This window comes from Capra hircus, chromosome 19 (assembly GCF_001704415.2).
Source record: "Capra hircus breed San Clemente chromosome 19, ASM170441v1, whole genome shotgun sequence".
NCBI classification, from domain to species: Eukaryota; Metazoa; Chordata; class Mammalia; order Artiodactyla; family Bovidae; genus Capra; species Capra hircus.
In genome coordinates, this window is record NC_030826.1 from 6,092,003 (window position 1) to 6,164,091 (window position 72,089).

The 72,089-nt window shown below is 41.0% G+C and overlaps 1 pseudogene; it reads left to right on the top strand.

The window, feature by feature from the left end:
- LOC102183099 lies at window positions 14,102-51,516 on the top strand (annotated as a pseudogene).

Consider the following 72,089-nt stretch of genomic DNA (forward strand, 5'->3'; position numbering starts at 1 on the left):
AGAGGCTCAAGTCTGCTGTTTCCCAGGACATCCTTGCCATCTCACTGTGGGTTTCCTTTCTAGACAGTTGTTAGAAGCTCTCCTCCTGCTCCTGGAAGTCCCTCTCTCCCACCCTCCCAGGCCTACACCTGTGCCAGGAGAGAGGGTGCAGCCTCCAGAGGCAAGGAAAGCCCAAAGCCAGAGGAGAGCTGTGCTGTGTGGGTCTCCCTCAGCCCCTGTGATACCTGACTTTAGTTCCTTGTGTTTCCACATGAAATTGATAATGCATCCTCTCTTTCTGAGGACAAGGTTTTATGTTTTCTTTAACAGCTTTATTGAGGTATTAATAAAACTCACATGCAGTACAATTTGTTTATTTAATGTGTACAGTTCAAGGGCTTTCATTATACACAGGGCTATGCAATCCTCACCGCAATCAATTTTTTCATTTTTATTACCCTTCAGAGAACCCCACATCCTTTAAGCTGACACTCTCTAGTTCTCCCATACTCCCAGCTCCAGGAAACCACTAATCTAACTTTGTCTTGATGTATTTGCCTGTTCTGAACATGTGATAGAAATGGAGTCAATGATCATGTAATGCTCTCACTTTTCTCCAGCAAAAGACCCTGAACCTAGCAGTGTTTGAGTAAGGTTAAAATAGTAACTTGTATTAGATAGATTAACTGGTTTTAGTATTAACAGAACCCATAGTATGGGCAACTAGTCTTAGTTAAAGTGAAAGTGAAGTCACTCAGTAGTGTCTGACTCTTTGCGACCCCATAGGCTGTAGCCTACCAGGCTCCTCTGTCCATGGGATTTTCCAGGCAATAGTACTGGAGTGGATTGCCATTTCCTTCTCCAGGGGATCTTCCCAACCCAGGGCTTGAACCCAGGTCTCCCACATTGTAGACAGACGCTTTACCATCTAAGCCACCAGAGTCTTAGTTAAGAAGACCTTAAATGGTATACTGAGTGGACTGATGGTCTGTACATCATCACAACTGGTGGAAACCTATGGTTCATAGCTCCCCTCAGGCAGCTCCCACAGACACGGCTGCCTGTGTGCCTAGCCTAGTCAACTTTCCAACAAGGGTGTCATATGCTCACCAATTTAGAAACTTATCCTTTGGAAGACTGGCATTCACCCATCAGCTGGCACACTCTCCGCATGTTAATAGTGAATAATACAAAAATACACTAAATACCATGCATTTATTCCCAACAAGTAGTTTTTCTTTCCAAACCATTAGGTTTGGAGGAGAATGTTTGCTAAATGTTGTCTTTGTTCCCAAAGCTTGGGGGTAAAGGTCATATGCAACCAACGGCTGAGAGATAATTAGCCACTTTACAGTTTCAACCCCCAGATGAACTCTCCCCCACCATCTGTGATAAATCCCCCAGTTTATAGAATGTGAAAGCTTCAAGAAAGATGGAGCTTACAGACTACAATATGATCTGTTAGATAAATAACCAGAAGTACTATTTCTTAAAACCACATCTTTCAAACAAAGTTATCAGAAAGTAACCCCCTCCAAATACCTAAAGTTTCAGCATTCATGAAGATAACACGTGTGCCTTCAGCCCAAGATGTGCCAGGGCTTGGAGGGAAATTGGGGAGGACTAATACCAAGGGCCCTTCAGGGGCTGTTAGGCATTGTTATCCTGGGTCTGACCTCAAATTCTTCTCTTGGAGGAGAAAGCAAAATGTGACTGACTACATTAATGCTTAGCTCTCAGAGTTGTCACAAATGCTCCAGAAATACCCTGTCTTGCAGCTAGCTTCTTTTCACTGAGTTGACACTCAGTCAGAAGAGAAATGATCATTTTGTTCAATAGCTGAAGAGATGAATGGCTTCTGCTTTTTAACCTAAAGGTTGTCTTTGGCACTGATTCTGGACCCCTGGATGTTGAGACATACCTAAGAAGGCTAGGGGGATCTTAGCCTATGATTTAAATGAAGCCCACATTTTCTTCCTTTGTATCATTATCTTTTTGAAGATCTGCCCCATGGTGACCTGGTGAGCATGAGTGGAATTTTGCAGAGTGAGAAGGTGGATTTACTGTGCTAAGTTCAAATTTCACAGGCTTGAGCCTGGTGATTTATGATTCAGATTCTGCATAAGGGAAGGAAACAGGAAATTGTCCCAGCATGTTATTTACTTAAATAGAGAGGGGGTTGAAATCACTTTCCAGAGAGAGTATCTGTCAATACGAGCTCATTTAATATTAAATTAGTAACTTGAGAAGTATTGGGCCTGGAATTATCATGAGTCCTGCAGAACTAACCATGGCTACTGGCTTCAAGGTGCTTATGTTTTACCGATGATAAGTTGTGGGGGAGGAGGAGAACTTGAATGTGGTAAGCATTAGGACATAAGGGATATGGAATATGATGGAGCACAGCTTAGGAAGAGTCAGAAAGACTCCCCAGGGTAAGTGATTCCTCACTGGGTCTTGAAGTAGTAGTAGGATTTGGCCAGTCATGTGTAGAAGAGACAGGCAGATATATGAGCTTATGGGCGGGGGGGGGGGGGGGGGGGGGGAATAGCAATAGAGATAACCTGACATAATTTACCGTGTCTTGCATGGATAGGTGTGTGATTTTTGGAAGATGGGCTGGACAAGCTGTCAAGGGCCAGAAAATAGAAGCCTTATATTTGAAATGATACGTGGCATGTTCCTAACTCATCCTGGATCTTCCAACATGACAACTGACATTCTGAGTTTCATATTAGCAGTTTCAACTCTCTGCATGTCCTCTCTTTCCCTCTAAACAGACAGGTCTATAAGTAATGTGTGGTTTTGCCAATTACTATGTATGTAACCTCAGACAAATTAGCCACCCGAAGCCTCTGTTTTCTCTTCTGGAACACGAGACCAAACTAGGAGCAGTATAGTTGGGCTATTGTGAGTATTATCAGTATCAAAAGCCACAATGCCTGATATTAAAAAGTCTTCATGAAATATCTGTAGACTCAAACTAGGCATATGTGTAAAAAGGAAACTCTACAGCCTGGAAAACAGCCTTTGACTTTCCAAACACCAGTAGTTGCCAAAGCAGTCTAGGACACCTGGGAAGAGGTAGCAAATTAATCTGAACACTGAGAAGAGTGGCAGGAAGATAATGACCCAGGACCAGGAGACAGTGGGTCAGAAAGCAGGTCAAAGTGGAGGCATGCAGCTTGTGCCAGAACAACAATCACTAGGTCTGGAGTGCAGACAGGAGGGACGGGTGGCGGATACCGCTCACAGGGCACTTCAGGGAGTGGATGCACAGCAGCCCATGGTTTCTTCTTTCTTGATGTCATCCTGATGTCCTACTAGGCTCTGGAAAGAAATCAAAAAAGGGGGAACAAACAAGAGAGAAGAAAGGGAAAAGAGAAAATAAGGGCAAGATAGAACACCTGCATTTTTGTATATAACAAAAATAAAATTCTTTCATGATAAATACACTCAACAAACTAGAAATGGAAGGGAACTTCAACATTATGAAGACCACCCACAGACAACAGCTAATCTCATTCTTAAAGATGAAACAAGCTTTCCCCCTAAGATTAAGAGGTAGACAAGCTTGTCTGCTCTTTTCATTCAACATTTGCCTTGGAGATTCTGATCAATTAAGCAAGAAAAAGAAATAAAAGGCATCCAGATTGGAAAGGAAGAAGTAAAAGTATCTCTTTTTACAAATAACATAACTTTGTATCCAAAAATCTTGCAATTTTGAAAAAGAAAAATTTTGGAAGAGTCACAATTTCTCATTTCAAAACTTGCTACATATCAACATTAATCAGTACAGTGAGATATTGGCATGAGGTTATTCATATATCAGTCGATCAGAACTGAGGGTAAGAAATAAACCTTCTCAGTTAAAATCAATTGATTTTCCAAATGTCCATAGCGACAAATCCACAGAGAGTAGGAGTACACTAGTGGTCACCTAGGATTGAGAGATAATTGTGAATGACTGATAATGGGTATGTAGTTTCTTTTTGGAGTGATAAAAGGCCCTAAAATGACTGTGGTGATGATTACAGAGATTTTCCTGGTGGCTCAGATGGTAAGGAATCTGCTTTCAATACAGCAGATCCAGGTTCAATCCCTGGGTCAGGAAGAACTCTGAGTATATAAAAAATAAACTTGAGGTGTATAAATTGCATGGGATGTATATTATATCTCAATAAAGTTGTCATAAAAATAATAGTAGCAGTCACATAACCATCACTGAGTACTTTCCTAATGCCAGGCACTATAATTAAGCTATGTAAAAGCTATAATTAATGCCAGGCACAGTGTTAAGCTCTATAATCTTATCTTTAAGTGAAAGTGTTAGTCACTCAGTTGTGTCCAGTTCTTTACAACTCTGGTGGCCTGTAGCCACCAGGCTCCTCTGTCCATGGATTTCTCCAGGCAAGAATACTGGAGTGGGTTGCCATTCCCTTCTCCAGGGATCAAACATGTATCTCCTGCGTTGCAGGCATATTCTTTACTGTCTGAGCCTCCAGGGAAGCATTAATCTCACAATAAATATGCCAGGAAGTTTTTTTTTTTAATCATATTTATTTACAATGAAAATCCTAAGTTCAGAGATATTAAGGAACTTTCCCATGGTCACAAAGTCAGTATGTACCATAATAGGAAGTAGGTCTTTGACACATTTTTTGTCTCATCTTGAGGATCAGGGTCTTATTAAGAGGTCTTAGATGGATCTTGTGAGCCTTCTTGTGCTCCAAGTTCAGTGTTTGCAACATGACCAAGAACAAAACAGCAAGATTTAGTGAAACCTCTGCTTTCAACTTTCTCACCAGGGAACTGTGGCAAGGTGTTGTGTTCCAGTTGCTGCTGGAAATAGGGTGGAGAGCACTCTGTCCTCAGCTAGCTGTTGTCTCTGGCCTTCTAAGGATATTTTTTCTATAGATGCCGTCAGCTTCTTCCTCAGAGGTGTCACAGCTGTAATTCTAGAAGTGAGACTCTTGACCCTCCATTCTTGCAGATTATGTCTTGTGTTTATAACTGATTCTTGTTGCTTTTGGCTTTTTCTGCTTCTCAGTTCTGAGAAATAAAATGTGAGCAGGACGGTGTTAAGTCCACTAAGACAAAGGCATCAGGTAGCTCTCACCAAGGAAAATTTGGATGAGTTGTGAGAAAATGATTCTGAAGCAGTTGGATTACATGTTCTGTTTGGGCCCAGCAGTCAAAGGGAAAAGAGAGACCCAAGCCAAATATACTTGGGATGTTGTCATATTCCCAATATTGGAAAACCATTAGGATGTTTGACTGAGTTTGGCAAAATGAATACCTGGAGCTTGCCCCTTCCTTCTTAGACAAAGGTGACCAAACATCTTACCATGATTCAGATCTAAAAGAAGCCACAGGTATGACCACCCTTTTGTGGGAGATGGCACAATGGCACCCTCTTTCAGTGGAGATTTTGTTGGGGTATTAACTAAGAATGCAATTATAATAACTGGGTTTTTGAGAAAGAGTTAAAATCAACTGAAGGATCAGAATTTATGTCCTAAAGGAAAGCAAGGTATCCTTCCATTCCACTCTTCGTGATCAAGAGCAGAGGCTGAAAAGGAAATTGTCTTACAGTGACTCTTCCCAACCCCTTATTCCGTGGATGCTAAAGTATTCCTAGGAATTCTTTTGTGGTCCCATCTCATCCTTTGATTTTTCCATTAGATTCTTTAGAATCAGAGCAGGACTAAATGAGATTCTAGGGATCAGAGAGCCATCATCTAGATGTCAGTAAACCCAAACCCTCCCTGACAGATTGAGTAGAAGTAAGGGAAGTGCAAAGATGGTGCCATTGGAAGGAGCTAAGCCCTCCTTGAAACTCTGTAATAGATATGAGACTGTTCATAGGCAGATACAATGCTTTCAAAATGGTTTGTCCCATTCGTTCACAGTATTTACTGAATGATAGTCAAGTGGGCCTTAGAAAGCATCACTATGAACAAAGCTAGTGGAGGTGATGGAATTCCAGTTGAGCTGTTTCAAATCCTGAAAGATGAAGCTGAGAAAGTGCTGCACTCAATATGCCAGCAAATTTGGAAAACTCAGCAGTAGCCACAGAACTGGAAAAGGTCAGTTTTCATTCCAATCCCAAAGAAAGGCAATTCTAAAGAATGCTCAAACTATTGCACAATTGCACTCATCTTACATGCTAGTAAAGTAATGCTCAAAATTCTCCAAGCCAGGCTTGAGTAATAAGTGAACTGTGAACTTCCAGATGTTCAAGCTGGTTTTAGAAAAGGCAGAAGAACCAGAGATCAAACTGCCAACATCCGCTGGATCAAGGAAAAAGCAAGAAAGTTCCAGAAAAACATCTATTTCTTGTTTGTTGACTATGCCAAAGCCTTTGACTGTGTGGATGACAATAAACTGTGGAAAATTCTGAAAGAGATGGGAAAACCAGGCTACCTGACTTGCCTCTTGAGAAACCTATATGCAGGTCAGGAAGCAATAGTTAGAAATGGACATGAAACAACAGACTGCTTCCAAATAGGAAAAGGAGTACGTCAAGGCTATATATTGTCACCCTGCTTATTTAATTTATATGCAGAGTACATCATGAGAAATGCTGGGGTGGAAGAAGCACAATCTGGAATCAAGATTGCCAGGAGAAATATCAATAACCTCACATATGCAGATGACACCACCCTCATGGCAGAAAGTGAAGAGGAACTAAAAAGCCTCTTGTTGAAAGTGAAAGAGGAGAATGAAAAAGTTGGCTTAAAGCTCAACATTCAGAAAACTAATATCTTAGCACTTGGTCCCATCACTTCATGGCAAATAGATGGGGAAAGAGTGGAAACAGTGTCAGACTTCATTTTTCTGGGCTCCAAAATCACTGCAGATGGTGATTGCAGCCATGAAATTAAAAGATGCTTACTCCTTGGAAGGAAAGTTATGACAAACCTAGATAGCATATTGAAAAGCAGAGACATTACTTTGCCAACAAAGGTCCGTCTAGTCAAGGCTATGGTTTTTCTTGTGGTCATGTATGGATGTGAGAGTTGGACAGTAAAGAAAGCTGAGCGCTGAAGAATTGATGCTTTTGAACGGTGGTTGGAGAAGACTCTTGAGAGTCCTTTGGACTGCAAGGAGATCCAACCAGTCCATTCTGAAGGAGATCAGCCCTGGGTGTTCTTTGGAAGGAATGATGCTAAAGCTGAAACTCCAGTACTTTGGCCACCTCATGCAGAGAGTTGACTCATTGGAAAAGTCTCTGATGCTGGGAGGTATTGGGGGCAGGAAGAAAAGGGGATGACAGAGGATGAGATGGCTGGATGGCATCACCGACTCTATGAACATGAGTCTGAGTGAACTCTGGGAGTTGGTGATGGACAGGGAGGCCTGGCGTGCTGCAATTCATGGGGTCGCAAAGAGTCGGACAAGACTGAATGGCTGAACTGACTGACTGATGCCTTAGAAAGACACAGTAAGTGAAACCAATACAATATTGTAAAGTAATTAACCTCCAATTAAAATAAATAAATTAAAAAATTATTATGCCTGAAAAAATAAATAAATTAATTAATTAAATAAAGAGAAAAAAAGACACAATAAGTGAAACAAACAAAATTCTTTGCCTTCCTGGAGTCCACATTTCAATGGATAAAAAACATTGTCGTTTGGGAGATATAATATCAAACTATAAATTTAAAAAATTGTTTCATTTTTGGCTGCACTGGTCCTCACTGCCACACGCGGGCTTTCTCTAGTCGTGGCAAGCAGGGGCTGCCCTTCGTTGCGGTGCATGGGCTCCTCATTGCAGTGACTTTTCCTATTGTAATGCACAGGCTCCGGGAATGTGGGCTTCAGTGTTGCAGCATATGGGCTCACTAGTTGCAGCTCCTGGGCTCTAGAGAGCAGGCTCTAGAGAGCAGGCTCAGTAGCTGTGGTTCATGGGCCTGGTTTCTCTGCAACATGTGGAATCTTTCTGGATCTAGGATCAAACCCGTGTCCCATGCATTGACAGGCAGATCCTTATCCACTGTACAACCATAGAAATATAAAAGTTTTTAAAAGTAAGTTGCTGAATTTGTCAAAGATGGGTAGAATTTATTTCCTTACTCCTATAAGCAGTTCTAATCCCCTGTTTGACTTTTTACTTTAGTGCTACAAATATTAGTATTTATTCTTTTACTGAAATATCTTAACATTGACCTCCACTGTTACCTCAGACAGAATATATTGTCCTTACCATTAACATAACATCCTATGCCCAAAGTTAAATTTTATGAGGAGAAGCAACTAGATGCATTGCTTAGTTTTCTTTTTTCCCAAATGACTAAAAAATGGAGATTGGGAAGTGCTAAATCTTGGAGCTAAAGCTTCCTCCATGGTTGTGTCTTTCCTTCTCCTTGTCTTCTCATCAGCAGGCATTTTTTATTCACTAAGAAAGCCACATTTGAAAGTAAAAATGTAAAATAGAATCTGATAAAAGCAGTAACCAACAGCTTGTATTTTTGCTTCAAAGCAAAAATATGGCACCCGGGCTCTGCTTCTTCCCATTTCTGCATGTCAGTGTCATAAATGAATTTTTTGTATAGACAATGTCATGTTTAGTGGGTTCCAGTCCAGATAGTTATCCACAGAGCTCCTGTAAGATACCCTCTGTGGACTTTTCACAGGTACAGCCTTTCCAGAGCTGCATTAGCCCCAGCCTTGCTTTACTGCTTCTGAGTCCCCAGCTGGTCACAGCTGCTTGTGCTGATACTCCCATCTAGAGGCTCAGCTCTCTCACCTGCTGTAGATAGAGATGAACAATGCAGCGTGACTGCTACTTCAGGTTGGTATTTTATATTATCCTAGACGTGAGACTCTGAGCCCAGGTGACTGAGGGACTCTACACTACTTGCCACTAACTAGATCTGAGACCTTCTAGTTGGATCGGTTACTAGGAGGGATGGGTAAGACTTGGCTGCAGATCACTTCGTCTGCTTTCTTCCCCTACATTCACCCAGTCCAGGCTAGAGCTGCAGCCCTGATGCCCTGTCCTCTGTAAAATCAGTTTACAGCCCTAGTTCACTAGTCCAGGTTCTGGCTGTAGTGACCCAGTTACTGACATTGACATTTTTGTTTTGAACAACACCTTGGAGAGTCTGTCCACCCAGCCTTCCAGTTTCTCAGTGTCTACCAGTCTAAATCTAGCTCCACTGACTGGAGGCAAGTTGTTGGTACAGCCTTTTCCAAAATGAAGATGAAGACAGGTACAGCACAGGAACACTGGGCATGACCTGATAACTAGCACCTCTGGAGCTATCCCTTGTTTCCCACCTTGATGCATATGTTTCAAGCTAACTCCTTCTCCATCCCCAGCTCACCTAACAATACTGTAGGAAGCTGGTGCTAAGTCACTTCAGTCGTGTCCAACTCTGTGTGACCCTATGGACTGCAGCCTGGCAGGCTCTCTGTCCAGGGGATTCTCCAGGCAAGAATACTGGAGTGGGTTGCTGTGACCTCCTCCAGGGGATCTTTTGAACCAAGGATTACACACTCAACTCTTACACCTACCTGCATTGGTAGGTGGATTCTTTACCACTAGCATCACCTGGAAAGCCCACGTAGGAAGCAGGGGTATCCTAGAATTTCTTCGGAACTAGTTTGAGGCCCCATTAAACACCCTCTTGTAACATCTTGAAATTCACATTTCCAGATTCCTTGGTGTTCCCAAAGCATGGCATGGATTTCAATTGTCACCAGCTCCTTTCAATGTTTCCATATTTTTCTTTCATCTCTTCTCTAGTGATTCCTTGAAAAAATCTGACTTTGGTTATACAAATGAATTGGGAGGGGAAGAAGGAATCTGGAGCAGAAAGGGAAAGTGCAGTTCAGAATAGGCTTGTTTAGATAACTAGATGACTCTTACCTTGGGAAAGTTGCCTACATTCCCATCGACTTCATAGGTATTTTAAAGTGTCCTTTTTTCTTGCTTAATAAAAAGAGCAATGTGGCCCAAGTGTATAACTCATTGTCACATACAGGTGGTACTAGATATTTATCTTTTCATCCATGTCCAAACAGGGTATATGTCTTCTAATATAATTTAAAGCACAGTGAGACAACTATTCTTTTTGTTTGTTTGTTTTTATTTTTTTAAATATAAATTTACTTATTTCAATTGGTTAATTACTTTACAATATTGTATTGGTTTTGCCATACATCAACATGAATCCACCACAGGTATACACGTGTTCTCCATCCTGAACCCCCTCCTTCCTCCCTCCCCATACCATCCTTCTGGGTCGTCCCAGTGCACCAGCCCCCAAATTTCCTTCTTTTAATATATCCATGATTCTCCAAGTCAGACTGTATTTCAGTTAAGTTACTCAGTCATCTCTGACTCTTTGCGAACCTATAAACTGCAACATGCCAGGCATCAGAACTTGCTGAGACTCTTGTCCATCGAGTTGGTGATGTAATCCAACTATCTCATCCTCTGTCATTTCCTTCTTCTCCTGCCCTCAATCTTTCCCAGCATCAGTGTCTTTTCAAATGAGTCAGTTCTTCACATCAGGTGGCCAAAATATTAGAGCTTCACCTTCAGCATCAGTCCTTCCAATCAGTTCTTCAGGACTGATTTCCTTTAGGATGGACTGGTTGGAGCTCCTGGCAGTCCAAGGGACTCTCAAGAGTCTTCTCCAACACCACAGTTCAAAAGCATCAATTCTTCAGTGCTCAGCTTTCTTCACAGTCCAACTCTCATATCCATACACAACTACTGGAAAAACCATTGCTTTGTATATATGGATCTTTGTTGGCAAAGTAATGTCTCACTTTTTAATATGCTGTCTATGTTTGTCACAGCTTTTCTTCCCAGAAGTAAGAATCTTTTAATTTCATGGCTACAGTCACTGTATGCAATGATTTTGGGAACCAAGAAAATAAAGTCTCTCACTGTTTCCATTGTTTCCCCATCTGTTTGCCATGAAGTGATAGAACCAGATGCCATGATCTTGGTTTTTGAATGTTGAGTTTTATGCCAGCTTTTTAAATCTCTTTCACTTTCATCAAGAGGCTCTTTAATTTCTCTTCACTTTCAGCCATAAGGGTGGTGTCACTGTATATCTGAGGTTATTGCTGCTTCTTCCAGCAGTCTTGATTCCAGTTTGTGCTTTACCCAGCATGGCATTTCACTTTTCGTATAAGTTAAATAAGCAGGGTGGCAATATACAGCCTTGACATACTCCTTTCTCAATTTGGAGACAGTCCATTGTTCCATGTCTAATTCTAGCTATTGCTTCTTGACCTGCATACAGATTTCTCATGAGGCAGGTAAGGTGATCTAATATTCCCATCTCTTTAAGAATTTTCCACAATTTTGTGATCCACACAGTCAAAGGCTTTAGCCTAGTCAGTGACACAGAAGTAGATATTTTCTGGAACTCTTACTTTTTCTATGATCCAACAAATGTTGGCAATTTGATCTCTGATTCCTCTGCTATTTCTAAATCCATCTTGAACATCTGGAGGTTCTTGGTTCACATACTGTCGAAGCATGGCTTGGAGAATTTTGAGCATTACTTTGCTAGTATGTGAGATGAGAGCAATTATGTCCTAGTTTGACTATTCTTTGGCATTGCCTTTCTTCAGGGTTGGAGGAAAACTGACATTTTCCACTCGTGAGGACACTGCAGTGTTTTCCAAATTTGCTGGCTTATTGAGTGCAGCACTTCCACAGCATCATCTTTTAGGATTTGAAATAGCTCAACTGGAATTACATCACCTCCACTAGCTTTGTTGGTAATGATGCTTCCTAAGGCTCACGTGACTTTGCACTCCAGGATGTCTGGCTCTAGGTGAATGATCACACCATCGTGGTTATCTGGGTCATTAAGATCTTTTTTGTATAGTTTTTCTGTATATTCTTGCCACCTCTTCTTAGTGTCTTCTCCTGTCAGGTTCATACCATCTCTGTCCTTTATTATGTCCATCTTTGCATGAAATGTTCCCTTGGTATCTCTAATTTTCTGGGAGAGATCTTGATCTTTCCCATTCTATTGTTTTCCTCTATTTCTTTACATTGATCACTGAGGAAAGCTTTCTTATCTCTTCTTGCTATTCTTTGAAACTCTACATTCAAATGGGTATATCTTTCCTTTTCTCCTTTGCCTTTCACTTCTCTTCTTTTCTCAGCTATTTGTAAGGCCTCGTCAGACAACCATTTTGCCTTTTTGCATTTCTTTTTCTTGGGGATAGTTATTTATTTATTTATTTATTTTAATTGGAGGCTAATTACCACCATCTTCTGTATATAACATTTTATGAACCTCTGTCCATAGTCCTTCATGCACTCTGTCTATCAGATCTAATTCTTTAATCTATTTGTCACTTCCATGTAAGGGATTCGATTTAGGTCATACCTGAATGGTCCAGTGGTTTTCCCTACTTTCTTCAATTTAAGTCTGAATTTGACAATAAGAAGTTCATGATTTGAGCCATGGTCAGGTCCCAGTCTTGTTTTTGCTGACTCTATAGGGCGTCTTCATCTTTGGCTGCAAAGAATATAATCAATCTGATTTCAGTATTGACGATCTGGTGATGTGTAGAGTCTTCTCTTGCATTGTTGGAAGTGGGTGTTTGCTATGACCTTCTTGGTAAAACTTTGTTATCCTTTGTCTTCCTTCATTTTGTACTCCAACACCAAACTTGCCTGTTACTCCAGATGCCTCCTGACTTCTTACTTTTTCATTCCAGTCCTCTATGATGAAAAGGACATCCTTTTCTGGTATTAGTTCTAGAAGGTCTTGTAGGTCTTCATAGAACCACTCAACTTCAGTTTCTTCAGCATTACTGGTTGGGGCATAGACTTGGATTACTGTGACATTGAATGGTTTTCCTTGGAAATGAACGATCATTCTGTCATTTTTGAAACTGCATCCAAGTATTGCATTTCAGACTCTTATTGACTATGAGGGTTACTCCATTTCTTCTAAGGGACTTTGGCCCACAGTCGTAGATGTAATGGTCATCTGAATTAAATGGTCATCTAAATTTAATTTGCCCATTTCAGTCCATTTTAGTTCACTGATTCCTAAAATGTCAATGCTCACTCTTTCCATTTATTGTTTGACCACTTTCAATTTACCTTGAGTCGTGGACCTAACATCCCCAGTTCCTATGAAATATTGTTCTTTACAGCATTGGACTTTACTTCCATCAGCAGTCACATCCTCAACTGGGCATTGTTTTGCTTTGGTTCAGCCTCTTCATTCTTTGTGGAGCTATTTCTCTACTCTTCTCCAGTAGCATATTGGATATCTGCTGATCTGGGGAGTGCATCTTTCAGCGTCATATTTTTGTGCCTTTTCGTACTGCTCACAGGGTTCTCAAGGCAAGAATATTGAAGTGGTTTGCCATTCCCTTCTCCAGTGGACCACATTTTGTCAGAACGCTTGGCCATAACCCATCTGTCTTGGGTGGACCTACACAGCATGGCTCATACTTTCATTGAGTTAGACAAGGCTGTGGTCCATGTGATCAGTTTGGTTAGTTTTCTGTGATTGTGATTTTCATTCTGTCTGCCCTCTGAAGGAGAGGAATAAAAGGCTTGTGGGAGCTTCCTGATGGGAGGAACTGGCTGTGAGGGCATCAGTGTCTTGCTCTGATGGGTGGATAATTCTTTAATCCAATTTTCTGTTGGTTGGAGGGGCTGTGTTCCCTCCCTATAGTTAAGACTGAGATGAACCCCTTCAAAAGGACTTATGCCAGCCCTCCCCGAGGCTCCCTGAATACTGTGGTATTCAGTGCCCCTGACCCCAAGGAAAGCCACGTTGACTCAGTAGTATCTTCCATTTCCTTCACATCTAGAAGCCTTCCCATTTTCTCACCCCTCTGTCTTTCCCCAGATCAAGACCTTTGCCTGTCTAGTTTTGCTTCTTTTCCTGGATTCCTCCCTATTCTTTGGCTCAGCCAGGTCCACTTCTCCAGACCCACTCACCACTGTCTCTGCTCCACATTAACTCCATCTCCCCTAAGTCACACCTTCTATCCAGCTCTTTTTGGGTCCCTGCCAATCACACAGGACCACCCTCTTGCTCCCACCTGCACCACACATACCAAGCCTTTCCTGGGCCTCCCATGCAGGGAGAATTGCTGTATCAATGGAACAATGGCCTATGCTGCTTGCTGCTTCTCTGAGGTGCAGCTTAGGAATGTCTGCGTGGAGCTCCAGCAGTCCAGGGTAGGTGGGGATGTCTGGGAGCTCTTGGTGAAGAGCATGGGCTGCAGCTAAACCAGCTTTTAGCTTTTGGTGGGCTAAAGTCACATGGAGCAGCAGCGGGAGGAGTGGGGTGGTGGGGTGAGAGGGTTAGGGCTCTGGGTATGGAGATTATCGGACTGTAGCCAGAAGTCCAAACCCCGCGGGTCTTCTGGAGCCCAGAGGAGCAGGACTGAGGTGCCTCCAGCTGACCTTGCATCCTACAGGTCTCAGGGAGTGCAGAGGTCATCAGAATTTAGTTTCAGATCTGAGGCCTGGGAAAGTAGTTTGTTTGAGAAGGTTCAGTTCAGTTCAGTTCAGTTCAGTTCAGTCGCTCAGTCGTGTCTGACTCTTTGCGACCCCATGAATCGCAGCGTGCCAGGCCTCCCTGTCCATCACCAACTCCCGGAGTTCACTCAGAGTTGCGTCCATCAAGTCAGCGATGCCATCCAGCCATCTCATCCTCAGTCGTCCCCTTCTCCTCTGAGAAGGTTAATAATAGAGTTAAAACCTGGATGGGCTGATTCTTAGCCCTATGCACTTGCCTGCAAAGAACGTGAAACTGCACTCCTGGTGGACAGCAGTGCTGTTTGTGTTGCAAGGAGTATTTTAGGATTAAATTTAGGTAAAAAAGAGACTGGATTATTCAGACAGAGAGTTGATGTGCAGGGTGACTTGTGGGGTGAGGAGGGTTGCTGAGAGGAAACCTACTGTCATCTCTAGTCATTTTACTGACTTGCCACATTTGGCAGCTGCCCTCTTCCTTATAAATTAATTACACTTAAGGTAACCGGCCAGGTGGAATGATGACCTGTCATCAGTTGCTTTGTGTGTTAGCTACTGCATGATAAGTAGGTAAAAAGTCACCTTTAGGCAAGGTAAATGCAGGTTTCCTGGCAGAGATCAGAGTATTAAACTGTTAGAGTAGGGAGAAGCTCTGAATGTTTGTGTCCCAGGGTCACTGGGTACAACAGGATGAGCAGGAAGCTCAGATTAGAATTAATTTCTGAGTCATTTCAGCAGTTGCCTTGCTGCAAAAATGAACATGTTTTCAGACAACTTCCTTTTATCTTCCCTCCACTCATTTTCCATACCAGCCACACCCAGGCATTTATCAAGTGTCATTTCACTGCTCAGATATGTCTGATGTCTGGTCTATCTTTCTTTTTTTTTCCTTTTCCACTTTGGTTGACACCTCTCACCTAGAATTGCTGTGGCCTCTTAACTAGCTTCTCGTTCTTCCATCTTTCTGATCCCTTCCATCCTATGCATTTACAGCCCAGTCAAGCACCCGAAAGGAAGATTGCAATCTTATCAAGCCCCTTTCAGTGTCCCTGTTGAGTGCAGAGTTAATAATAATAATACCTACAGTGAAAACTAATACATTTTATGCTTTCTTAAGCTTTGGGCACTAAATGCTTTGCAGATGTTGACTTACTCAATCTTCATGTCAACCCTATATCGTAAGGTTCTATGCACCATGTTGTAAGGTCCTAAGTATTGTATGTAAGGTACTGTGCTTGGGTATGTATAAAGATTATGTTGATTGCTAAAGACTCAAACAGGGACTGGAACTCATCTGTCTAGGTCCAGACATGTGCCAAAAATACACTCTTGTGTTGACTCTTTTAAAGAGGGCAAGTGCTGGTAAGTGGGCTATGCCCACTAACCTGTTGTCCTGTTTTACTGTCTATGACTCATCCACATCCCTCCTCTCCTCCAGTCAACACGAGTTATATCAATTACACAATGCATGCCCCCCTACAGGTTTGCATTCATTTGCTTTTGTGCCTTTCATCCCATAGCATCCATTGCCTGAGCTGAGAAAGAGTGATTGGCTTTTTTTTGTGTATTTTTTCCATTGTGTATTGTTATGTAACAGGGTCCTCCTCCCCCCTGTAGGGAGGATATGAGTGTATTTAGAATAGTTTCTGTTCCTTCCAACCATAATATAAAATACATCTTATTTCTGCCTGTTCTGGGCATGACGGCAGTCATGAAACTTTGATGTAAGCCACAAGTCCTTGCAAGGAATTTCATAATGTGGAGGTCATATGATTCCCATAGGTGTGCCCTTGAGCCTTCACAGCTAGATGGAGGGTCATGGCTCCATGGCCACAGTGATCTTCATCTGTATTAAATGTCAAGAGGCCCTGTTGTCTTGATTACAAGCTCTTTTCTAGAATCCCTGTTGGATTCTAGCATACTGAGTATTATATTTTGCTGCCTGACCCATTTTGCTAGAGCATCACTTTCTGTCCAGGTTCACTCCCATCCTTTACTTTCCTCCTGGAAGAGAATTCCCTCGAAGAGCCATTTAATAAATCTTGTCTTCAGAATACCACTTCACATCAAAGGTGCATTCACTTGTCCCACACTCTGCCTAGACTTGCACTTGCCTCCTTTATAGCCCTTTGACCTCCTCTTTGTCTTATGAGCCCATATGGTTTCATCCACCATGAATGTTTTTGCATTGTACACCCCTTCTTCCTCCTCCACCCACTTCCCTGCCTGGAGTCTTTTTACCATTTTACATATATGCATAAAGTTTTGGGTCCCCAGGTGCTTGACTGGAGGTCAGATCAGACCAGAACAATCTGGCCCCTCTGTCAATCTTCACCTTGGCTAACATACTTGATTTAGTGATTCTAGGCCAGGTTTCTCATTGCAATCTTTTCCTTCTAGCATTTTAAATTCCTCCAACTGGAGTACATAGAGTGGATCTGTTTGGGACTCTTCAATACTGAGTGACCAGTGTGTGTGTGTGGGGGTCTTATTGATCCACCCAACTTTTGATAGTGCTTCATTAAGACCTTTAATTAAATCCCATCCATAGGCACTTCATTAATCTTGTTTCTTAATAACAATCTAAGATTTCCACTCTGCTAGAATGAGCCCCTTGATTCTCCCTGTCTCTCCTGATTTCTTGTTAATGTAAGATCCATAGGAGAATCTAAGACAAGTAACCTGATAAGTCTTCTTGAATTGCTCAATTTCACATCAGTGAGGTTTCATGTGATGCCCATGCAAAAGGAATCCTCTTCAACATTTTTTGCCAAATTTTTGCTGTGTCAGGAGCATATTTGATGGATGAATATCCCGACCACAATAATGGCAGTCCATCACAGTTTGGTACAATCATATTAGTTGCTTAATCAAGGGTGTCCCATCTGGAATTTATAGAATAGGAAGAATCACACAGTTCCCCTTCTCAGACTTTCTAGTGACTTTATCCAGCTGAAACAGGCTGGCTGTTCCTTAGAGGATGATCTGCTGTGAGTCTGGATCATATACAGCTGTCTATGACTGGCTTAGGAGCCATAGTGAGGTGTGATCATGATTTAAATGATGCTATAACGAAGTTGTTATCCCAAGATGTGAAAAGACTGTAAGACATGTAGAGGCATTTGAAAGAGTTTGCAATGTAACAAATTACATTATATTTTATTTTTTAATAAATTTATTCATTTTATTTTTAAAATATAAATTTATTTATTTTAACTGGAGGTTAATTACTTTACAATATTGTAGTGGTTTCACCATACACTGATATGAATCAGCCATGAGTGTACATGTGTTCCCCATCCTGAATACCCCTCCCACCTCCCTCCCCATCCCATCCTTCTGGGTCATCCCAGTGCACCAGCCCCAAGCACCCTGTCCCATGCATTGAACCTGGATTGGTGATATATTTCACATATGATAATATACATGTTTCAATGTCATTTTCCCAAATCATCCCACCCTCTCTCTCTCCTACAGAGTCCAAAAGACTGTTCTATACATCTATGTCTCTTTTGCTGTCTTGCATATAGGGTTCTCATTACTATCTTTATAAATTCCATATATATGCATTAATATACTGTATTGATGTTTTTCTTTCTGGTTTACTTCACTCTGTATAATAGGTTCCAGTTTCATCCACCTCATTAGAACTGATTCAAATGTATTATTTTTAATGTGTGACTAATACTCCATTGTGTATATGTACCACAGCTTTCTTATCCATTCATCTGCTGATGGACATCTAGGTTGTTTCCATGCCCTGGCTATTATAAACAGTGCTGTGATGAATATTGTGGTACACGTGTCTCTTTCAATTTTGGTTTCCTCAGTGTGTATACCCATCAGTGGAATTGCTGGGTCATATGGCAGTTCTATTTCCAGTTTTTTAAGGAATCTCCATACTGTTCTTCATAGTGGCTGTACTAGTTTGCATTCCCACCAGCAGTGTAAGAGGGTTTCCTTTTCCCCAGCATGTATTGCTTGTACACTTTTGGATCGCAGCCATTCTGACTGGCGTGAAATGGTCCCTCATTGTGGTTTTGATTTGCCTTTCTCTGATAATGAGTGATGTTGAGCATCTTTCATGTGTTTGTTAGCCATCTGTATGTCTTCTTTGGAGAAATGTTTGTTTAGTTCTTTGGCCCATTTTTTGATTGGGTCATTTATTTTTCTGAAATTGAACTGCAGGAGTTGCTTATATATCTTTGAGATTAGTTGTTTGTCAGTTGCTTCATTTGCTATTATTTTCTCCCATTCTGAAGGCTGTTTTTTCACCTTGCAAATAGTTTCCTTTGTTGTGCAGAAGCTTTTAAGTTTAATTAGGTCCCATTTGTTTATTTTTGCTTTTATTTCCAGTATTCTGGGAGGTGGGTCATAGAGGATCCTGCTGTGGTTTATGTTGGAGAGTGTTTTGCCTATGTTCTTCTCTAGGAAGTTTTTAGTTTCTGATCTTACGCTTAGATCTTTAATCCATTTTTAGTTTATTTCTGTGTATGGTGTTAGAAAGTGTTCTGGTTTCATTCTTTTCCAACCGGTTGACCAGTTTTCCCAGCACCACTTGTTAAAGAGATTGTCTTCTCTCCATTGTATATTCTTGCCTCCTTTGTTAAAGATAAGGTGTGCATAGGTGCATAGATTTATCTCTGGGCTTTCTATTTTGTTCCATTGATCTATATTTCTGTCTTTGTGCCAGTACCACACTGTCTTGATGACTGTTGCTTTGTAGTAAAGCCTGAAGTCAGGCAGGTTGATTCCTCCAGGTCCATTCTTCTTTCTCAAGATTGCTTTGGCTATTTGAGGTTTTTTGTATTTCCATACAAATTGTGAAATTATTTGTTCTAGTCTGTGAAAAATACCGTTGGTAGCTTGATTGCAGTGAACCTACAGATTGCTTTGTGTAGTATACTTATTTTCACTATATTGATTCTTCCAATCCATGAACATGGTATATTTCTCTATCTATTTGTGTCCTCTTTGATTTCTTTCATCAGTGTTTTATGGTTTTCTATAGATAGGTTTTTTTGATTCTTTAGGTAGATATATTTCTAAGTATTTTATTCTTTTCATTGCAATGGTGAATGGAATTGTTTCCTTAATTTCTCTTTCTATTTTCTCATTGTTAGTGTATAGGAATGCAAGGGATTTCTGTGTGTTAATTTTATATCCTGCAACTTTACTATGTTGAATAGTAGTGATGAGAGTGGGCACCCTTGTCTTGTTCCTGACTTTAGGGGAAATGTTTTCAATTTTTTCACCATTGAGGATAATGTTTGCTGTGAGTTTGTCTTATATAGCTTTTATTATGTTGAGGTATGTTCCTTCTATTCCTGCTTTCTGGAGGGATTTTATCATAAATGGATGTTGAATTTTTTCCAAGGCTTTCTCTGCATCTATTGAGAGAATCATATAGTTTAAGAAATGAAGAACCCCAGGGTTAGTAGAAAGAAAGAAATCTTAAAAATTAGAGCAGAAATAAATGCAAAAGAAATGAAAGAGACCGTAGCAGAAATCATCAAAGCAAAAGCTGGTTCTTTGAGAAGATAAATAAAATTGACAAACCATTAGCCAGATTCATTAAGAAACAGAGGGAGAAAAATCAAATCAATAAAATTAGAAATGATAACAGACAACACAGAAACACAAAGGATCATAAGAGACTACTATCAGCAACTATATGCCAATAAAATGGGCAACTTGGAAGAAATGGACAAATTCTTAGAAAAGTACAACTTTCCAAAACTGAACCAGGAAGAAATAGAAAATCTTAGCAGACCCATCACAAGCACGGAGATTGAAACTGTAATTAGGGATCTTCCAGCACACAAAATCCCAGGACCAGACAGCTTCACAGCTGAATTCTACAAAAATTTCGTGAAGAGCTAACACCTATCCTACTCAAACTCTTTCAGAAAACTGCAGAGGAAGGTAAACTTCCAAACTCATTCTATGAGGCCATCATCACCCTAATACCAAAACCTGACAAAGATGCCACAAAAAAAGAAAACTACAGGCCAATATCACTGATGAACATAGATGCAAAAATCCTTAATAAAACTTTAGCAAACAGAATCCAATAATACATTAAAAAGATCATACATCGTGACCAAGTGGGCTGTATCCCAAGGATGCAAGGATTCTTCAATAGCCGCAAATCAATGAATGTAATACACCACATTAACAAATTGAAAAATAAAAACCATGTGATTTCTCCTTCCTATTTGAATGAGATCCTTGCTGGGTATAGTAATCTGTGTTATAGGTTTTTCTCTTTCATCACCTTAAGTATGTCCTGCAATTCCCTTCTGGCCTGAAAAGTTTCTATTGAAAGATCAGCTGTTCCCCTTGTGTGTTATTTGTTGTTTTTCCATTGCTGCTTTTAATATTTGTTCTTTGTGTTTGGTCTTTGGTAATGTGATTAATATGTGTCTTGGGGTGTTTTGCCTTGGTTTTATCCTGTCTGGGACTCTCTGGGTTTCTTGGACTTGGGTGATTATTTCCTTCCCCATTTTAGGGAAGTTTTCAACTATTATCTCCTCAAATATTTTATCATGGTCTTTCTTTTTGTCTTCTTCTTCTGGGACTCCTATGATTCGAATATTGGGGCATTTCACATTGTCCCAGAGGTCTCTGAGGTTGTCCTCATTTCTCTTAATTCTTTTTTCCTCTCTGCTTCATTTATTTCTACCATTCTATCTTCTCTCTCACTTACCTATCTTCTGCCTCCATTATTCTATTGTTGGTCCCCTCCAGAGTGTTTTGATCTCATTTATTGCATCATTCATTATATAGTGACTCTTTTTTATTTTTCCAGGTCCTTGTTAAACATTTATTGCATCTTCTCAGTCCTTGTCTCTGGGTTATTTATCTGTAACTTCATTTTGTTTTCAAGATTTTGGATCATTTTCACTATCATTATTCTGAATTCGTTTTCAGGTAGATTCCCTATCTCTTCCTCTTTTGTTTGGTTTGGTGGGCATTTATCCTGTTCCTTTACCTGCTGAGTATTTCTCTGCTTTTTCTTCTTGTTTATATTGCTGTGTTTGGGGTGGCCTTTCTGTATGCTGGCAGTTTGTGGTTCCTCTTTATTGTGGAGTTTCCTTGCTGTGGATGGGGTTGTACAGGTGGCTTGCCAAGGTTTCCTGGTTAGGGAGGCTTGTGTCAGTGTTCTGGTGGGTAGAGCTGGATTTCTTCTCTCTGGAGTGCAATGAAGTGTCCAGTAGTGAGTTTTGAGGTGTCAATGGGTTTGGTGTGACTTTGAGCAACCTGTATATTGAACCTCAGGGCTATGTTCCTGTGTTGCTGGAGAATTTGTGTGGTATGTCTTGCTCTGGAACTTGTTGGCTCTTGGGTGGTGCTTGGTTTCAGTGTAGTTATGGAGACTTTTGGATGAGCTCTTATCGATTAATGTTCCCTGGAGTCAGGAGTTCTCTGGTGTTCTCAGGTTTTGAACTTAAGCCTCCTGCCTCTGGATTCAGTCTTATTCTTACAGTAGCCTCAAGACTTCTCCATCTATACAGCACTGATGATAAAACATCTAGGTTAATGATGAAAAGTTTCTCCACAGTGAGAGACACCTGGAGAGGTTCACAGAGTTACTTGGAGAAGAGAAGAGGGAGGAGGGAGTTAGAGGTGACCAGGAGGAGAAGAGGGGGAATCAAAAGGGAAGAGAGAAAGCTAGCCAGTAATCACTTCCTTATGTGCTCTCCACAGTCTGGACCCCTCAGAGATGTTAACGGAGTTACACAGAGAAGATAAGAGGGAGGAAGGGGACAGAAGTTACCAGGAGGAAAAGGGTGAGGCGATCAAAAGGAGAGAGGCAGATCCAGCCAGTAATCAGTTCCCTAAGTGTTCTCCACAGCCTGGAACACACAAAGAGACTCACAGAGTTGGGTAGAGAAGAGAAGGGGGAGGGAGGAGATAGAAGCGACCTGGCAGAGAAAAAGGAGAGTCAAAAGGGGGAGAGAGCAATCAAGCCAGTAATCTCACTCCCAAGTAAAAATGGGTACTGAAGATTGGGTTCTTAAATGTACAGAATTAATAACAAATACCAAAAAGCAAAGATTAAAAATGTAGAGTAGAGGTTAGACTCTCAAAAATACAACATTAAAAAAAACAAAACAAAGTCACCAAAATTATAAAATATATATATGAAGTTTGCTTTAAAAATAGGGTCTTTTTTTTTTGCAAGGTAATAGTAGATTATAAAAATGAAAATTAAAGGAGTAATAGAGGACTTAAAATTCAAAAAATTAATTAAACAAATGATAATAGTAAAAATGTATCTAGGAATTTCTCTGGAGCTGTTGCAGACAGTGTGGGGTCAGTTCAGTTTCAGATAGTTCCTTGATCTGGCTTATACTTCTCAAGATTAATAGGCCCCTTCCAATGTAGTCGGTGCTAACTACAGAGTTTTAATCTGTGGCACTTGTCACTTCCAAAGCAGTTCCCTCTGTTTATTTTAGCTTCTTCTGTTTGCTGGTCTCTTCAGTGTTTAATTTCTATCTTGAAACAAGGGGGTGAAGGTGGTCACTTATTTAGGCTCACTTGTTCAGTCATGCTGTGGGGAGGGAGGAACACTGCAAACAAATATCACTGGTATGTGTGGGGAGTGCTCGCAGTGTTTCAGCTGCACTGGGTTTGCCTCTGCTCATGGCATGTGTGCTTTCCCAGTCTACACTTCTCATGCTCTAGGTTGCTCTGCCGGAAACTGTCTGATGTGGGCCCTGCGTTGCGTGCACTTTCCAGGCTAAGCCGCTCAGGTTCAGGTTCTTGAGTACTCCCCAAAGGCGTAGACTCGGTTGGGCCTGTGTTTTGTGCCCTTTCCAGGTCCGGGCAGCTCAGGTGACCAGGTGCTTGGCGAGTGCAGTCACCCCCAGGTGGGTGGTGCATCTTATTGCCTCCCCCATCCCAGCCACTCGGTTTTCTGGGTGTACAACAGGCACATCTTCTCAGGTGTGCCATGTGTCTCTTCTGGGGAGCTGATGTCTGGCTGTGACCCTCCCAGTGGATGTCAACCATCCAGAATTCCAAGAACTCTTGGTTAGCAATGGAGCCTGTTTGCAGTTTGGTAGAGGATGCCTCTCTGGGGCTGCGATTGCCCCTTTCTGGCTCTGGTTGCCCTCGCACGCCTGTCTCCGGCAGGGGATGGGCCAGTCCACAGCTAGTACTCAGTCCTTTGTTCTGTGAGCAGGCCTGGTAATGCCTCGGGTTAAGGCTTTTCACAGGATAGTACTCTTTCTCTTTTTTTCCTCTCTCTCTCTGGCTATACCTCAGTTTGGGTTGCTATCTCACATTAGTTCAGTGAGAACTTGGGCCCAGTCCTTACCCTAAGCAATGCAGACCATGCCTCCCTGTTCAGCCCCCACTTGCTGGTGGCAGCTGTGAGCCCTGGGAGTTGTCACTAGGCACATAATCTGTGGGGTTTAATTATTTATTTATTTATTTTTCCTCCCGGTTATGTTGCCCTCTGAGATTCCAAGATTCCCCACAGACCAGCCAGTGAGAGTGTTTCCTGGTGTTTGGAAACTTCTCTTTTAAGACTCCCTTCCTAGGGCAGATCTCCATCCCTACCTCTTTTGTCTCTCTTTTTAACCTTTATATTCTGTCCTAATTCCTTTCAAAGACAGCGGGCTGACTTTCTGGGTGCCTGATGTCCTCTGCCAGCATTCAGAAGTTGTTTTATGGAATTTGCTCAGCGTTCAAATATTCTTTAGATGAATTTGTGGCGGAGAAAGTGGTCTCCCCATCCTATTCCTCTGCCATCTTAGGACCGCCCCAACAAATTATATTTTAAAATAAAGAAGATCATAGCTTCTTTTTAGTAGACACAAATAATTCTGAATCTTGTTTTCGGACAATGACTATGTTTTACATACAACATTTTTATATCATTTCATTTTCTATTTTCCTGTTAAACCATATAATTTTAGATTTAGAAAGTCTCTTCCATACCCTCTGCCCTATACTATCACCTTGTCATTTTTCTAGGTTTTTTTTTTACTTTTTCTCTCTTTCTCTTTCTTTCTCCCTATATTGTTATGGTAATAACTTATCTTTAGATGGTGTTTTAATATACAAAATGCTATTACATAGAAGTTTTCATTTATCCCTCTCAACAAATCAATATGATAGGCAGAGATGCATTTATTTTCCTATTTTATAGATGGCAATAAGACCCAGAGTTATTAAATGAGCCACACAATACCTCATAATTAGTAACTAGACATGAATCAGTTTACTTTGATAAACTCAATACCAAATATACAGCTTGCTTCAATTCAGAAGTACATTCTCTTTCCAGAAGCTAAGCAAAGCTAGAGCAAAGCTGTTATGTGCTATCCAACATGATATGCCAGGAAGAGCATTTTTTTAGAGGCAGATATTCTTGGATAAAATCTCTGTCCCATTCCATATTATTCATTTATTTGGGAGATATTCACTGAATGCCTCCCATGTAGTAGTGTCTTGACAGGCACTGGGCATAAGGAGGGAGCAGGAAGTTGAAGCTGCTGATTCAGTGAATGAGCTTCTCGAACAACGAACCACATTCATTGATGAGAATAAACTCATAGACTATAATGAAATGACAGCTGAAAAATACTACAAAGAAAGTGAAAGTGTTAGTCACTCAGTCATGTCCAACTCTGTGACTCCATGGACTGCAGCCCGCCAGGCTTCTCTGTCCATGGAATTCTCCAGGCAAGAATACTAACGTGGGTTGCCATTCCCTTCTCCAGGAGAGCTTCCTGACCTAGGGATGGAACCCAGGTCTCCAACACTGCAGGCAGATTCTTTACAATCAGAGCCCCCAGGGAAGCTCACAAAAAAAGTATAGTGGGATAAAAGAGGGGCTATGGCAGAGGGGATATCCAGGGATGATGTGACGTACTTCAGACAAAGTGTATATGGAAAGCTCTTTTTCCAGAGATAACACTGGAGTGGAGATAGACGTGATGAGAGATTGCATCCCACAAATATCTGGAAGAGAAATGGACTAGAGAGTGTTCCTCAAAGCTCAATCACATTAGAATTGCCTGGAGGTCTCTAAGGACATCACCAAGACCTACCCTAGAGCTACAAATTGAATTGAACTGGCATAGAGTTTGGAAGATCCTTTGGAATAACTCTTCTTTCAAATAGATATGTATTATTCCATCCTTCCTCCTTCTGTGTGTGCCTGAGATGCTGGTGCACAAGAATCACCTGCAGGGCCTGTTAAAATTCACAGTGAGACCCCACTCCCAGTTTCTGATTTTGTGGGTCTAGCTTGAGAGTTGGTATTTTACTTCTTTTCCCATCCTTCTCCTCCTCCTCCTCCTTTTTTTTTTTCCCCCCCAGATAAGGAAGCTGAGGTTAAAATAATTCTGAGAAATATCTGGAGAAGGTAAATCTGTAGAGACAGGAAGTGACTTGGTGTTTGTGACTGGGAATGGAAATAGGGAGGCGACTGCAAATGAACAAGAGGTTTCTTTGGCGATATCACAAATGTTCTAAAATTAGACTTGGGGAAGAATTCTCAGTCAGTCAGTCATGTCTGACTCTTTGTGATCCCATGGGCTGTAACCCCTAAGCTCCTCTCTCCATGGAATTTTTAAGGCAAGAATAATGGAGTGGGTTGCCATTTCCTAATCCAGGGGACATTCCTGACCCAGAGATCGAATCCCATCTCCTGTGTCTCCTGTATTGGCAGGCAGATTCTTTACCACTGAGTCACCTAGGAAGCCTGTGGAAGGATGCGTGACTCCATAAATTTACTAAAAATCATTGACTTGTACACTTAAAATGAATAAATTTTATGGTATTTAAATGATACTTCTCCCCTTCTCTTTGCCATGAAGTGATGGGGCCAGATGCCATGATCTGAGTTCATTTAATATTTAGTTTTAAGCTGGTTTTTTCACACTCCCCTTCACCCTCATCAAGAGGTACTTTAGTCCCTCTTCTCTTTCTCAGAGTGGTATCATCTGCATTTCTGAGGTTGTTGATCTTTCTCCTGGTAATCTTGATTCTAGCTTGTGACTCACCCAGCTTGGCATTTCTCATGATGTGCTCTGTTTATAAGTTAAATAAACAGGGTGACAATAAACAGCCTTGAAGTACTCCTTTCTCAATCCTGAACTAGTCAGTTGTTCCATATAGAGTTCTAACTGTTGCTTCTTGACGGGTGTACAGGTTTCTCAGGAGACAGGTAAGATGGTCTGGTATTCCCCTCTCTTTAAGAATTTTCCTCATTTTGCTATGATCCACACAGTCCAAGGCTTTAGTATAGTCAATGAAACAGAGGTAAATGTTCTTTCGGAATTCCCTTGCTTTCTCTGTGATCCAGAGAATGTTGGCAATTTGATCTCTGGTTCCTATGCCTTTTCTAAACCCAACTTGGACATCTGGAAGTTCACGGTTCGCAGAATGCTTAAGCCTTGTGTGTAGGATTTTGAGCATAACCTTACTAGTATGTGAGATTAGTGCAGTTTTCTGGTGGTGTGAACATTCTTTAGTACTGCCCTTCTTGGGAATTGGGATGAGGATTGACCTTTTCCAGTCCTGTGGTCACTGGTGGGTTTTCCAAATATGCTGAAATATTGAGTGCAGCACTTTGATAGCATCAACTTTTGAGGACTGTAAATAGCTCTACTGGAATTCCATTGCCACCATTAGCTTTATTGACAGCAGTGCTTCCTAAGGCCCAGTTGACTCTGCACTCCAGAGTGTCTTTCTCTGGGTGAGTGACAACACCCATGATCATGATCATCCAGTTCATTAAGATCTTTTTTGTACAGTTCTTCTGTGTATTCATTTATTATCAGTAGTCATATGTGCCTGTGAGAGGTGGACTGTAAAGAAGGCAGAGTGCTGAAGAGTTGATGCTTTTGAGCTGTGTGGCTGGAGAAAACACTTGAGAGTCTCCCTGAACAAGGAGATTAAACTAGTCTATCTCAAAGGAAGTCAACCTTTGTAAGTACTGGTGCTAAAACTGAAGTTCCAATACTTTGGCTACCTGATGCAAAGAGCTGACTCATTGGAAAAGACCCTGATGCTGGGAAATATTGAAGGCAGGAGGAGAAGGAGAGGACAGAGTATAAGATGGTTGGATGGCATCACTGACTCAATGGACATGGTTTGAGCAAGCTCCAGGAGTTGGTGATGAACAGGGAAGCCTGGCGTGCTGCAGTCCATGGGGTCTCAAAGAGTTGGAAACAACTAAGCAACTGAACTGAGACATCTCATCAGAAGCCACCCTGCAAGAAACAGGGTGGAATGAAATATATAATGTTTTGAAAGAACAAACCACTGACCTAAAACTCTATATCCAGTGAAACAGTCCTGCAAAATTGAAAAAGAAATAAAAACTTTTTCAGACAAATAAAAACTGAAGGCATTCATCAGCAGCAGACCTGTTCCAGAAAAAAAATGCTTAAAGAAGCTTTTAAGGTGGAAAAAAGTGGTATAGGTCAAGAAGTCAGAGCATCTACATAGAATATAAAAAGTGCCTATTATGTTGTCTTAAAGCTTATGTTGATGCTTTTGAAGTGTGGTGTTGGAGAAGACTCTTGAGAGTCCCTTGGACTGCAAGGAGATCCAACCAGTCCATTCTAAAGGAGATCAGCCCTGGGTGTTCTTTGGAAGGACTGATGCTAAAGCTGAAACTCCAGTACTTTGGGCACCTCATGCAAAGAGTTGACTCATTGGAAAAGACTCTGATGCTTAGAGAGATTGGGGGCAGGAGGAAAAGGGGACAACAGAGGATGAGATGGCTGGATGGCATCACTGACTCGATGGACATGAGTCTGAGTGAACTCCAGGAGTTGGTGATGGACAGGGAGGCTTGGTGTGCTGTGATTCATGGGGTCACAAAGAGTCGGACACGACTGAGCAACTGAACTGAACTGAACTGAATTTCCCCAAAGTGCATTTATTGATGACCATATGTCATATTAGCTCATTGTGTAGGTTAAGTGGGATGACCCCTGTGAAGCACTCAGCCCAGTGCCTGGTATTCAGTAGGCACTCAATGAACATTAGCTATCACTGTTAGCTTACTAGTTCTCTGTAGTCCTTCAGGATAAACCTGTCATGTGTTTTTGGAAAGACCTTAAATATTGAATCAGATTTAGTCAACTTTCTGCATACAGTCATGGTACACACTTCCCAATGGCAGCTGCAGCTTTGACACCTGCTATTGGGTGTGACTCTTGTTGGTGAAAAATGCTTACTTTTCATACCATCTGAGTCTGTAACTTGTCACAGAGGGCTGACAGTGGACAGCTCCCACAATGGTAGATTGGAGAGGCTTCCTGGCCTCTGCAGAATGGAAATGAAATCTTCTATGAGAGGCAAATAGAATTCAGCACACACTTGAGTTGCATTACAGGATTAGAGAGATGTGAGTCATCAAGTGCCTTGATGAATCACAAGTAGTAAGTGATGTAAATGCAGATAAACACGATAATTGAAAAGAATGAATGGTGCCTTTCTCCAGGTCAGGCTGTGGGCTGGGGGTGGGAGAGTTGGGATTACTCCATTGTAGGAATTTATCCTGTGGAGTAATTGCAAATACTAAATGCCAACATTGTGGGATTTTAATGTTTCTCATAAATAAATGCATTAGCTTTTACATAATTTATTCTGCTTAGGACAAATAAGGGTGTTAGAGGCAACTTTGTTTCTCTAAATATATGTTAACCCTATGAATGCAGTTGAAAAAATGCAGTTTTTTAATGCACTTGAACCACTACTAGTTATAAATATTCAGACTGATTTTTAGACAAATTAGATAAAACAGCAGAGCATATCAAAAATAATGATGACAATAGCAAATTGCTTAAACATGCCTTCATATCACCTCTGTTTCTACCCTGAAACAGTGGAGGTAATGAGATGCTTATTTCATCATTGTGAGTATTTACCTCCCAGCACCGTTATGAGCTTAGAACAGGTGCTCCAAAGATGCTAGTTCTTCCCATATGTGCATTATGTTACAGTTCTGAACCCCCAGTTCCTTAATCTGACAAAAGAAGATCATTTTTATACCTACATTGTTAGTGAAAATGATATATAATACATACTAGTTACTTGTAATGTACTAGGCACCAAAGTAAGAGCTTTAGATGGACTACCTAACTTAGCCTTCACAATCATTCCTCTACATAGAGACTCTTTCCAGACCCACTTTGAAGCTGAGGAAAGCAAGGCAAGCAGGTGGAAGAGTTTAGAACACATCTGGGGTGTGACTCTAAGCTCCTGCTATAATTACCATGCTGTATTCTTGGCTATGGGAGTTTTGAAATGACTCTGGCATAATATGAGAAAAGAAAACACAGCCTAATTCACCTTACTCCATTCCTGGCTTTTCTTTAGTCCTTGTCTCAAGACCCCAGAAGCAGCACCTAAAAAATACCTCTTCTAGCGGTTGGAAGCCTATTGCAGAAGCACACTAGGCTGGAGGACTCAGGGGATCATCTCAGTGGAAGGGCCATCCTGGGTGGTTAAAGGCAGGAACCCTGGCTTGGAAACTGGAAGGAACAGTTTCCCATCAGGCTTTGCCAGCAAGAGTGTCATTGCCTTACTCTTGGCTAGGAAATGACATATTTTACATAAGCATCTAAGATCCCTTACAACTCTAATATTCTGTGCTGTCTTTATTGGAATCATTAATTTATGATTTGGAACAATGGCTTGGAGTAAATGTGTGAAGAGACTAGAGCTAGATTAAGACACATTTGGGAAGAAGGGGCTGATGTCACCCTCTTTCTGGCTATCTCAAGCCCTGGTCAATATCACAGATCTTTGTTGAGATTACAGGAGATAATGAACCTAAAACTGGAAACTACACTGTGTTTAGAGAAATAAATGTTAGTATTATTGAAAGAATTTATAGCAGGTCAAATTAAAAGACATTTGCTCCTTGGAAGAAAAGCTATGACCAACCTAGACAGCATGTTAAAAAGCAAAGACATTACTTTGCCAATAAAGGTCTGCATAGTCAAAGCTATGGTTTTTCCAGTGGTCATGTATGGATGTGAGAGTTAGACTGTGAAGAAAGCTGAGGGCCGAAGAATTGATGCTTTTGAACTGTGGTGTTGGAGAAGACTCTTGAGAATCCCTTAGACTGCAAGGAGATCCAACCAGTCCATCCTAAAGGAAATCAGTCCTGACTATTGGAAGGACTGATGCTGAAGCTGAAACTCTAATACTTTGGCCACCTGATATGAAGAACTGACTCGTTTGAAAAGACATGATGCTAGGAAAGATTGAAGGTGGGAGAAGAAGAGGATGACAGAGGATGAGATGGTTGGATGGCATCACCGACTCAATGGACATGAATTTGAGTAAACTCTGGGAGTCGGTGATGGAGAGGGAGGCCTGGTGTGTTGTGATCCATGGGGTTGCAAAAAGTCGGAAACAACTGAACGACTGACTGAACTGAATTGAAAGTGATTGGAAAATTTAAAATGCAGAATATATGGCTATCACAGTGACACTGACAGACCACCAAGAGAAATATATTCCAAACTGAAAAGCCAAGTATTGTTTGGCGAAAGAGTTTGTTTGAATTTTTCCTTAACATCCCATAGGAAAACTCGAACAAAATTTTTGGCCAACACATTATAAGCCTATTCCTAATTGTTTGATCATGGCCAAGAATGTAGAGGGTCCCAGAAAGTTTATACATTTTTTCTAAATTTCTTAGTGGAAAGAAGGAGGTGGAACTTTCTGTAACAGAGGGTGTGGAGTTTCAGATGTGCTGTGCTGTGCTTAGTTGCTCCATCATGTCTGACTCCTTGCAACCCTGTGGACTATAGCCCGCCAGGCTCCTCTGTCCAGGGGATTGATTCTCGAGGCAAGAATGCTGGAGTGGGTTGCCATTTCCTTTTCCAGGGGATTTTCCTGACCCAGGGACTGAACTCGTGTCTCCTGCATTGTCAGGTGGATTCTTTACCATTGAGCCACCTGGGAAACTTCTTTTGTCCTACTTAAGTTACCTGGATGGTGATTATAGCTCTCACCACCATCAATGCCCAAAGCCAAACATAAGACCTATGAAAGCAGGATTCTCATCTGTCTTTTTCACCATTGTGTCATCAAAGCCATAGGGGAGGTGTGCCGTAGTGGTGCTGCATGACCAGCTGTTTTTCGTACGCTGTGTAATCTCAGCTTGGAAATAAATAGTCTGCATCTGCCTGTTCTATTTTTATAGCCAACTAGACATTATGAGTATAAGGCCTTTGGTGAGGATTTGCCACCAGACCTACCTGCAGATGTACATACGAACTGGGACTATAGGCGAATGGGTTGGATCTGTTAAAGGTGAGTAACACTTGCAACTTTTAAAAATCAGTTATTGAGTAGACTCTATTGTCATTTACTTTAGCCAGTAGACAACAACAGGTTTGATTTCTACAGTGTTGTATTTCATTTTAAATTTTGGCTTAAATGTCTGGAGTTCTGGGCTGAATTATGCCTTCACAACTTCTAGGGCTTGCTCTTTGTATACTCATATTTACTCTCTAATTTGCTCTGAAGGCTACTTTGCCCTTACCATAAGTTCATTCTTATCCCATGTACCTGGGTGGGCATGGAAGTCTTCTTGGAGGAGATAGTCCCCAAGCTTTGTTTTCGAAATTGAATACAAGTTTTAGAGACAACAATGATACATATATGTGGGGAGGTAAGAGGGTGAGGGGCTAGTGGTATAAGAACATTCTAGACCCAGGGAACAGATGAATAAAGTGAGGAAGGCATTAAACAACATGAAATATTTTTTTAAAAAATGGTGAGTAGTTGAATGCTGTTAGGTTGTTGGGTACCAGAATCTGGAACTAGGCTGGGAGGAGCATCCAGAGCTTCTAGAAAATCTAGAGTTATTAGAAAATCTAGAAAAATGACCCTAGAAAATCTAGAGTTCTAAGATTTCCCCTAGAAATTATGGAGAGGTATGCCACTGCTGCTGCTAAGTCACTTCAGTTGTGTTCGACTCTGTGAGACCCCATAGATGGCAGCCCACCAGGCTCCCCCGTCCCTGGGATTCTCCAGGCATGAACACTGGAGTGGGTTGCCATTTCCTTCTCCAATGCATGAAAGTGAAAAGTGAAAGTGAAGTCACTCAGTCGTGTCTGACTCTTAGCTACCCCATGGACTGCAGCCTGCCAGGCTCCTCCATCCATGGGGTTTTCCAGGCAAGAGTACTGGAGTGGGGTGCCATTGCCTTCTCCGATGGAGAGTTATAAGAGGCATTAAATAAGGGATCTTCCTGCTACTTATAGCAGGGAGTGGTCTCTGCCATCCCAGTCGCAGTGGAATAGATACACAGCTAGCCCAGAGGCACAGAAATTCTGACAGACCCTTGCTGTGGTCAGGAATCTTGGTTGCAAGAAATAAAAGCTTGCAAATGTCAAAAAAGGAGTTTATTGGCTCATGGCATTGAAAATCCATGGGTGTTTGGCTTCCAGGTCAGCTACAATCCAATACTTCATTTCTCCAACTCAACTCTGTTTTCTTCTGTGTTAACCAGATTTTCAGGCAGAGTCTTGTGCCATTGCAGAGAAGCCACCAGAAGATGCAGGCTTACATTCTACCAATGTATGTTACCCCAGAGGAATAGAACAATTCTGTTGATGGCAGCCAGAGTCCCAGGATTGGCTCTCAAAACTTCAGCATGGATTATGTACTTACTTACTGGGGACGTTTGTCATAGTTTTGGGTTTCTTAGTATTTTTAGAAAGTCTTACTAGTTAGGGTTAATTGTGATGCTCACTTATTGAAGGGAAAAGCCAGAAATTCCCTGTCCATCTCCCTACCGGCTGTGGTTCAGTCATGTGCTGTAGCCATTTGCAGAGCCTCTCACGTGTGATACCTGACACCAGAAGTCCACAATACAGAGTATGGTCCAAGGCAGCAGCAGGTTGGCTTCTCTGGAATAATCCTGAAGTTCTGAACCTAACTTTGGTCCTCCTAGATCTTCTGTGAGCTACCTGAAAGCCTTTGCTGCTAAGTCACTTCAGTCATGTCTGACTCTGTGCGACCCCATAGACGGCAGCCCACCAGGCTCCGCCGTCCCTGGGATTCTCCAGGCAAGAACCCTGGAGTGGGTTGCCATTTCCTTCTCCAATGCATGAAAGTGAAAAGTGAAAGTGAAGTCGCTCAGTGGTGTCTGACTCTTCGCAACCCCATGGACTGCAGCCTACCAGGCTCCTCTGTCCATGGGATTTTCCAGGCAAGAGTACTGGAGTGGGGTGCCATTGCCTTCTCCGTGAAAGCCTTTAATAAGCCATTTTTTCTGCTAAACTTGCTAGAGTGGTGGTAAGCCAAGCCTCTTTTCACAGGTGCCTTCCCTGAACTGATCACTGTGACCGTGTCTGGCTCATTTTCCCAGTCCTGAGATTAATGCCAAGTCAGTCCTGCTTAAACCCACATAGTGGAGAAGGAGGAGAAGGGTGACACCCTGAAGGAGAATGAGATGCTAGTCTAAGAAGGGGAGAGTCATAGCAGAGCAGGCGAAAGCAACCAATGTCGACAGCTACCCTTCCTTTCAAGGGCATCTTCAGCCTCTTATACCAATGGGCTGGCAATCTTCACCCCATGATCTGCTTCTAATAGCTTTCTTTTTTCAAAAGCTAAATTAACACATTTCCACAGTCAGTATCTCCTCAAGGGTCTCTCTTGGTTCCTATGGCAGCCTTGGCTTGGATCCTTCTCTAAATGGTTAGCTAGAAGCTTCCTTGGAGAAGGCAATGGCACCCCACTCCAGTACTCTTGCCTGGAAAATCCCATGGATGGAGGAGCCTAATAGGCTACAGTCCATGGCGTCGCGAAGAGTCAGACACGACTGAGCTACTTCACTTTCACTTTTCACTTTCTTGCACTGGAGAAGGAAATGACAACCCACTCCAGTGTTCTTGCCTGGAGACTCCCAGGGACGGGGGAGCCTGGTGGGCTGCCATCTCTGGGGTCGCACAGAGTCAGACATGACTGAAGTGATTTAGCAGAAGGTTCCTACACAGCTTGAAGGCAGAGGTTGTGCAGTCCGTAGCATTTCTTTGCTATCTCCCTCCGAAAACTGATGCTATTTGCATGCAATAGCACAGTAGATATTAAAGAGATTTGGCCCCTATAGCTGTGACAGAAAGTAACATGGGAAAGAGGCAAGAAATTTAGGGTTAGCATAGCGAAATTCCTAGCTGTTCAGGAAGGACACTAACCTCTATGGAAATTTTATTTCCCTACTAAACACACCAGACTGGGTGGCTTAGCCCCAGGATGCCTGTAATATGTCAAGTCTTAAGAGAGGAGTAAGGGCACAACAGAGCCACTGTTGGTACTCTACTGACATCTGGTGGTTACCCTGATTTTTAAACCAAAAAAATCATTTTTGGATGCCTAATTTTGCTTTACTCATCATAAGAAAATTGTTTTGGTATATAATGCAAGTTTTGTTAGACTGTTTTTTTAAGTCTTGATTGAATGTGTTATAATATTATTTCTGTTTTATGTTTTGGTTTTTTGGCCACGAGGCATGTGGGATTCTAGCTCCTTGACCAGGGATCAAACCTACACTCCCGGCATTGGAAGGTGTTGTCTAAATCACTGGCCAACCAGAGAGGTCCCTGGATTGTTTTACTTTTAATGTGTTTTTATATCTATTAGACATTGTCCCTGGGCCACAAGCCTTCAGTGATAATAAATGTCTGACTTTTTCTAGTATTTTGTGCCTAAGTTAGTGGTTTATCGTTCCCTACAAACTCATCATATCAAAGCTTCTTGTGTAATTGAAATCACAGAAGCTTTCAGATGCAGTGACTTCTTTTTTTCTCCTTAGAACTTTATGAAAGAGAGTGCAACAGAGAGGTAGTGGTCTACTGGGAAGTGGAGAGCCCTTCTCACAAGTTCATCAGAGATACATCCTTTCCAAAGGTTCATCTTTACTCATCCTTCTAAGTGTTTCTGTGCCCCGTGGCTGTCACCCAATGGTGGTGTGTCCGGCAGGGTGGACAACATTGTCTGATTCTTTCAGAAGCATCTGCTAAAGCTGTTGCTTCTTGTGTGACTTTCAGAAAGCTCAGAGTGTGATTTCTGGGCCTGACCATGTGCAGTATCTGTAATTGTGGGAAGGCAGCTCATATTTTTTGAGAACTATTCTAGGAAATCTTTGTGCCACAGTACTGGGGGCTTGGAAACAACTTTTCATAAAAAGTATTCAATACATTCCCTCCATGTATAGAAGACAAAGCCGGAATCCAGAGAGGTGACAGGTACACAGACAGGTGGTAAGCAACTAGCTGGGGGCTGGAACTCATGCCCACATTCCCAGCTCTCTCCTCCTACCCTACCCCACAGATACTGGCTCTGGACATTGTGTGCGTGTTTTTCCGCTCACTTTCATTGATTATGATATGAAGCAGTTGAATGGATGAGGGAAGTTTTAGCTGATACTCCAGGGTTCTGTGAAGCTTCCTTAGGGTCAGGCTAGGAAGGTGTGATGGACATTTACTGGGTGGGCAGATGGGATGGAATATAGGCAGGGACAGGGGAGATTTCAACTCCACTGTCCTCTTCAATCACACCAGCTGAGTGTTTTACACACCGAATTTCCGTAAAAGTTCCTTTAAACAGAGTCTCTGTGATTTAAACAAAACTTTGGAACCACTGTACTGGATTATTGTTAGACTATTTTCTAACTCAACCATTCTGTAAATCTGTGTGTATTGTCCATTAAATATTGTCCATTAAAAAGAGATGGCGTGTGGGGGTGTGTTTGTGGGAATTGTTTGCATGTATTTTGTGTGTATACCCATCTGAATGCAGAGTTCCAAAGAACAGAAAGGAGAGATAAGAAAGCCTTGCTCAGTAATCAATGCAAAGAAACAGAGGAAAACAATAGAAAGGGAAGGACTGCAGATCTCTTCAAGAAAATTAGAGCTAGGAGGGAACATTTCATGCAAATGTGGGCACAATAAAGGACAGAAATGGTCTGGACCTAACAGAAGCAGAAGATACTAGGAAGAGGTGCCAGGAATACACAGAAGAACTATACAAAAAGATCTTAATGACCCAGATAACCACGATGGTGTGATCACTCATCTAGACCCAGACATCCTGGAATGTGAAGTCAAGTGGGCCTTAAGAAGCATCACTATGAACAAAGCTAGTGGAGGTGATGGAATCCCCATAGAGAGATTTCAAATCCTAAAAGATGATGCTGTGAAAGTGCTACACTCAATATGCCAGTTCAGTTCAGTTCAGTCCAACTCTTTGCGACCCCATGAATCGCAGCACGCCAGGCCTCCCTGTCCATCACCATCTCCCGGAGTTCACTCAGACTCACATCCATCGAGTCCGTGATGCCATCCAGCCATCTCATCCTCGGTCGTCCCCTTCTCCTCCTGCCCCCAATCTCTCCCAGCATCAGAGTCTTTTCCAATGAGTCAACTCTTCACATGAGGTGTCCAGAGTACTGGAGCTTCAGCTTTAGCATCATTCCTTCCAAAGAAAGCCCAGGGTTGATCTCCTTCAGAATGGACTGGTTGGATCTCCTTGCAGTCCAAGTGACCCTCAAGAGTCACAGTTCAAACGCATCAATTCTTCGGCGCTCAGCCTTCTTCACAGTCCAACTCTCACATCCATACATGACCACAGGAAAAACCATAGCCTTGACTTTCAACTCAACAGTGGGCACAGGACTAGAAAATTTCAGTTTTCATTCCAATCCCAAAGAAAGGCAATGCCAAAGAACGATTAAACTACCACACAATTGCACTCATGTCACACACTAGCAAAGTAATGCTCAAAATTCTACAAGCTAGGCTTCAACTGTACATGAACAAAGAACATACAGATGTTCAAGCAAAATTTAGAAAAGGTAGAGGAATCTGAGATCAGATAGGCAACATCCATTGGATAAATGAAAAAACTGAATGAAGCACAAGCTGGAATTGAGATTGCTGGAGAAATATCAATAAACTCAGATAGGCAGATGACGCCACTCTTATAGCCGAGAGTGAAGAGGAACTAAACAGCCTCTTGATGAAAGTGAAAGAGAAGAGCGAAAAAGCTAGCCTAAAAGTCAACATTCAAAAAGCTAACATCATGGCACCTGGGCCCATCTCTTCATGACAAATAGGTGGGGAAACAGTGGAAACAGTGACAGACTTTATTTTCTTAGCCTCCAAAATCCCTGCAGATGGTGACTGCAGCCATGAAATTAAAAGATGCTTGCTCCTTGGAAAAGCAAGCTATGACCAACCAGCATATTAGAAAGCAGAGACATTACTTTGCCAACAAAGTTATGTATAGACAAAGCTATGGTTTTTCCAGTAGTCATGTATGGATGTGAGAGTTGAACCATAAAGAAAGCTGAGCACTGAAGAATTGATGCTTTTGAACTGTGGTGTTGGAGAAGACACTAGCAAGTCCCTGGGACTACAAGGAGATCAAACCAGTCAATCCTAAAGGAAATCAGTCCTGAATATTCATTGGAAGGATGATGCTGAAGCTGAAATTCCAATACTTTGGCCGCCTGATGCAAAGAACTGACTCATTTGAAAAGACCCTGATGCTTGGAAAGGTTGAAGATGGGAGGAGAAGGGGACGGTGGAGGATGAGATGGTTGGATGGCATCACTGACTCAATGGACACGGGTTTGAGCAGGCCCCACTAGTTGGTGATGGACAGGGAAGCCTGGCTTGCTGCAGTCCATGGAGTCACAAAGAGTCAGACATGACTGAGCGACTGAACTGATTTTGTGTATATGTATCAATCCTAGTCCAGCTAGATTAAAGACCCCACAAGGGACTATTTCTGGCACAATTTGCAAAGACTGATAATGAGTTTGTATATAGGTGGTTGGTAATTCAAGAAATCATCATTACTTAATCTCTTCGATTTTATGTGGTTTTCTGTCATCTTGCCAACACCTGTGCAGTATAGGAGCCATCATCCCCATCAGAGAGGGAAGGAATCTGAGGCAGAGGGATGTTCACAGCTCTGCTCAGGTTCTCGTCAGGGTCTCACTGCTAGTTGTGGCAGAGGCAGTTGTGGATCCAGGTACACCTGTGTCCAGAGAAGGTGATCTGGACCAGAGCAAACCCACCTCTCTGACCTCACAGGAACACTGCAGGGAGGTGTTCTCAGGAGTGGACACTTGGCACTCCTTGAAGGTTTGTTCCATTGGCTTCCCAGTGCCACACAATCCCATGAGTTTCTCAGTCTTTGTATATACGTATAGGTTACATACATATACACAATGGACTATCTGCAGAGAGTCTAGGGGAGGAGAAGATCGGTGTGGGTGCTGCAGGGATTTCGAGCTGGCCCTGGCTGTGGTTTTGGCTATTGTTATGTAATTGTGTTACACTTGAAGTGAAGTTTTTGGATTGTTTTAGGCATTGATTCTTTCCCCTATGAAACCTAAAATTCTGCGGTGGGACAGTCTAATGAACACATTAAAGAGCTGAGCCCTCTGCAGCTATGAAAGGAAGTCTCACCAGATTGTGGAGCCTCATTTGGTTCAGACTCAGGTTCTGTCACTTCAGCTGGGCAGTGGGATCTTCTGCAACTTTCTTTACTTTTCTCAGCCTCAGTTTTGTCATCCATAAAATGAGAATACTTATGGCAAATTCACAGGGAAAGTTTCAGCATCAAATTTGATGCTGTGTGATATGTGTACATAGTAAGGGCCCAGTAAGATGTGATTCCTGCTCTTTCTTAAAGTCAAATTGTCTTCTCAGTATTAGTACCATAGACACAGTTGTTGTTCTGTGAGTGTTTATGGAGATGAACATGAAAGTGTTAGTTACTCACTCATGTCCAACTCTTTGCAACCCCATGGACTGTAGCCTGCCAGGCTCCTTTGTCCAGGAAATTCTCCAGGCAAGCATACTGGAGTGGGTGGCCATTTCCTTCTCCAGGGATCTTCCTGGCCAGGGATTGAACGTGGGTCTTCTGCATTGGATGCAGATTCTGTACCCTCGGAACCACCAGTGAAGACCTTATGAGATGAGATGACTTTATTATCCTTGGTGAATCAGAACCAGTGAGGTATCAGTCCACTAAATATTTGGGTATTCATGTGTCTTCCTATGACCACCAGGTGCAAGCAACTGTGTCTGACCATCCTCTGTGCATAGATGTCAGTGATATGGGGGAGAACAGAGAGTAATGGCCTCATTTTTATTGAGTGTAATTCTGCTCCAGTCTCTCTCCAGAGCCTCCACCAAGTTGAGTAACTTACCTAGGATCACACAGCTTATAAGTGAACAATCCTCTGAGACCTCATTGCCTTCTTGGAGAAAGGAGTAGTTTTCCTACATAATTAAGTCAACAAGGAACCATTCACAAGTGGGTAATGCATGTTCTCAAATGAGAACACCAGGTGGGAGGAGCCATGGTTTTGCAGGGCAGGTAGGTAGACAGGGTACGAAGTGAAGTAACAATTGAAGGGAGCAAATACCAAGTGGAGGAACAGAATCATGTCCCTTTGCTTCTGGCTTGTGGGCTTTCCTTCTGCCCATCTGACATGCTGGCCTTGATATTATGCTTTGACTGGTGGTGTAGTGTGTCTATGTGTAGCAGCGGCAATAGCGGAACATTGATGAGCAGAAAATCCATGTGTTCCTGGCCCAGAGTACCTCTGAGCCACAGTTTCCAGAGAAGTCAGGTGTGATCAGGTGAGGCAGTTCTAGCAGAGGCTGGAGATCCAGAGCAATGGCAAGAGGGGGAGCAAAGGTAAAAAGAGGGCACATGTTGGGGTACCTGCCAAGGCCACCCATGTGAAGGCCACATTGACTGCCGGCATGTAGAGTGCAAGATGCTTATTCCCTGAGGTTAGAGACTGGACATGGTGTAAAGAAACAAGGGAGACTCAATTTATCTCCAGATGCTTGGGTAAAATGTATGTGGATGTTTAAATCTGATCAGTTCACTCTTTACCCTTGCATTGTCCAGGTGAAATCAGAACATCCAAGTGAATCAGAAGGCTTAGAAACTCACTTTAGGCTCATCTTATATTGCACACACCAGCCTCCTGCACGTGGGCAGGAGAGCTAGTAGGACCATCTCTGAGGAGACACCTCTTCTCAGCAAAAACTCAGGGACTGAGGACCTGCTTTCCTTGAGTTCCAGCCTCAGGAGAGAGTCTGAGAGGGCCACTTGTGGCCACTTACTGGACTGAATGGATGTGGCTATGGGGCTACAGCAAAATCTGAACAATAGTTCTGACATGTAAATCTGCCACCTTGGACATGTCACCTCACTCTTCTGAGTCTCCAACTTATCGTATATCAACTGGGGTCTATTTTATCAACTTCTTAGAACTGAGATAATTAATGAGCTGCCGCTGTGGCTGCTAAGTCACTTTAGTCATGTCTGACTCTGTGAGACCCCATAGACGGCAGCCCACCAGGCTCCCCCATCCCTGGGATTCTCCAGGCAAGAACCCTAGAGTGGGTTGCCATTTCCTTCTCCAGTGCATGAAAGTGAAAAGTAAAAGTGAAGTTGCTCAGTCATGTCCGACTCTTCATGACCCTATGGACTGCAGTCCACTAGGCTCCTCCGTCCATGGGATTTTCCAGGCAAGAATACTGGATTGGGGTGCCATTGCCGTCTCCATAATTAATGAGAGAAATAATTAAATGAGTGATATATCGAAGTGTCAAGTACTTGCCAGTCAGTCAGTTCAGTCACTCAGTCGTGTCTGACTCTTTGAGACCCCATGGACTGAAGAATGCCAGGCCTCCCTGTCCATCACCAACTCCCAGAGTTTACTCATGTCCATTAAGTCAGTGATGGCATCCAACCATCTCATCCTCTGTCATCCCCTTCTCCCCCTGACTTCAATCTTTCCCATCATCAGGGTCTTTACAAATAAGTCAGCTCTTCGCATCAGGTGGCTAAAGTACTGGAGTTTCAGCTTCAACATCAGTACTTCCAATTTCTTATAGGATGGACTGGTTGGATCTCCTTGCAGTCCAAGGGACTCTCAAGAGTCTTCTCCAACACCACAGTTCAAAAGCATCAATTCTTCGGTGCTCAGGTTTCTTCACAGTCCACATCTCGCATCCATACATGACCACAGGAAAAACCATAGCCTAGACTAGACAGACCTTTGTTGGCAAAGTAATGTCTCTGCTTTTTAATATGCTATCTAGGTTGGTCATAATTTTTCTTCCAAGGAGTAAGTGTCTTTTAATTTCATGGCTGCAGTCATCATCTGCAGGGATTTTAGAGCCCCCTAAAATAAAGTCAGCCACTGTTTCACTGTTTCCCCACCTATTTGCCATGAACTGATAGGACTTGATGCCATGATCTTGGTTTTCTGAATGTTGAGCTTTAAGCCAACTTTTTCACTCCCTTCTTTCACTTTCATCAAGAGTCTCTTTAGTTCTTCTTCACTTTCTGCCATAAGGGTGGTGTCATCTGCATATCTGAGGTTTTTTATATTTCTCCCAGCAATCTTGATTCCAGCTTGTGCTTCATCCAGCCCAGCATTTCTCATGATGTACTCTGCATAGAAGTTAAATAAGCAGGATGACAATATACAGCCTTGATGTACTCCTTTTCCTATTTGGAACCAGTCCGTTGTTCCATGTCCAGTTCTAACTGTTGCTTCCTGACCTGCATACAGATTTCTCAAGAGGCAAGTCAGGTGGTCTGATATTCCCATCTCTCTCAGAATTTTCCACAGTTTATTGTGATCCACACAGCCAAAGGCTTTGGCATAGTCAATAAAGCAGAAATAAATGTTTTTCTGGAACTCTTTTGCTTTTTTGATGACAAGCATTTAATAAACAGCAGTAGAATGTGCCTTAAGGCAGAGCAGAGGAGAGAGTGCACTTGAATCTGTGTTACCTCCCTCCTTACTTTCTGTCCAGAGAGGTGAAAGGTTTGCAGGGTTTGTCCTGTATCTTTCGAACAGTGTCCCTCCTTCTGAATTGTCCTTTTTCCCCTCTCTAGTTTTCATGTTTTACTTCGATAACCTAAATTGTTCAGTTCCAAACTGGCTCTCAAGTGGGCTGCCAAGAGAAGACTCCAGGAGGCAGGTAGGGCTGTCAGCCTGAAAAGATACACTTCACAGGACTTATGAAGCTGTTTTATGATCAGTTTGGTTGACTGACTCTGATTAGGACTAGGTTTGCCGACATCCAGGATAAAGGCTAGAAGAAAAGACAAAACATTTTTGGCTTGAATCTGCTTTCTCTCAGAGATCCCACCAGGGTCACTCTCTGGAATCTCCAGATAATAGTCTGTTCCTTGTAGAAATTAGGGTGCCTGTGGACCCTGCATCTGCTTATGGAGGAGTTAGGCCAACCTGGCTTAGGAGACAACAGGCCGTATCCAAGCTTGGGGAAGCCTCCGGCTTTGTTCTTATTTTCTTTTTCTGTAAGGAGAAAGAACTCAGTGGTGCCAAGATCACTAGAGACTGCCTAGGATCTGAAAGCATGGGCACCATTCAGTCTGTTTTGCATGGTCCTACTTACAGGCTGGGGACTCACCAATCCCTTGGGAGAGTGAAAAAGCACATAGACTTGAGTAAAACATCATATTTTGAACCTTCACCCTGATTCTGACTATGTAATCTAGGTAACCCAGCAATTTCTTCCTTCTAAGAATGGAGATGGATATTCCCACTCTGTAGTTCAGTTCAGTTCAGTCACTCAATTATGTCCGACTCTTTGTGACCCCCCTGAACCACAGCACGCCAGGCCTCCCTGTCCATCACCAACTCCCGGAGTCCACCCAAATCCACGTCCATTGAGTCTGTGATGCCATCCAACCATCTCATCCACTACCATCCCCTTCTCCTCCTGTCTTCAATCTTTCCCAGCATCAAGGTCTTTTCAAATGATTCAGTTCTTCACATCAGGTGGCTAAACTATTGGAGTTTCAGCTTCAACATCAGTCCTTCCAATGAACACCCAGGACTGATCTCCTTTAGGATGGACTGGTTGGATCTCCTTGCAGCCCAAAGGACTTTCAAGAGTCTTCTCCAACACCACAGTTCAAAAGCATCAATTCTTGGGCACTCAGCTTTCTTCACAGTCCAACTCTCACATCCATACATCACCAGTGGAAAAACTATAGCCTTGACTAGACAGACCTTTGTTGGCAAAGTAATATCTCTGCTTTTTAATATGCTATCTAGGTTGGTCATAACTTTCCTTCCAAGGAGTAAGCGTCTTTTAACTTCATGGCTGCAATTACCATCTGCAGTGATTTTGGAGCCCAGAAAAATAAAGTCTGAAACTGTTTCCACTGTTTCCCCATCTATTTGCCATGAAGTGAGGGGTAAATAGAACATTTGCGGGAAGTCTTGAACCATGTTCAACACTAAGTAAAGGATGACATATCCTGCCTTATGCTCCCGACTCTTGCCATTTTCTAACTCAGTAAAGCAAGTTCTTTCTCTCATTTCTCTGGAAGCATCCCTTAGTCCAAGCCAATCTCATTACATGCTTTCATTTTCCTTTTAAAAAATGATGTCTTAGAAATACCTTAGCATTTTATTAGACAAATATAAAATATACAGCAAGATTTTACAACAGCGGTACCTGCCTTACCTATGCCCTCAGTCCAGTTCAGTTCAGTTCAGTTGCTCAGTCATGTCCAACTCTTTGTGACCCCATGAATTGCAGCACGCCAGGCCTTCCTGTCCATCACCATCTCCCGGAGTTCACTCAGACTCACGTCCATGGAGTCAGTGATACCATCCAGCCATCTCATTCTCTGTCGTCCCCTTCTCCTCCTGCCCCCAATCCCTCCCAGCATCAGTCTTTTCCAATGAGTCAACTCTTTGCATGAGGTAGCCAAAGTACTGGAGCTTCAGCTTTAGCATCATTCCTTCCAAAGAAATCCCAGGGTTGATCTCCTTCAGAATGGACTGGTTGGATCTCCTTGCAGTGTCTTACCTTTTGTCATCATCTGTAGTAACACTCTGTAGAAATCTGCTCATGCGCCCTATTGTCATATATATTTCCCTCGCTGTCTTCCTTCACCTTCACCACATCCTGAGAATCAGGAGCAATTGGTATATGGGAATAGAAGTGACAGTGTCTTTTCATTTGCAGAATGAAATTCCCACCTACTTGAAAAATGTGGTGAATGCCTGTCTAAAGCACTGGAGGAGAATCTAAGAGAGAGATTTGCAAGCCTCATGTCCATGGAATGACGTCCATGGACTAATGCCCTCAGAAGTGCCACAAGCACTAATGCTCAGCCTGCGTTTCTCTTTTCCATCCTCAAAGGCCTGCACACTCACCAGCATCTTGTCCTTGAGTGTGTTTGCCTGACTCTGGGCTTCCTTTCCCAGTCTTCCCATCCAGGACCCACTGCCTTCCTCCACTGTTGAATGTGGGTCAGATTATGGAAACCACTGCCTGTTTATTTCTAAAAAGGGGAGTCCTCAGTAGGGAACATGGTCATTCCACTGAGACACTCTAGGGTGGTCATGACTGGAGGACTGATAGCACCACCTACGAGAAGCTGATCCCAGCTAGCAGGCGCCTTCCCAAATGTGAGTCATTGCCGCACAGGAGGGTGATTCCGGCTGAAGTTACACTGCCTTCATAGCTGACTCAGTGCACCAGGACTGGAAGACTCATGTCCTTTTGCCTTCTGCCTTGCTGACTTGATTTACCTGACTTGAGATGATAATCCACTAAGTCTCTCCCCATTCCTGCTTGGGGAGGATCATTAACTGTTTTGATTTCAAACTGTTTTGAAAACAGTGCAGGCTTGACAAAGCATATAGCTTTCTTATCATTCCTGCCTGGGTTTTTCTCTTTCCCATATGCCCCGGGAGAAGTCTGTCCACACCTCACTCAGTTCAGTTCAGTCACTCAGTTGTTTCTGACTCTTTGTGAGTCATTTGTGACTGACTCTTTGCAGCATGCCAGGCTTCCCTGTCCACCACCAACTCCAGGAATTTACTCAAACTCATGTCCATTGAGTCGGTGATGCCATCCAAACATCTCATCCTCTGTCGTCCCCTTCTCTTCCTGCCTTCAATCTTTCCCAGCATTTTTGGGTCTTTTCCAATGAGTCAGTTCCTCACATCAGATGACCAAAGTATTGGAGTATCAGCTTCAGCATCAATCCTTCCAATGAATATTCAGGACTGATTTCCTTTAGGATGGACTGGTTGGATCTCCTTGCAGTCCAAGGGACCCTCAAGAGTCTTCTCTAACACCACAGTTCAAAAGCATCAGTTCTTCAGCACTCCAGCTCTGCATTTTAACAGAAACTGAGGCATTATGATAATGCTGGTGGTTAGCAAGAGCCAACCTGCTTTGTACACAGCATTGAGATAAATTTTCTTTTAAGCAGGAAACGAATTTCCTTGCTAGAATGTTTGGAGATGTTGAAAGGATGAAGTTCATGGTCAGGGAAATATGAATTAGTGTTGTGGTTAACTCTATACCTTTTTTTCAGTAATTCTGTTATCTGCCTCTCTCACCACCAGAATACTTCCCTTTTTCTACTTTTCTCTTGAACTTCAGAAGGGAAGCTATTCTGTGGCAAAATGCACAGCCTTAAAATAATCTCAGGGAAAGATTTTAAATACTGTGATAGTACAAACCGCGATTAATGGGCATAAAAATTCAGGACATAAAGGTAGAAATAGAGGGTTTATTCACAGTATATCTCAGACCATGTGTTTTCTCTCAGGAAAAGGAAGTGTACTGAATACCAAATAAATACAGAGTGACTTGTACTTGTCCTGTCTACACTCTCCTCCCTACCTTGATCCTTCTGTGAGAATGCATCAAGTTAAGTCTCTTTGGTTTGCAAGTCCAAATGTGATCCAACCACATTTTTTAAAATGTAGCAGATAAAATGCTATTTTATATTTAAAAGATCATAACTGAGTTTTACTTCAGTAATAAGTATACATTTTTATTTGTTTGTTTCTCTCCTTTTAGAATCTTTGTTCAAATGAGTTCTGGCAGTCAATATGAGCTTGTTCTAAGATCTCCACATTCAAATGATTGCTCATCATTCCTGACTGCTCTTCCTCTAAACCAATGATTCCAGGAGGAAGACTTGTCCACCAGCAGTCCCTTCAATGGCCACCTTGATGTCTGTGTCCCCCGTGGCTGCTTTGCCCCCAGTAGCACCTGAGGGGCCATGTTTGGTGACAGGCAGAGCTTGGGTACAGCCTTAGACAGCAGAATCTTGAGGTCTTGTCATGGACTGGAACATGAGATGGAATCTCAGGCTCACTCACACGCAAGGCCAGGGGCACAGTGGTCCCAGGTAGGGATTTGGTACAAGGGCTCAAATCTGACATTAGGAATGAGCTCTGTTCTCTAAGGTTTCTTTGATGTTGGGCCATGTTTGATGGCAGAATGTCTTCTAAGAGCCAAAGGCAGGCCTACATCTTCCCAGGTTCATGCTAAGTCAAAAAAAGACAGCCTTTCTTTCCAGTTGATCCCAAACTATCCCATGATTCCCGCTAAACCATATGTCAATTCCTGCCAGTCACTGTGGTCATATGGATAGAATTATGCAAAAAGGTGAATACTTCATAGATGTATAATTAAAATATCACCATTTGTAATATAGCTAGAATTTTAGGTAAATTGAATCTAAATGTCTCATATAATACAGGTCAAGTTGACATTTTATGCATAGAGTCATTCAGACCCAAGCACTAAGATTATAGTGTTTGAGCAGAGAATCAATATGAAATGCTGTCATAGAAACTATATTTTTAAACTGTGTTTGATGATCTGCTAAGAACTCTGAGAATACTGAGAATAATGAGCTTTTAGATAAGGAAGTTGAAAAAAGTCACTAAGCCTGCTATAATTAGCAGAGTGAAGACCCATTCACATTTGTGCTTGCTAATATGAAGAAGACAGAACCATACAGCACTGATATATGAGATTACGTGGGAAACTGAGAACCTCTGAACCAAGAGTAAAGCTGGCATTAGGCACTCAGATGGTACTTAATGAGTGACTTTAATGATCTGGAGAAGACTGACCACACGACACACACCCCTCTGGGTGTTTTTCCTCTGCAAAACCTATCCAGACAGAGAGGTTTGATTTGATTACGTTAAATACTATTTGAAAGTTTAATAAAGCAAGAGGAGAAGGGGACGACAGAGGATGAGATGGTTGGATGGCATCACCAACTCAATGGACATGAGTTTGAGCACCTTCCAGGAGGTGGTGAAGGACAGGGAAGCCTGGCGTGCTGCAGTCCATGGGGTCGCAGAGTCAGACAAGACTGAGCGACTGAACTGAACTGAACTGAACTGAGTTTAATTCAAGCCAAATTCTTCCCCACGCTATCATTTTAGGGGTTACAGATTCCTCAGTTTCTGATTGGTCTTTTCTTGAGACCACCAGATCCTTTATTTGTTAAGGGGTGGTTTTGTTGGTGTGGTTACTGGTTATACTTTAATATTATGGAAATGGCTCAGTCTGGACTGAATTCAGCTGAGATTAGTCAAGATTTCAGAATTTTGATGACGAAAGTAGCACTTCAGTCAGTGTTAATTTCTTTTCCCACAGGCGAATTATTCATACTGTATAACAGTTTAAAGTTAATGAACACCTTGGAAATGAGAAATTCCAGCAGAGAGTCATTTCCTGAAAATGTTCCTATTTCACAGTGAGAGTCTTGACCTGGCTCTCTGGCTGAGATTTCACACCCAGCATCCTCATATCTAGGGCCTGCCCTTCAAAACCCCTGCTTCCCTACTGGGCTGAAAGAGAGAAAGCAGGAAAGTCCATTTAATTCTCATGTTTCCAGAAGCACCACCCAGCCGGCTCAGGGAATTGTCTTTAGGTGCTTTGATATGTGTGTTCACTTCACAGATATTTCTCAATGGTCTGGCATCCATCTGGCCAGGGGACAGCATGGTAGCTCCTAGGATGAGGGAGACATGTGGGGTCCACCTTCGAAGAGCTATGATCCAGTGAAGACACAGCAGGCAAGCTGTTAAAAGGTGATGAGTTGTGAGAGGGGGCAAGTAAAGGGGGCTAACCAAGTTTGAGGGGTTGGGCAGAACATGTTGGAGTTGGCTGGGTGAGTGTTGAAGAAGAAAGCTATTCCACATGGAAGGAACCATTTCCATAAAATCCCTCAAGCAGGAGAGCCAGTCATGTTGCAGGAACAACTGAAAGCCAGTAGGTCTGAGTAATAAGAGTGGAAGAAGGCATCTCACATGTGGCTGAAGAAGGAGGCGGTGAGGCTGTGGGAGATCCTTAGAGACATGGCAAGGACTTTTACTTTATACCCAGAATGCCAGTATGTTTTGAAGGATTTGGGGCTGAGTAGTGACCTGATGAGACATACTCAATCTTAACAGCTGCTCATTTGCCCACGGTTCACCATCTCCAGCATTCCTCCAGCATGGTGTGGGGGTGCTCTCCAAGATGCTCTAAGCCTGTTCTATGAATCCTTCTTTCCCACTGTGAGGCAGAACTCTGAGAAGCCCCCACTCAAATCTAGTTTCCAAAGTAGAGCATCGGACTCAGAAGTTTAATCAGAGAAGAGAGATGAGAGACTGTCCATGTGCATGACCCCTGGTGCTCCTGGCCCATGTTGTCAGTACACCTCCCAGTGTGACTGTATCACACATCCAGTAAGAGCAGAGCCACTGCAAGAGCCAGAAACGGTAGAGAAACAGGGAAGTCATATCAAATGTAAGCAGGTCTGCTTTTCCCAAAGTTTGATTTTTTAAACTCCTCCCCAACTACAAGGAAGAAATGTGTGTGTGTGTGTGTGTGTGTGTGTGTGTGTGTGTGTGCATATGTGCACACACTCAGTCACATCTGACTGTTTGCAACCTCATGGCCTGTAGCCCGCCAGGCTCCCCTGCCCATGAAATTTTCCAGGCGAGAATACTGGAATGGGTTGCCATTTCCTGTTCCACAGGATCTTCCCTACGCAGGGATCAAACCCATGTCTCTTCCATCTCCCACATTGGCAGGTGGATTCTTTACCACTAGCACAACCCGGGAAGCCTATGTATATATATATATATATGCTTAAGAACACAAAAGCACATTATTTACTGAGGTCCTCAGAGCTTAGAACCAACAAAATAGAAGGGCTTCAGAAAAATTATTTGTACTGCTAATGTATGTATATGCATTTTTATGTATATCTGCTTGGATACATATGATATGTGCTCCATTTCATCAGATATAATAATGGAACACAACGAGGCAGCATGCTACGTAAGTGAGTTTGCAATTTCTCTACCTGATGTGCCAGGTTCAGTGCTAGGCAGTGGAGTTCACAAAGGTGAACAAATTCTGCCTGCTAAGTCACTCCGTTGTGTCTGACTCTTTGCGACGCTATGGACTGTAGTCTACCAGGCTTCTCTGTCGATGGGATTCTCCAGGCAAGAATACTGGAGGGGATTGCCATTTCCTTCTCCAGGGGCTCTTGCTAACCAAGGGATCCAACCCGTCTCCTGTGTTGGCAGATGTGTTATCACTAATGCCACCTGGGAATTACAGAGGACGTGGAATCTGTACACAGTTTGTGATAATGAGAGACTATCAGTTATGTAAGGGAAATATGTAATATTTTAAGAGACTATGGCTAACCACTCTTAAAAACAAGACAGCAAGCCCCAAATGGAGTCACTTATGCGAAACTCCACTTACCAAACCAAGACTTACATAGAGGTTTGGCTCTCCCAGAAATGTAACCTCAAACTAGTCAATCAGGAATTGCCTTAATCTTCCTAATAGATTAAAGAAAAGAAAATTTAAGATAATCAACCAGGGTCTTCCCAGATGGCGCTAGTGATAAAGAACCTGCCTACCAACGCAGGAAATATAAGAGATGCAGGTATGATCCCTGGGTAGGGAAGATCCCCTGAAGGAGGGTGTGGCAACCCACTCCAGTACTCATGCCTGGAAAATCCCATGGACAGAGGAGCCTGGCTGGCTGTGATCCATAAGATCGCAAAGAGTTGGCCGCAACTGTAGAAACTTAACACACATCAACTTGCTTTCTTCTTAATGTAACTTCCTATTCTTGCTCCCTTCTGCCTAAGAAAGCCTCTCATTTTGTATACCCCTGAAGTTCCTTTGAGTCTGATTGTTTGTATGCTGAGTCAAGTTTATTTTTAATATGTCTCAGTTTATGTTTTAACAGTTCTAGTGTCACAAGAGGGAACCAAAGGAGACCCTCAAAAACCACCCTGGGAGCAAAAGCAACCATACTTGGGAACCTGTTGGGCCCTTGAGCTTGCTGCTTTGTTGTTCCCTCTGGAGGTGGTAAGCAATGTATATTCCTTGAGGAAGAACTAGGACCCTGACCTACGGTTACACTGTAGTTTCTTGACTGCTCCTTTGCTTCTGCATTCCCTTCCTTCTCTTTTTAACAACAGATTGAATCTACCCTTCGGAACTCAGAGAAGGTCAACTAATTACTACATAATCAATCGAGAAACTTGATTAAGAGAGCGAGCCAGACAGCAGCGAGCGGGGACCCACCCGGCTGAGCCAGCCAAGCAGGAGCAGCCGGCGATCTGAGCACCCCCCGACCGACCGCACGCCCTTGAGCCCCGCAGCCGCCGTCTCCCGCAGGCCCGCCACCCTCCCTGACTCATGGCTGAAGCGGATTCAGAAAGAGTTAAGGGGTCTACAGCGCTACCCACCTGCTCACTGTTCGGCTGGACCTGTGGGAGACTTGTTCCACCAGCAAGCAACTATTATGGGGCCTCCCGATAGCACATATCAAGGTGGAGTCTTCTTTCTCACTGTACATTTTCCGACAGACTATCCTTCTAAACCATCAAAGGCTGCTTTCACAACAAAAACTTACCATCCAAACATAAACAGCAATGGAAGTGTTTGTCTTGATATCCTGAGGTCACAGCAGTCAACAGCTCTGACTGTATCAACAGTTTTATTGTCCATACGTTCTCTGTTTGTGACCCTAATCCAGATGACCCCTTAGTACCAGATATCATACAAATCTATAAATCAGACAAAGAAAAATACAACAGACACACAAGAGAATGGACTCAGAAATATGCAATGTAAAGTCAAAAATAATTTCATGTATACCAGAGTACTGTAAAATCTAGGTTTTTTTCAACATTAGCAGTAAATTGAGCACTGTTTACTGTTTCACTGTACCATGAAATCTTTTGGTTTTTACCATTTTAAATGTATTTCTGAAGTGAGACAAAACAAACTTCCAAAGATATTCTTGAGACTGTGATGAGAGCATTTATCATTTTGTATGTATTGAGTAAGACATTTATTATGGTTTTTAAGATACTTGGACATCTCCATCTTCAGCTTACAAGATCTTACAATGCATCTGAAAAGCAACCAAATTATGTTTGCTAAAACTAGATGTTTTTACATGAAAAATACTGTACGTGTTATCTAAGATGTCATCAGTTTTATAAATATGTATTCAGATTTCATTCTTTGCTATCTCACTTTATAATTTGTATTTTTTACTGTATAGACTAAATATATTCTATCTACATGTATGTCAACTTGTTATTTTTTTTTTTTCTGTGAACAGTATTGAAAAAACCCAACAGCTGATAATGAAATGAATTAACTGTCTGTGTCCCTTGTCTTGGGGTATTCTGTAGATTGACTGCAGATTTCTTAAACCTGAAATGATCTTTACACTGTAATTCTCAGTGTACTGATTATGGAGAAACACTTGTTTTGGTTTTGTTATACTTGGCTTAACTTTATTACAATGTGAATTAATTGCACTGCTAGGTAGAAAAATGTGTAACTTTTATTTGCTGCTAGTCACATCTGAATTTTTTTCTGTATAGACAATATTATATTGATACTGTTTACAGATCTTAATGTAGCTTTTTCCATTTAAATAAATTGATTTTTCTACTAAAAAGAAAAAGAAAAAGAAACTTGATTACAATAACCAGAACACCAAAGTTTTAGATATTTCATATTAATAACATTCGCCTATGTAATATAACCTGAAAAAGCTTATCACTCATTTGACAATGCTTCTCATGTAATTTAACATACCAAATAACAAAGGCCTCTTTTCCCCTCATTCTCTGGTATCATAAATGATTAGATTAAGGTTTCAAGTAGCTGATTTATATCTCAAAATCACAAGAAGAGAAATGTGTATTCATTCTAGAAAACTAGCTTCCTATATCTGCGCGTGCAAAAGCGTGTTTTTTTTTGTTTTTGTTTGTTTGTTTTTAATTTTAAAATCTTTAATTCTTACATGCGTTCCCAAATATGAACCCCCCTCCCACCTCCCTCCCCACAACATCTCTCTGGGTCATCCCCATGCACCAGCCCCAAGCATGCTGCACCCTACGTCAGACATGGACTGGCGATTCAATTCTTACATGACAGTATACATGTTAGAATTCCCATTCTCCCAAATCATCCCACCCTCTCCCTCTCCCTCAGAGTCCAAAAGTCCGTTATACACATCTGTGTCTTTTTTCCTGTCTTGCATACAGGGTCGTCATTGCCATCTTCCTAAATTCCATATATATGTGTTAGTATACTGTATTGGTGTTTTTCTTTCTGGCTTACTTCACTCTGTATAATTGGCTCCAGTTTCATCCATCTCATTAGAACTGATTCAAATGAATTCTTTTTAATGGCTGAGTAATACTCCATTGTGTATATGTACCACAGCTTTCTTATCCATTCATCTGCTGATGGACATCTAGGTTGTTTCCATGTCCTGGCTCTTATAAACAGTGCTGCGATGAACATTGGGGTACATGTGTCTCTTTCAATTCTGGTTTCCTCGGTGTGTATGCCCAGCAGTGGGATTGCTGGGTCATAAGGTAGTTCTATTTGTAATTTTTTAGGGAATCTCCACACTGTTCTCCATAGTGGCTGTACTAGTTTGCATTCCCACCAACAGTGTAGGAGGGTTCTCTTTTCTCCACACCCTCTCCAGCATTTATTGCTTGCAGATTTTTGGACCGCAGCCATTCTGACTGGTGTGAAGTGGTACCTCATTGTGGTTTTGATTTGCATTTCTCTAATAATGAGTGATGTTGAGCATCTTTTCATGTGTTTGTTAGCCATCCGTATGTCTTCTATGGAGAAATGTCTATTTAGTACTTTGGCCCATTTTTTGATTGGGTCGTTTATTTTTCTGGAATTGAGCTGCATAAGTTGCTTGTATATTTTTGAGATTAGTTGTTTGTCAGTTGCTTCATTTGCTATTATTTTCTCCCATTCCGAAGGCTGTCTTTTCACCTTGCTTATAGTTTCCTTTGTTGTGCAGAAGCTTTTAATTTTAATTAGATCCCATTTGTTTATTTTTGCTTTTATTTCCAGAATTCTGGGAGGTGGATCATAGAGGATCCTGCTGTGATTTATGTCTGAGAGTGTTTTGCCTATGTTCTCCTCTAGGAGTTTTATAGTTTCTGATCTTACATTTAGATCTTTAATCCATTTTGAGTTTATTTTTGTGTGGGGTGTTAGAAAGTGATCTAGTTTCATTCTTTTACAAGTGGTTGACCAGTTTTCCCAGCACCACTTGTTAAAGAGATTGTCTTTACTCCATTGTATATTCTTGCCTCCTTTGTCAAAGATAAGGTGTCCATATGTGTGTGGATTTATCTCTGGGCTTTCTATTTTGTTCCATTGATCTATATGTCTGTCTTTGTGCCAGTACCATACTGTCTTGATGACTGTGGCTTTGTAGTAGAGCCTGAAGTCAGGCAAGTTGATTCCTTCAGTTCCATTCTTCTTTCTCAAGATTGCTTTGGCTATTCGAGGTTTTTTGTATTTCCATACAAATCTTGAAATTATTTGTTCTAGTTCTGTGAAAAATGTGGCTGGTAGCTTGACAGGGATTGCGTTGAATTTGTAAATTGCTTTGGGTAGTATACTCATTTTCACTATATTGATTCTTCCGATCCATGAACATGGTATATTTCTCCATCTATTAGTGTCCTCTTTGATTTCTTTCATCAGTGTTTTATAGTTTTCTATATATAGGTCTTTAGTTTCTTTAGGTAGATATATTCCTAAGTATTTTATTCTTTTCGTTGCAATGGTGAATGGAATTGTTTCCTTAATTTCTTTTTCTACTTTCTCATTATTCGTGTATAGGAATGCAAGGGATTTCTGTGTGTTGATTTTATATCCTGCAACTTTACTATATTCATTGATTAGCTCTAGTAATTTTCTGGTGGAGGCTTTAGGGTTTTCCATGTAGAGGATCATGTCATCTGCAAACAGTGAGAGTTTTACTTCTTCTTTTCCAATTTGGATTCCTTTTATTTCTTTTTCTGCTCTAATTGCTGTGGCCAAAACTTCCAGAACTATGTTGAATAGTAGCGGTGAAAGTGGACACCCTTGTCTTGTTCCTGACTTTAGGAGAAATGCTTTCAATTTTTCACCATTGAGGATAATGTTTGCTGTGGGTTTGTCATATATAGTTTTTGTTATGTTGAGGTATGTTCCTTCTATTCCTGCTTTCTGGAGAGTTTTTATCATAAATGGATGTTGAATTTTTTCCAAGGCCTTCTCTGCATCTATTGAGATAATCATATGGTTTTTATTTTTCAATTTGTTAATGTGGTGAATTACATTGATTGATTTGCAGATATTGAAGAATCCTTGCATCCCTGGGATAAAGCCCACTTGGTCATGGTGTATGATCTTTTTAATGTGTTGTTGGATTCTGATTGCTAGAATTTTGTTGAGGATTTTTGCATCTATGTTCATCAGTGATATTGGCCTGTAGTTTTCCTTTTTTGTGACATCTTTGTCAGGTTTCGGTATTAGGGTGATGGTGGACTCATAGAATGAGTTTGGAAGTTTACCTTCCTCTGCAATTTTCTGGAAGAGTTTGAGGAGGATAGGTGTTAGCTCTTCTAGAAATTTTTGGTAGAATTCAGCTGTGAAGCCGTCTGGACCTGGGCTTTTGTTTGCTGGAAGATTTCTGATTACTGTTTCAATTTCTGTGCTTGTGATGGGTCTGTTAAGATTTTCTATTTCTTCCTGGTTCAGTTTTGGAAAATTGTACTTTTCTAAGAATTTGTCCATTTCTTCCACGTTGTCCATTTTATTGTCATACAACTGCTGATAGTAGTCTCTTATGATCCTTTGTATTTCTGTGTTGTCTGTTGTGATCTCTCCATTTTCATTTCTAATTTTATTGATTTGATTTTTCTCTCTTTGCTTCTTGATGAGTCTGGCTAATGGTTTGTCAATTTTATTTATCCTTTCAAAGAACCAGCTTTTGGCTTTGTTGATTTTTGCTATGGTCTCTTTTGTTTCTTTTGCATTTATTTCTGCCCTAATTTTTAAGATTTCTTTCCTTCTACTAACCCTGGGGTTCTCCAACTCTTCCTTTTCTAGTTGCTTTAGTTGCAGAGTTAGGTTATTTATTTGACTTTTTTCTTGTTTCTTGAGGTATGCCTGTATTGCTATGAACTTTCCTCTTAGCACTGCTTTTATAGTGTCCCACAGGTTTTGGGTTGTTGTGTTTTCATTTTCATTAGTTTCTATGCATATTTTGATTTCTTTTTTGATTTCTTCTGTGATTTGTTGGTTATTCAGAAGTGTGTTGTTCAACCTCCATATGTTGGAATTTTTAATAGTTTTTCTCCTGTAATTGAGATCTAATCTTAATGCATTATGGTCAGAAAAGATGCTTGGAATGATTTCGATTTTTTTGAATTTACCAAGGCTAGATTTATGGCCCAGGATGTGATCTATCCTGGAGAAGGTTCCATGAGCACTTGAAAAAAAAGTGAAATTCATTGTTTTGGGGTGAAATGTCCTATAGATATCAATTAGGTCTAACTGATCTAATGTATCATTTAAAGTTTGCGTTTCTTTGTTAATTTTCTGTTTAGTTGATCTGTCCATAGGTGTGAGTGGGATATTAAAGTCTCCCACTATTATTGTGTTATTGTTGATTTCCCCTTTCATACTTGTTAGCATTTGTCTTACATATTGCGGTGCTCCTATATTGGGTGCATATATATTTATAATTGTTATATCTTCTTCTTGGATTGTTCCTTTGATCATTATGTAGTGGCCTTCTTTGTCTCTTTTCACAGCCTTTGTTTTAAAGTCTATTTTATCGGATATGAGTATTGCCACTCCTGCTTTCTTTTGGTCTCTATTTGCGTGGTATATCTTTTTCCAGCCCTTCACTTTCAGTCTGTATGTGTCCCTTGTTTTGAGGTGGGTCTCTTGTAAGCAGCATATAGAGGGGTCTTGTTTTTGTATCCATTCGGCCAGTCTTTGTCTTTTGGTTGGGGCGTTCAACCCATTTACGTTTAAGGTAATTATTGATAAGTATGATCCCGTTACCATTTACTTTATTGTTTTGGGTTCAGGTTTATACACCCTTTTCGTGTTTCCTGTCTAGAGAATATCCTTTAGAATTTGTTGGAGAGCTGGTTTGGTGGTGCTGAATTCTCTCAGCTTTTGCTTGTCTGTAAAGCTTTTGATTTCTCCTTCGTATTTGAATGAGATCCTTGCTGGATACAGTAATCTGGGCTGTAGGTTATTGTCTTTCATCACTTTAAGTATATCTTGCCATTCCCTCCTGGCCTGAAGAGTTTCTATTGAAAGATCAGCTGTTATCCTAATGGGAATCCCCTTGTGTGTTATTTGTTGTTTTTCCCTTGATGCTTTTAATATTTGTTCTTTGTGTTTGATCTTTGTTAATTTGATTAATATGTGTCTTGGGGTGTTTCACCTTGGGTTTATCCTATTTGGAACTCTCTGTGTTTCTTGGACTTGGGTGATTATTTCCTTCCCCATTTTAGGGAAGTTTTCAACTATTATCTCCTCAAGGATTTTCTCATGATCTTTCTTTCTGTCTTCTTCTTCTGGGACTCCTATAATTCGAATGTTGGAGCATTTCATATTGTCCTGGAGGTCTCTGAGATTGTCCTCATTTCTTTTAATTCGTTTTTCTTGTTTCCTCTCTGATTCATTTATTTCTACCATTCTATCTTCCATTTCACTAATCCTATCTTCTGCCTCCGTTATTCTACTAATTGTTGCCTCCAGAGTGTTTCTGATCTCATTTATTGCATTATTCATTATATTTTGACTCTTTTTTATTTCTTCTAGGTCCTTGTTAAACCTTTCTTGCATCTTCTCAATCCTTGTCTCTAGCCTATTTATCTGTGATTCCATTTTGATTTCAAGATTTTGGATCATTTTCACTATCAATATTCGGAATTCCTTCTCCGGTAGATTCCCTACTTCTTCCACTTTTGTTTGGTTTGGTGGGCAACTGTCCTGTTCCTTTACCTGCTGCGTATTCCTCTGTCTCTTCATCTTGGTTATATTGCTGCGTTTGGGGTGGCCTTTTTATATTCTGGTAATTTGTGGAGTTCTCTTTATTATGGAGCTTCCTCACTTTGGGTGGGGTTCTATCAGTGGCTTGTCAAGGTTTCCTGGTTAGGGAGGCTTGTGTTGGAGTTTTGGTGGGTGGAGCTGGGTTTCTTCTCTCTGGAGTGCAGCGGAGTGACCCGTAATGGGTTACGAGACATCAAAGGTTTTGGGATAATTTTGAGCTGCCTGTATATTGAAGCTCAGGGGAGTGTTCCTGTGTTGCTGGAGAATTTGCGTGGTATGTCTTGTTTTGGAACTTGTTGGCCCTTGGGTGGAGCTTGGTTTCGGTGTAGGTATGAAGGCATTAGATGGGCTCCTATTGCTTAATGTTCCCTGAATTCAAGAGTTCTCTAATGTTTTCAGGCTTTGGATTTAAGCCTCCTGCTTCTGGTTTTCAGTTTTATTTTTACAGTAGCCTCTAGACTTCTCCATCTATACAGCACCGATGATAAAACATCTAGTTTAAAGATGAAAAGTTTCTCCACATTGAGGGACACTCAGAGAGGTTCACTGAGTTATAAGGAGAAGAGAAGATGGAGGAGGTAGTTAGAGGTAACTGGAATGAGATGCGGTGAGATCAAAAGAGAAGAGAGCAAGCTAGCCAGTAGTCACTTCCTTATGTGCGCTCTATAGTCTGGACCGCTCAGAGGCATTTACAGAGTTATACGGGGAAGAGGAGAGGGAGGAAGTAGACAGAGGTGACCAGGAGTATAAGAGAGAGGAATGAGTAGGAGAGAGACAAATCCTGCCAGTAACCTGTTCCTTAGGTGTTCTCCACCGTCTGGAACACACAGAGATTCACAGAGTTGGATAGAGGAGAGATGGGGGAGAAAAGAGACAGAGGCCACCTGGTGGAGAAAAAGGAGAGTCCAGAGGAGGAGAGAGTGGTCAAACCAGTAATCTCGCTCTCAGGTAAACTGGGGTAGTGAAGTTTGGGTTTTTAAATGTACAAAATTGACCACAAAAACCTAAGAGCAAAGATTAAAAATCTGTTTTTGAAGACAATGGTCTGCTTTTCTGGTTGCCTGATGTCCTCTGCCAGCCTACAGAAGTTGTTTTGTGAAGTTTTCTCAGCGTTGAAATGTTCTTTTGAGGAATTTGTGAGGGAGAAAGTGGTCTTCCCGTCCTATTCCTCCGTCATCTTTCCCCAAAAGCGTGTTTTAAAGAGTTCCACCTTAGCAATTTTCCAGGATTTTTTAAAACTATTAACTCATGTATACCCATGGCTGATTCATGTCAATGCATGGCAAAACCAATACGGTATTGTAAAGCAAAATAAAGTAAAAATAAAAATTAAAAAAAAAAAAAGACAGCAGGTACTAGAGCCAGTCTATCTGCAACTTCCAAGATGCGTGACCTTGGAGAATCTGCCTAACTCCTCTGTGCCTTGATTTTCTCACCTGCAAAATGAATGTAATAATATTTCCTACCTCCTAGGATCTTTATGCAGATTAAATAAATGAAAAAAGTAAAGAACTTAAAAAAAACTATTAAATATTCAATTTAGTCATAATAAACAGCAGTAATAGACAATAAAACGTATCATTCACTCACATTCACATGCCTTATTTTCAGAGGAACAAGAATCAGTGTTTGCGTTACAAGTTCCCCGTAACAAGAGTCAAAACCAGGAAGAGAGAACAGGACGTTCATGCACACACCCACGATAAAAGCCAAACAAATTCCAAAAGGCTCACTTTGATACAATAGCAGAGCCATTAGGAACTCTTGTTCTCCAGATTCAAGAGTACTGAGGTCAAACAGTATTACAGTAAAAAGGATCATTCTTTTATTCATGAGAGCATAACTAAAGATATCCATTTTGCAAAATTACACCCTAAGGGACTACATGATGAAAAATAGATTGAATCACTCATACACAAATATCAAGAGAACAAATTATATCATGAAAAATGATCTCCCAAGGTCACAGATCTCTGCCCAGAAAGGGAAAAGTCTCAACTGATGTTCTGCTATGGCCAAAGCCAGTGCAATAGGGAAGATCATGTTGTCTTCAGAGATCAGAGACCAGAGATGTCTCAAACACCCAGTGCTAGTACTGAAACTCAGACACAAACAACATGGTCCTACAAACAAAATGTCAGAGATGTAGCCTCCAAATTCGACTTCCACTCTCAAGTGGATGCCTCAGAATAAACTGGCCCAGCTCTCATAAGAGAATGTGCTCAGATTGGCTAGCAAGGAGCCCAGAGTAGCTTACTCTTTGATAAGGAAATGACACAAGATGGAATGGGTAAATTTTCTCATGCCAAATAATTCTAGTTAGCTTTTTAAAAATCTCTCTGTGATGCCTCAGGATTCCTCTGAAGCATCTCAAACTTCGCTGGAGGTCAAAGAACTTCAGATAGAATTCAATGTTTGGGGAGTTTGTCAAAAACATCAAAAAGATTCCAAAATACTTGGTCAAATAGGATCACAGGTTACTGTGAAACAATACTTATTCACTTAACCAAGTGACAAAAGAATTAAAAATCAAATGCAGATTACTTAAAGGCAAGGAAAATCATACGATCTGTTATCAACAGCAGCATGCCAAGAAAATTTTGCTCTCTACTGAGAGAAACCAGATCCACTCCTGCCCCAATCTATTTCTAGCAAAATTCGTTTATCTAATTAAAGTTAATACAATCTTACAAAATCCTGTTCACACACAAAGCTCTTTTCTGAGCATCCTTTATTTTTTGAAAACCCTTTATCTGAACTATTTTTATTTTTATTGGAGTACAATTGATTAATCATGTTTTGTTAGTTTCTGCTGTACGGAAAAGTGAATCAGTTGTACATATACATATATTGACTCTTCTTTAGAATGCCTTCCCATTTAGGTCACAAAAGAGCATTGAGTAGACTTCCCTGAGCTATACAGTAGGTTCTCAGAAGTTATCTATTATTATATATAGTAATGTGTATATGAAAATTCCAATCTTAATTCATTCTACTTCCTGTTCCCCTCTTGATAATTATGTTTGTTTTCTACATCTGTGACTCTATTTCTGCTTTACAGTTAGGTTCATCTGTAAAGTTCTTCTATATTCCAAATATGAACAGTGTTATGCAAAGTTTGTCCTTCTCTTTCTGACTTACTTCACCCTGTATGATAATCTCTAAGCCCATCCATATCACTGCAAATGACGTTATTTCATTCCTTTTTATGGCTGAGTAATATTCCATGGTATATATGTACCATTTCTTCTTTATTCATTCTTCTGTTGATGGACATTTAGGTTGCTTCCATGTGCTGGAAATTGTAAACAGTGTTGCAATGACTATTAGGATGCATGTATCTTTTAGACCATGTTTTTTTCTGGGTATATGCTGAGGAGGGGAATTTCTGGGTTATAGGGTAGCTCTGTTTTTAGTGTTTTAAGGAACCTCCAAGCTATTCTCCATAGTGGCTATACTAATTTACATTCTCACAAACTGTGTAAGAGGGTTCTCTTTTCTCCACACCATCTTAGCATTTTATTGTTCATAGATTTTTTAATGATGGCCATTCTAACCAGCGTGAAGTCATGTAAACCCATGGCTGATTCATATCAATATATGGCAAAAAACACTCAAATATTGTAAAGTAATAAGCCTTTAACTAAAATAAATAAATTAAAAAAATAACCGGTGTGAAGTGATACCTTATTGTAGTTTTTGATTTGCATTTCTCTAATAATTAGTGATACTGAATATTTTTTCATGTTTTTTTGGCCATCTATATGTCTTCTCTGGAGAATTGTCTGTTTAGGTCTTTCACCAATTTTTTGATTGATTTGCTTGCTGTTTTGGTACTGAGCTGTATGAGTTATTTGTATATTTTGGAGATTAATCCTTTGTTGATTGCTTCATTTGCAAATATTTTCTCCCACTCTAAGGCTTCTCTTTTAATTTTTTTTAAAATGATTTCCTTTGCTGTATAAAATCTCTGAAGTTTAATTATGTCTCTTTTGTTTATTTTTGTTTTTATTTCCATTGCTCCAAGCAGTGATTTGAAGAAGATCTTGATGTGATTTACATCTAAGAATGTTCTGTCCATGTTTTCCTATAAAAGTTTTATAGCATCTGACCTTACATTTAGGCCTGTAACCTATTTTGGTTTTATTTTTGTGTATGGTGTTAGGGAATGTTCCAATTTCATCCTTTTACATGTAACTGTCCAGCACCACTTATTAAAGAGAATTCTTTTTGCATTATGTTCTTGCCTTGTTTGTCATAGATTAGGTGGACATAGATGTATGGTTTATCACTGGAATTTCTATCATCCTACATTGATCTATACTTCTGCTTTTGTCCCAGTACCATGTTGTTTTGATGAATTTGTAGCTATAGTTTGAAGCCAGGGGACCTGATTCTTCCAGCTCTGTTCTTCCCTCTCAAGATTGCTTTGGCTATTCAAGGTCTTTGTGTTTCCATACAAACTGTAGAAAATTTTGTTTAGTTCTGTGAAGAATGCCATTGGTAACTTGATATAGATTACACTGAATCTGTAGATTACTTTTGGTAGTGTAGTGTAGTCATTTTCTCATTAGTTTTTCCAATCTGAGAACATGTTATATCTCTCCATCTGTCTGTGTCATCTTTTGATTTCTTTCATTACAATCTTATAATTTTCTGAGTACAAGTCTTTTGTCTCTTTAGGTAGATTTATTACTATGTATTATTTTCTTTTGCTGTGATGGTGAAAGTGAAAGCGAAAAGTGAAATTGAAGTCACTCAGTCGTGTCTGACTCTTTGCGACCCCATGAACTATAGCCTATCAGGCTCCTCTGTCCATGGGATTTTCCAGGCAAGAGTGCTGGAGTGGATTGTCATTTCCTTCTCCAGGGGATCTTCCTGACCCAGGAATCAAACCCAGGTCTCCCGCATTGCAGGCAGATGCTTTACCATCTGAGCCACCAGGAAAGCCATGGGATTATTTTCTTAATCTCTCTGATTTTTCATTGTTAGTATACAGGAATACAAGACATTTCTGTGGATTTATTTTGTATCCTACCACTTTACCAAATTCATTGATTGTCTCTAGTAGTTTTCTGGTGGCACCTTTAGAATTTTTTATGTATAGTATCATGTCATCTGCCAACACTGACAATTTTACTTTTTATTTTCTAATTTGAATTCCTATTGTTTTATTTATTTATTTATTTCTGATTTCAGTGGCTAGATCTTCCAAGAATATGTTGAATAATGGTGGTAAGAATATGCAACCTTGCCTTGTTTCTGATCTTAGAGGAAATGCTTTCAGTTTTTCACCACTGAGGATAATGTTTGCTGTGAGTTTGTCATACATGGCCTTTATTTTGTTAAGGTAGGTTCCCTGTAAGCTCACTTTCTGGAGAGTTTTCCTTTCTCTTTTTTTTTAAATCATAAATGTGTGTTGAACTTTGTCAAAGAGTTTTCTGCATCTATTGAGATAATCATACGATTTTTGTTCCTCAATTTGTTGATGTGGTGTATCTCACTGACTGATTTGCATATACTGAAGAATCCTTGCATGACTGGCATAAATCTCACTTGATCAGGATATATGATCCTTTTATTGTTGGATTTGGTTTGCTAGTATTTTGTAGAAGATTTTTGTGTCTGTGTTCATCAGTGACATTAGCCTATAATTGTTTTGTGTGATATCTTTGTCTTGTTTTGCTATCAAGGTAATGATGATCTTGTACAATGACCTTGGGAGTGTTCTTCCTTCTGCAGTTTTTGGAAGAATTTGAATTAACTCTTCTCTAAATGTTTGATAGAATTCACCTGTGAAGCCATTTGGTCCTTATCCTTTTGTGGGGGAGGGAGTGTTTAATTACACTTTCAATTTTAGTACTTCTGATTGGCCTGTTCAAATTTTATATTTCTTCCTAGTTTAGTTCTAGAAGGTTGTACTTTTCTAGAAATTTGTCCGTTTCTTCTAGGTTGTCCATTTTATTGGCATATAATTTCTTGTAGTAGACTCATATAATCCTTTTAATTTCTCAGGTGTCTGTTATAACTTCTCTTATTTTTATTTTATTTATTTATCTATTTATTTTTTTATTTTTTTAAATTTTTATTTTTACTTTATTTTACTTTACAATACTGTATTGGTTTTGCCATACATTGACATGAATTTCTAATGTTATTGACTTGAGTCCTCTCCCTTTTTTTCTTGATGAGTCTGGCTAGACGTTTATCAATTTTGTTTATCTTCTCAAAGAGTAAGCTTTTAGTTTCATTGATCTTTGCTATTGTTATCTCCATTTCTATTTCACTTATTGCTTCTCTGATCTTTATAATTTCTTTCCTAAGTTTGGATTTTGCTTGTTCTTCTTTTTCTAGTTATTTTAAGTGTTGGGTTAGGTTATTTATTTGAGATTTTTCTTGTTACCTGAGTTAAGATTGTATTCCAATAAACTTCCCTCAGAGTTACTTTTGTTGCATCACATAGGTTTTGGACCAACACGTTTCATTGTCTTTTATCTTTAAATATTTTTTAATTTCCTCTTTGATTTCTTCAGTGACTCATTGGTTATTCAATAACATATTGTTTAGCATCCATGTGTTTTTGTTTTTAATTTTTTTCCTGTAATTTATTTCTAATCTCATAATGTAGTTGTCAGAAAGGTGCTATATTTATGATATAGCTTCAATTTTCATAAATTTGCCAAGGCTTGGTTTGTGACCCAAGATGTGATGTATTCTCTAGTATCTTCCATTTATACTTGAGAAGAAAGTATATTCTACTGCTTTCATATCTAATGTCCTATAAATCATTTAAGTGTATTTGGTCTAACATGTGGTTTAAGGTTGGTGTTATTAATTTTCTGTCTGGATGATCTGTCCATTGGTATAAGTGGGGTATTAAATCTCCCACTACTATTGTGTTACTACTGATTTCCCCATCGTGGCTATTAGCATTTGCTTATATATTGAGGTGCTCCTATGTTGGCTGCGTATATATTTACAATTGTTTTATCTTCTTAGATTGATACCTTGATCATTAATGTAGTGATCTTCCTTGTCTCTTGTAATGATCTTTATTTTAAAATCCATTTTGTCCAATATTAGTATCGCTACTCCAGCTTTCTTTTGATTTTCCTTTTCATGGAAAATCTTTTTCCAGCCCCTCCCTTTCAGCCTGTATGTGTCTAGTTCTGAAGGAAATGGCAACCTACTCCAGTATTCTTGCCTGGAGAATCCCATGGATGGAGGAGCTTGGTGGGCTACAGTGCACGGGTCACAAACAGTCGAACACGACTGAGCAACTTCACTTTCACTTCACTAGATATAAACAACAGATACATGGGTTTTGCTTTTATATTCATTCAACCAGTCTATATCTTTGGTTGGACCATTTAATCCTTTTACATTTAAGGTAATTATCAATAAGTATGTTCCTATTGCCATTTTCTGAACTGTTTTGTATTTTTGCATTTTTTTCCCTTCCTTTCCTCTTTTGTTCTCTCCTTTTGTATTTCCTGCCTAGAGAAGATCCTTTAACATTCGTTGTAAAGCTGGTTTGATGGTGCTGAATTCTCTTGGCTTTTGCTTGCCTGTAAAGTTTTTGATTTCTTGGTCGAATCTGAATGAGAGCCTTGCCGGCTAGAATATTCTGGGCTGTACTTTTCCCTTTCATTACTGTATATATTGTGTCATTCCTTCCTATCCTGCAGAGTTTATGCTGAAATGGAAATTCTTAACTTTATTTTGATTGCCTTGTATTTGTTGCTTTTCCTTTATTGGTGTCAATATTTTTTCTTTCTATTTAATTTTTGTTAGTTTGATTAATATATGCCTCTGTGTGTTCCTCCTTGGGTTTGTCTTGTATGTGAAACTCTCTGAACTTCTTGGACTTGAGTGACTGCTTCCTTTACCATATTAGGGAATTTTTCAACTACAATCTCTTCAAATATTTTCTCAAGCTTTTTTATTTCACTCTTCTCTTTCTGAGACCGCTATAATTCAAATGTCAGTATATTTAATATTGTCCTAGAGGTCTCTAAGACTTCACATTTCATTTAACTCTTATTTCTTTATTCTATTCTATGGCAGTGATTTCCACCATTCTGTCTTTTTTTAAAAAAATTAAATATGCATTTATTTATTTTAATTGGAAGCTAATTCCTTTACAATATTGTATTGGTTTTGCCACACATCAACATAAATCACCATTCTGTCTTTCAGCTTACTTATCGATTCTTCTGCTTTGGTAATTCTGCCATTGATTCCTTCTAGAGTATTTTTCATTGCAGTTATTGTATTGTTCATCTCTGTTTCTTTGTTCTTTAGTTGTCCTAGTCTTTGTTAAACATCTTTTGCATCTTCTTAAGTCAAGGCTATGGTTTTTCCAGTGGCCATGTATGGATGTGACAGTTGGACTGTGAAGAAAGAGTACTTGTTGCCCATTTGGCTATTCTGTAGGCACTGAATTTTGTAAACCATCAGCAGAGGCATAACTTTGTGGTTTGGGTGGCCACAAGGAGAGGTTTTAGCATTGCTTCCTTAGTTGCATAGCCCCTGGAACTCAGCTGTGGTGTCAACACTATCTCAACATTCCTCTCACCAGCATCTGATCCGAGGCTATTCTGAAGCACATGCCCACACAGGTCAAGAGAGGGGAAGCATTTAAGGACTTTGTTGAAGCCGTATGAGTGGAAGAGGCTCAAGCAAGCCTGCTGATGTGGGTTCCCTATCATTTCCTCTGGAGGCAGGACTGGAGGATGGGGAAGGGTGATGCAAAATGGCCCCACCCTTTACACACACACAATGACACCTTACATCTGTGGTGGTCTGAGCTTCTTGGTGGCAAGGTAACAGGGCAGAAAGTGAAAATGAAAGTAGTTCAGTAGTTTCTGACTCTTTGCAACCTCATAGACTGTAACCTTCCAGGCACCTCTGGACCGCAGAATTCTCCAGGCAAGAATACTGAAGTGGGTAGCTGTTCCCTTCTCCAGGGGATCTTCCCAACCCAGGGACTGAACCCAGGTCTCCCACACTGCAGGCAGATTCTTTACCATCTTAGCCACTAGGGAAGCCCAACAGGGTGGTGTACCATGAATTTTTTGCTCAGACTGAAGTTACCATTCTCTACCTTGGTTAAGGCCTTAGTACTGGCAGAAATGCAAAAAAGCAAAATGGCTATCTGGGGAGGCCTTATAAATAGCTGTGAAAAGAAGAAAAGTGAAAAGCAAAGGAGAAAAGGAAAGATATAATGCAAAGAAATAGAGGAAAACAACAGAATGGGAAACACTATAGATCTCTTCAAGAAAATTAGAGATACCAAGGGAACATTTCATGCAAAGATGGGCTCAATAAAGGATAGAAATTGTATAGACCTAACAGAAGCAGAAGATATTAAGAAGAGGTGGCAAGAATACACAGAAGAACTGTACAAAAAGGATCTTCATGACCAAGATGATCCCGATGGTGTGATCACTCATCTAGAGCCAGATAGCCTGGAATATGAAGTCAAGTGGGCCTTAGAAAGCATCACTATGAACAAAGCTAGTGGAGATGATGGAATTCCAGTTGAGCTATTTCAAATCCTGAAAGATGATGCACTCAATATGCCAGCAAATGTGGAAAACTCAGCAGTGGCCACAGGACTGGAAAAGGTCAGTCTTCATTCCAATCCCAAAGAAAGGCAATGCCAAAGAATGTCCAAACTACCACACAATTGCACTCATCTCACATGCTAGTAAAGCAATGGTTGAAATTCTCCAAGCCAGGCTTCAGCAATACGTGAACCGTGAACTTCCAGATGTTCAAGCTGGTTTTAGAAAAGGCAGAGGAACCAGAGATCAAATTGCCAACATCTGCTGGATCATGGAAAAAGCAAGAAAGTTCCAGAAAAACATCTATTTCTGCTTTATTGACTGTGCCAAAGCCTTTGACTGTGTAGATCACAATAAACTGTGGAAAATTCTGAAAGAGATGGGAATACCAGACCCTGACCTGCCTCTTGAGAAACCTATACACATGTCAGGAAGCAACAGTTAGAACTGGACATGGAACAACAGACTGGTTCCAAATAGGAAAAGGAGTATGTCAAGGCTGTATATTGTCACCCTGCTTATTTAACTTATATGAAGAGTACATCATGAGAAACGCTGAACTGGAAGAAACACAAGCTGGAATCGAGATTGCTGGGAGAAATGTCAATAACCTCAGATATGCAGATGACACCACCCTTGTGGCAGAAATTGAAGAGGAACTTAAAAGCCTCTTGATGAAACTGAAAGAGGAGAGTGAAAAAGCTGGCTTAAAGTTCAACATTCAGAAAATGAAGATCATGGCATATCATCCCATCACTTCATGGGAAATAGATGGGGAAACAGTGGAAACAGTGTCAGACTTTATTTTTGGGGGGCTCCAAAATCACTGCAGATGGTGAATGCAGCCATGAAATTAAAAGACGCTTCCTCCTTGGAAGAAATGTTATGACCAACCTAGATAGCATATTCAAAAGCGGAGACATTACTTTGCCAACAAAGGTCCATCTAGTCAAGGCTATGGTTTTTCCTGTGGTCATGTATGGATGTGAGAGTTGAACTGTGAAGAAAGCTGAGCGCCAAAGAATTGATGCTTTTGAACTGTGGTATTGGAGAAGACTCTTGAGAGTCCCTTGGACTGCAAGGAGATCCAACCAGTCCATTCTGAAGGAGATCAGCCCTGGGATTTCTTTGAAAGGAATGATGCTAAAGCTGAAACTCCAGTACTCTGGCCACCTCATGCAAAGTGTTGACTCATTGGCAAAGACTCTGATGCTGGGAGATATTGGAGGCAGGAGGAGAAGGGGACGACAGAGGATGAGATGGCTGGATGGCATCACTGACTCGATGGACATGAGTCTGAGTGAATTCCGGGAGTTGGAATGGACAGGGAGGGCTGGTGTGCTGTGATTCATGGGTCGCAAAGAGTCGGACATGACTGAGCAACTGAACTGAACTGAACTGAACTGGCAGAAGAATTAAAAAGCCTTTTGTTATGTATATCTCTTTAGGAAGAACCAAGAACCTGCTCCGTGGCTGCTCTGTTGTTTCTTGCATACTCCTTTTGTTTTGTTTCTTCTTCTTTCTCTCCTTTCCCTAATATGCAACTGATTCAGTCTGTCCTTTGGAACACAGGAAAGTTCAAAGGAGGATGAATGAGGCCTATTTCCTACAAACAAGGAACAGGGGACACAGAAAGATTTGGTAACCAGGAAGGGCTCATATAGTCCTGCTCCTTTTTAGTCTCTTACACAAATAATAGTAAAAAGCTATCTGAGTAAGTCACCTTAACTTATTCTATTTGCCAGGAACACAGGCACCCAACTGTTGTTTCATAACTAGTGACTTTGTATTATTGTATCCATTTCATAAATAGATTGTTTAAGTGAAAGCTGTAGGACCTCTGTTTCTGTATGTTTGGTGCATGCATATTCAGTCGTGTCCAACTCTTTGCAACCCTATGTTGTAGCCCACCAGACTCTCCTGTCCATGAAATTACCCAGGTAGGAATACTGGAGTGGGTTGCCATTTCCTCCTCCAAGGTATCTACCCAATCGAGGGATCAAGTCTGTTTTTCCTGCATTGGCAGGCAGATACTGCACCACTGAACCACGGGGAAGCCTGTACGTTTATACATGTCTGTATATGTAAACCACAATCACAGAAAACTAACCAAACTGATCAAATGGATCATAGACTTGTCTGACTCAATGAAACTATGAGCCATGACATGTAGGGTCAGCCAAGATGGATAGGTCATGGTGGAGAGTTCTGACAAAATGTTGTCCACTGGAGAAGGGCATGGCAAACCACTTCAGTATTCTTACTTTGAGAAGCCCATGAACAGTATGAAAAGACAAAAAGATAGGACAATGAAAGATGAACTTTCCAGGTCAGTAGGTGCCCAATATGCTACTGGAGATCAGTGGAGAAATAACTCCAGAAAGAATGAAGAGACGTAGCCAAAGCAAAAACAACACCCAGCTGTGGATGTGACTGGAGATAGAAGTAAAGTCTGATGCTGTAAAGAGCAATATTGCATAGGAACCTGGAGTGTTAGGTCCATGAATCAGAGCAAGTTGGAAGTGGTCAAACAGGAGGTGGAAAGAGTGAACATTGACATTTTAGGAATCAGTGAACTAAAATGGACGGGAAAGGGAGAATTTGACTCAGATGACCATTATATCTACTACTGTGGGCAAGAATCCCTTAGAAGAAATGGAGTAGCCATCATAGTCAACAAAACAGTCTAAAATGCAGTACTTGGATGTAATCTCAAAAATGACAGAATGACCTCTGTTCATTTCCAAGGCAAACCATTTGTATATCACGGTAATCCAAGTCTATGTTCCAACCAGTAATGCTGAAGAAGCTGAAGTTGAATGGTTCTATGAAGTCCTACAAGACCTTCTAGAACTAACACCCCCAAAAAACATCCTTTTCATTATAGGGGACTGGAATGCAAAAGTAGAAAGTCAAGAGATACCTGGAGTAACAGGCAAATTTGGCCTTGGAGTACGAGATGAAGCAGGGCAAAGGCTAACAAAGGTTTGCCAAGAGAATGCACTGGTCATAACAAATTCTCTCTTCCAACAGCTCAAGAGAAGACTCTACACCTGGACATCACAAGATGGTCAATACCCAAATCAGATTGATTATATTCTTTGCAGCCAAACATGGAGAAGCTCTATACAGTCAGCAAAAACAAGATCAGGAGCTGACTGTGGCTCAGATCATGAACTCCTTATTGCCAAATTCAGACTTAAATTGAGGAAAGTAGGGAAAACCATTAGACCATTCAGGTATGACCTAAAACAAATCCCTTATGATTATACATTGGAAATGAGAAATATATTCAAGGTATTTATTAGATCTGATAGAACTATGGACGAAGGTTTGTGACATTGTACAGGAGACTGGGATCAAGACCATCCTCAAGAAAAAGAAATGCAAAAGGCAAAATGATTGCCTGAAGAGGCCTTACAAATGGCTGTGAAAAGAAGAGAAGCAACAGGTAAAGCAGAAAAGGAAATATATACCCCTTTGAATGCAGAGTTCCAACGAATAGCAAGGAGAGATAGAAAAGCTTTCCTTCAGTGATCAATGCAAAGAAATAGATGAAACAATAGAATGGGAAAGACTAGAGCTCTCATCAAGAAAATTGGAAATATCAAAGGAAATTTTCTTGCAAAGATGGGTTCAATAAAGAACAAAAATGGTATGGACCAAAGAGAAGCAGAAGATATTAAGAAGAGGTGGTAAGAATACACAGAAGAACTATAAAGAAAAGATCTTCATGACCCAGATAATCACAATGGTGTGATCACTAACCTAGCACCAGACATCCTGGAATGGGAAGTCAAATGAGCCGTACGAACAAGGCTAGAGGAGATGCTGGAATTCCAGTTCAGCAATTTCAAATCTTAGAAGATGATGTTGTGAAAATGCTGCACTCAATTTGTCAGCAAATTTGGAAAACTCAGCCGTGGCCACAGGATTGAAAAAGTTCAGTTTTCATTCCAATCACAAAGAAAGGCAATGCCAAGGAATGCTCAAACTACCATGCAGTTGCACTCATCTCGCACATTAGCAAAGTGTTGCTCAAAATTCTCCAAGCCAGGCTTCAACAATATGAGAGCCATGAGCTTCCAGATGTTCAAGCTGGATTTAGATAAGGCAGAGGAACCAGAGATCAAATTGCCAACATTTGTTGGATCATCAAAAAAGCAAGAGAGTTCCAGAAAAAACATCTACTTCTGCTTTATTGACTACGCTAAAGCCTTTGACTGTGTGGATCACAACATTCTGTGCAAAATTCTTCAACAGATGGGAATACCAGATCACCTTACCTGCCTTCTGAGAAATCTGTATGCAATTCAGGAAGCAATAATTAGAACTGGACATGAAACAACAGACTGGCTCCCAATAGGAAATGGAGTACATCAAGGCTGTATATTGTGACCCTGTTTATTTCACTTCTGTGCAGAGTACATCATGTGAAATGTCAGGCTGGATGAAGCACAAGCAGGAATCAAGATGGCCGGGAGAAATATCAATACTCTCAGATAAACAGACGACACCACCCTTATGGCAGAAAGTGAAGAAGAACTAAAGAGACTCTTGATGAAAGTGAAAGAGGAGAAGTGAAAAAGTTGGCTTAAAACTCAATATTCAGAAAACTAAGATCATGGCATCTAGTCCCATCACTTAATGGCACATAGATGGGGAAACAATGGAAACAGTGACAAAATTTATTGATTTATTTTGGCTCCAAAATCAGTGCAGGTGGTGACTGCAGCCATGAAATTAAAAGATGCTTGCTCCTTGGGGAAA